General features: G+C 39.8%; 3 protein-coding genes across 9 annotated transcripts; 2 read left to right on the top strand and 1 right to left on the bottom strand.

Moving 5' to 3' along the window:
- Window positions 1-298: 298 nt before the first annotated feature.
- Window positions 299-34,979, bottom strand: LOC115625064 (unconventional myosin-XVIIIa). 7 transcript variants are annotated; one of them, XM_030519940.1, is made up of 18 exons: window positions 34,361-34,979; window positions 34,036-34,302; window positions 32,832-33,650; window positions 32,626-32,769; window positions 26,363-26,752; window positions 26,105-26,291; window positions 25,298-25,464; window positions 24,325-25,235; window positions 22,163-22,772; window positions 21,909-22,100; window positions 8,881-9,015; window positions 8,586-8,813; window positions 3,645-4,010; window positions 3,303-3,581; window positions 1,750-2,708; window positions 1,294-1,677; window positions 1,056-1,229; window positions 299-623 (listed from the first exon to the last, which is right to left on the bottom strand). In XM_030519940.1, exons 1-18 carry the CDS (start codon window positions 34,493-34,495, stop codon window positions 608-610), a joined length of 6,363 nt encoding a protein of 2,120 aa, XP_030375800.1. In that variant the 5' UTR covers window positions 34,496-34,979; the 3' UTR covers window positions 299-607. The 7 variants fall into 7 exon arrangements, with proteins under 7 accessions (XP_030375800.1, XP_030375799.1, XP_030375801.1 ...); XM_030519939.1 differs by having other exon boundaries at window positions 299-603; window positions 34,361-34,978; XM_030519941.1 differs by lacking the exons at window positions 32,626-32,769; window positions 32,832-33,650; window positions 34,036-34,302; window positions 34,361-34,979 and adding an exon at window positions 29,594-30,657 and having other exon boundaries at window positions 299-603.
- Window positions 18,569-21,668, top strand: LOC115625068 (lipase member H). The gene is made up of 3 exons (XM_030519951.1): window positions 18,569-18,766; window positions 19,008-19,251; window positions 20,497-21,668. The coding sequence occupies exons 1-3, from the start codon at window positions 18,712-18,714 to the stop codon at window positions 21,371-21,373; spliced, it is 1,176 nt and encodes a 391-aa protein (XP_030375811.1). The 5' UTR covers window positions 18,569-18,711; the 3' UTR covers window positions 21,374-21,668.
- Window positions 34,980-35,827: 848 nt separating the features above from the next.
- On the top strand, window positions 35,828-41,043 carry LOC115625048 (RAC serine/threonine-protein kinase). Its single transcript, XM_030519900.1, has 7 exons — window positions 35,828-36,267; window positions 37,937-38,586; window positions 39,230-39,427; window positions 39,497-39,886; window positions 40,181-40,414; window positions 40,484-40,630; window positions 40,696-41,043. Exons 2-7 carry the CDS (start codon window positions 38,071-38,073, stop codon window positions 40,750-40,752), a joined length of 1,542 nt encoding a protein of 513 aa, XP_030375760.1. The 5' UTR covers window positions 35,828-36,267; window positions 37,937-38,070; the 3' UTR covers window positions 40,753-41,043.
- Window positions 41,044-60,948: the final 19,905 nt, after the last annotated feature.

Genomic DNA, 60,948 nt, shown 5'->3' with positions numbered 1-60,948 from the left:
TGTTTCATATGATATTGTTGCACACTTCTCGAATGAGTTTCAAATGCGTCTAATTCATTTAATAAATGTTGGCTATATAGGATAAGTAGCATTTTGCCAGATAGTTAAAGGACAATTTCTTGTGTATATAGTATTCGTAAAATATTCATCGTCTGTGTCACAGAAATTAAATTATCTACGTTCTCATCTTTTTCTCGTTTTTAAACAATTTGCCAATTAAGTATAAGTTGTGTTATAAGACATCCTATAGAAGATGTTTTTATAATAATAGGTATATATGTATATATATATATATATATTAATATGTATATTTAGTTTATTATAGTTATATCTTGCTAGTTTGATAATAAATAGTTAAACATATTCAACTAAAAACTAGTAAAAAGCTAATAAATAATTGAAAAAAATACAATCTTCAGCTGCCGCGTTCATGTGCGCCCCCATCATCATCCTACGATCCTACTAGTTAATCAATAGAATCAGGCGCCTTCACCATTCTGCAAACTTTTCGCTGATGCTGTGCCCGATTTTGGGTCCGGTATGGCTTTGGCCGCCACTGCCAGCTTGTGTATATGTGGTGACGATGGCGACGTAACTGTTATTCTGTTTATAATAAGAAGAAGCTATGGTGTACACGCACACACACACACAGAGAGAGAGAGAGACTCGATGGGAGGAGCGGGCAACGGAAAGCGGGTGGACATATGCATAAACATATTTACAAGCATTTTGGTATGTGTTTATGAGTAAAGTTATGTATCATTATGCGGATATGCGGATGGGGTGGTGGATGTACGGTTAGGGAGGGCAGTGGTTTTGATTTAATTTGATTTTTGTTGATGTCGTCGGTGGGGTTGGTGGTTGCGGGTTAGGGGTTTGGGGTACAGTTTTGGATGTGGGTTGCATGTATGAAGTAAGGTATGTAAATTAGAAAAGCCGGCAAATGGCAAACAGAGCTTATAAGCTAGCTATCTACAATTTGTGGTGCTTAATGTTTGTGCTGCTTGTTAAAGTTGACTTCATTACTAGCTTCTTTTTCTTGCTTTAGGACATACCTAGGACTGTTGTCATCTTTTTCACAGACCAAGGTGCGGGTGGTGCTGATCAGGCTCTCATTGCCACCCACACCACCACCGTTAAACGAGTGCTGTGAGTTACGTTTCACCTGAATGGGGCGCAGACGTTCCTCCAAATCGGCTATGGAGCCTACGGAACTGAGGCTGTCATCGCTGTTGATCGACAATGCCAATAGATCAGTAACTTTCTCAGAATTAGTACAGTTCCAATACGTACCTCTCGCTCAGTTCCTCTTCCCCATCCTCCTCCATAGCCTGCTGCAAATCGGCTATGCGCTGTAGGGCCAGACGCAAATCGTTTTTAAGCGCAGTACCCTCCGACTCCAGCTGCTCAATTTTCTTTTCCAAGTCCTTGCGCTTGATTAGGGACTCCTGTTCACGGGTCTTACTCTCATGATACTCCTCACGCATTTCCCGCAAGTTCTTCTGTGATTTCTTGAGAACATCTTGTGCTTGCATTTCCCGCATCTTCGACTGGCTCATTTCGTTTTGTAACTTCTCCAGAGCTTCTTTGTGACGATTGACTTGCACCTCGAGACGTGCCCGCGTAGCCTGCTCCAGTTCAAGCCGGGACTCGAGCTCCTTAGTTCGCAATTCCAAGCTATTAGGTTGTTATATACGGAAAAAAATAAGTTAAACGGGATTGCAAAAATCAAGCTATATATATGTATACCGTTTCGACATCATGGCCATGGATGGATCACCCATGCTTTCCACATTGTCCAGCCTGTGCTGCAGCTCGGCCACCTGCTCTTTAAGATTATTACGCTCTGCTTCTATTTCGGTCAGTTTAAATTCATATTCCGACACATTTATTTGTTCGGTATTTAGTTGCTTAACTGTTGCGCTATATTTCTTCATCAGCTCTCCCAGTTCTTCCTCGTTCTCCTCGATTTGGGCTTGCAACTCGGCACGATCGCGTTGCGCCGCATTCGCGCGTTCCTCAGCATCGTTACGAGCACGATGAGATTCGTCAAACATGGCCTGCACTTCCGCCAGTTCGGCCTCGGCTGTTTGGCGAGCCTTCAATTGCAGTTGACGTGCCGATTCGGCATCTTCGAGCTGATTGCGCAACTGACGTATTAGCGTCTTGCCGGGCGTATCGGCCTTCAAACGTTGCAGCTGCGTCTGCGCATCTTTTAGCAATGCCTTGTATTTGCGCAAGTCACGCCGCAGCTTCTGATTCAGCGCCTCCTCGGCATCACGCTCTACACGATCACGATCCTCCATGGAAGATAGACGACGCTCCAGCTCATGTTTTTCTCGGAGCAGCATGGTGCGCTCTTCATGTTCACGCTCGCGTTCCTCTTCGAGTGCTCTTATCTTCTTGTAGCTATTGCCGCGAACCTCTTCCAGCTCTTCATCGCGTTGTTGGGACTCACGACGCGCCTCCTTTCGCATGGTTTCAAGGGTCATTTCCAGGCGCAGCTTGGCCTGCTCTAGGAGCATTATTTGCCCAGAGAGTCCATCGAGTTCCTCATCTTGTTCCTTAACGCGTCGCTCGGCTTCGTTTTTGGAGCGACGCAGCTGAGCGAATTCCTCTTCAGTGCCACCGCCAAAAGTCATTTCCTCAAGTTCTCGTTGCAGCGAGGCTAATTTTTCCTCCTTCAAATCGAGGTCCAAGCGAGTATCCTGCAAATTGAAAAGTCTCGTTTGTTAGAAAATATTTCCCTATGCACGTGTTGCTCCCAACATAACAAATAACATTGCTTCAACACCATACGACACGTATGCCTTTTAAAACACCTATTTACATATAATTTTAGCAATGGTACGTAATTATATAACAAAAGTAAAATATATTATCTTATTTATAGGCAACTTTTCGTACATTTAAAGAAGTTTTGTCTTAAAATTAACTGTAGATACTCGTACTGCCGTATGTCTAACACAACGAATGTGAACAAGAAAATGAAACGAAGAACGATAATGAATAGAAGCCATGTAACAAAGTGTAAAAAGAAATGCAGCACAATGAAGATACGAAATAAGTACGAGTAGATAAAAAGAAACCCCGAAAATACATTGAACCTTTCGTATGCGGGCAGTGTGTGGGAAAGAAACGGGCTGCATCTTCTCCGAGGGCAGGTAAATAGACGCAAAGTCGTAAATGCACAAGAGAGCGGGCCAGCAAACGAGTTTCTAGAGAAACCCGAGCGCTGAGCTCTGGCTGCTTAGATAAGGTACTCGTACTTGTTGCTATATTTGTTTGTACGCTTAACTTACTGCCAATGATTGTTCAAGCGTGAACTTCTCTGCCTGCAGTACGTCCTTCTCGCGGCCGTAGCGCTCTTTAGCCTGTCGCTCCTGTCGGGCCGCATCCTGCAGGGACTGGCACTCGACATCGAATTTGCGTTGCTTCTTCTCGAGCAAATTATTGCGAGCGTTTTGTTCTTCCAACAGCATACGCAAATCATTCATTTCATTCGTCATCTTCTGAGCCTTGCGTTTCCATTGCCCAACTATTTGACGCTGTTCCTCCACTTCCTCGTAGGCATCAGCCAGCTGCGATATTGGTGAATAATTGTGATGGGTTTAATATTTAAATATTTATTAGTAAGAACGTACCTTCTTCTCTAACTGTTTCTTGAGACCGATCAACTGTTCCAGATCGTGTTCGTGTTGAGTTTGCAGGCGACGTTTGGTGAATTCTAATTCTCTGGCCACACGTTCATATTTCAATTTATAGACTCCACCGCTGCCCTCCTCATTATCCGCATCCTCATCCTCAGATATGCCGGTTAAATCGGACTTAGCACAAATGAGCTCCATTTCCAACTTCTCGCTTGTTTCCTGCAGATTCTTTACCTTTGTCTGCTGCTCGTCCAGTTCCTTTTCGAGCTTTAAGCGCTCGGCTGATTCGGCTTCGAGGCGTTCGGTTGCAATATGCGCCGTGGACCGTTCCTCAGCTAAATCGACTGTTAGCTCTGACAACTGCAAATACATATGTTTTTAAGATTATTCGGGCAGTTATAGATTTCATTTGTGCCGGTTCAACAGACATTGTTTATGAAATTTGCACCAATTTCTTTTCTATTTTATTTATTGCCACATTAATATAAACAAATATTTCGATACAGAATCCAAAAATGTTTACACACAGTACGTGCTTGTGTGTCTGAAATTCAGCTTATTAGATATGCAACATATATATCTTTATATATGTATATATATATATGCATATGCACATGTACGAGTAAAATATTCCATTTAATAATTCAAATTGAATTTATATTATTGCCAAAATAAACTAACTACTACTCGTACGTATAACGAAATAAATTCAACTTGGATAATAGTTTTTATCTTTTTTGCATCGTATAAACTAATCGAAAATAAAAATTATGGTTTTGGAGTGCCCCGATTCTGGGGTAAACGAAAGAATTGGAATTTGCCGAGTGATTCACACGCAGTAAGAGGCTAAAAATAAAAAACTTCTATACTTAAACGTTTTATTTGAGGCTGTTGGTCGATGTTGTCGCTGTCAAGGTCGACATTATGGATTTTAGGAATTTAGGCCGGCGGCATCGACCATATGTTTGTCTTATAAATGCATATACAGGTGACATAAATCGTGCGAGACATGGAAAGCGAAAACTCATATTGGTACAACCTATTACGAGCCCAAGGCTAGCCCTACCTCATCTAGTTCATTGTCATCTTCATGTATAGTACGATCATCATCATCGTCATTATCGGCTGTTGTGGCATTTGAGAATTCACGGGCCAGTGAATTTGAGCGCGAGGTCGACATGCGTGGCAGTTGCTTGGACAATTGAAACGCCTTGGTCAGAATGTTCTGGGTGGATCGGGATCGACCCACGGAACCACAGCGTTCCATGCTAGCGCGTTGACGTTGTCGCTCAATCAAAGAGATCGTATCATAATCATCGTAAAGCGAATTGGTGGGCGTAGTGCGTCCGCTATCCAAGCCACTACTATTCTTTTGCCGGGATCTTCTGCCCATGGCCTTCCATTCCTCTTGCACATGATCCGTGCGATTGAGGAAGTTCTGAATCTTTTCACTTAAATGGGCCGACGCGGTGCGTGGATCCTCAAAGGAGGGCGATGCACGCAGACTCTGATGCACAGGCTGCTTTTTGCAGCCGAGCACAAACGACAGATTGGCGTCGAATACCACGGGAGAGCTTTCTAGATTACGCATTTCATAGGCGTCTGTTGAATTGCCAGGCGCATAGCTTTGCGGGAAGACGCGACGAGGTGGGGTTTGCAGGCGTGAAAAACGCGATGATGCAGACGTAACTGACGACAGTGTGGAACAACGCGAAGAAACCGAATAGGCAGGACTAGGCGATCGTGTTGTCATGCGCAACCGTTCCGTATTATTTGTATCTGCATTGGGAAGCAAAGGCAGTTTCAGCGAGATCTCATAGGAGCTTTCGGGATCTCCAATTGTGGGAGAACTATTACCATTGCAAGTCGCGGAAGAGGAGCGTGTGTTGTTCAAAGTGCTGGTAAGGCGTTTAGAAGTATTCAATGTGTAACCATTACTCAACACTGGACTCTGTTCCCGTTGTTTGGGCAGTAAACGTAACTGCTTTCGCGCCTGACTTGTGGGTGGTTTGGGAGGCTTTTGGGTTTCGGTGAACGAACTGGCATTGCTGCGCAGTGAATTGAGGGAGGAGCCGCTGCCGCTGCCACTGCTGTTGGTTGTGTTGTAGTTCTTGCCACCACTACCGCCACCACTGAGTGGTAGTCTGGTGCGTGTGCCGTTCATTGTTGCTAAAACGCGTGCTACAAACTCTGCATCCTGATCTGCACTTTTCATTTGGCCATCAGGTTTTTCGACGGTTTCAACTGCAATATCAGCAGGGCTTGCATTAGCGGGTGGAGCTAAAGGGGCCATTATGGGGTTAGAAATGCAAAGCGGGTTAGATGAGCGTGAGTCTGGGATTTGGTCGTGTGCAAAGTTTTTTGTGTTCAGCCAATTCAATCGTATTCTAAAAATTTTGTTCTTTCGTTTATCGAATTTTTCGTTTTGTATTTCGTAATATAAATGAGCACTGATGCCGGGGATTATATGCTGTCAAAAACCTGAAACCGCTGTTGCAATTTTAAATTTATCACAAGCAGCATTCGCCTTTCAAATGCTATTTATGCTTAACATGCGCGCATCAAATGGCCAAACGTCGTCTAAAGATATATTTTAGTTGATTTTTCTTGTGTTCGGCACAACTCTTTTGGCCAGATTTCAATAGAATTTTACGCGTCTCGGTCAAAATATCACGCGGTCGACCGTTCGGCTGCACAGCGCCAGCCTCAAGCGCTCGCGGCGATTGCTCGACAACTGAACCAAGAATCCAAATCATCGCCAGTGGCATATGGCAGCGGCCCACTTGTGCGTGGCCGGGCGCTGAGAAAAGCTCGTTTATTTTCCCTCGCTGCCACTAAGTTTTAAAGCACTTTGCGTTCATGGGAGAGAGCCAAAATGCTTCAAAGCACATGCCAATAGTAGCATAACATACACATATCACTTTATTCCCATACGATCAATGTTACTATTCTAAACAGCTAACGACCTATAGACCCAAATAGAAGACAGCATACGAGTGTGCAACAGACAGAACTCAACTGCCGGAACATACCATCAATATAGTCCTCAAGTCTTCATGATCATTGATATCATTCAGAAGAGTCTCCATTATTGCGTGTGTTCAATGGACGCACGCACTGCATGTACTATTTTTAATTTACAACAAAAGCCACAGATTTCGCAGTGCTCTGAGTATATAGTAGGTATATCTGCATGTACATAAGTCATTTACCCAGTGTCCGTTCCGTTTCATCTTAGCATTTCGCCTGCGTGCATACATACATATGTACATACTTATACACATATTTATTTTATGGAGCACAATAGAGCAATATTATGTGCACGTAACACATTCTGAAATACGAGTACATATATGCATATGTTAGCGGTTCGCTTGATAAATAGGCGCGCGTTGTCATTTTGGAAATCAAGTGATAATATTTCGCCATCCTAGAACCATTTTAATTGAGCAATGTTTTTGGCTTTATACATGTTTTGGAAAAGTCTAATCGTTAAAAATATTGTCTGTTGCCAATCCAACATTAATCAGCTCTAAAATTTAGGAGAGTTCCTATTTGCTCTTGAATGGTTTGCGAATTCAATCCCAAAGTATTAGAAAATTACCAAACATAATAGTATCTCATTTTAAAAGAAATGGTACCCGAAGGCTTAGACTATAGACTCTTTATTCTCATGCTCTACGTATGCGGGAACTTAATGATTTAGTTTATAGAGGAGAGAGAGAGGAGGAACTCCTGTCATTTTCCAGACATTTGCATGCCATCAAACTGATCAAGTACAAGTATATATACTTTGTAGGTAAGGTACTCTGCTTCCTGGATGTTATAGAATTTATTCAAGAACTACATGCTATTTGGTACAATAATAAATATATAGTTCTACATACATATGTATGTCTATGTATGCATGTGTGTACAGAGTATGTTCTCATTATACACATAGATTCTTTCATCGAAAACAATAGGTTCTGGCTGAGCTTAGGCTAAGATTGCATTTCCGACTATAACTTCTATAAGGTAAAGCTTAATACATGGATAAATGCGTCTTTCAATAAAATGTGAATAAAACGAAATTAGAATAATGACGGAAGTAAATATCTAAATCTCTAGTGGTAGAGTGCCAAACTTCGGAAAACATGTTTATCAACTTTCGATTGACAGACTGACGAGCAGGCGGTTCTTACAAAATCTGAACAATTCCCTAATACGCTTCTACAGAATGACAGACAGAATAAGGCATGATAAGCCCCGCATTGAAAGAACATCAAAACATATAATCGCGAACATATTCGTAAATGGGGAGTATAACAACACATATAGAAATAGATCCGTCCATATGAACATCGAGAACTTTTGAACAAAAACAATAAGAAATACCAAACTTTGCATGTACTTACTTGTAGAATTGTCTCATCCATACTCAGACCTGTCTTATCACCAACCTAGCATAATCTTATGATTTGATGAGTTGTTATTGACAGAATCGAAGAAAAAATTACTATTTATGGGGTAATGCTGTTGTTTATTACTCTATAGTCTACAGTCTTAGTCAGCCTAAAAAGTTGTATTTGAAGGACTGAAACTTCTGTTATAAAAATTCTCTAGACATCTTATTCAGTTTTTTTTTTTTTGTCGTTATAGCTTACTGTACTTCTTGTACGTGCCTGTACTTATTTTTCACTATTGAATTTCGATACAGTATTCTGTAAGCATGAAAGATCGTGCAATCCAAAACTGGTAACATTATTGTCGATTTTCTAGCTCAGACAACAGCCTACTATCATTTAGAGTGTCTAGTGAGATGGTGCCCTGAAACTATTTGTAATTCACACCGCACAACTGTTGATTTAATTTGTTGCATCAAGATTTATATATGTAAACAAAATACAATGGTGTGGCAATACATAATTTGTTATTTTTGAATATTAGGCTTACCTTAGCTTCCAATTTTTGATTGTCTGCCTTCAGTTCACCGCGATCGCATTCGATTTTCTCCAGCTTGGCACGCAGCATGAGCAGCTCCTCGTTTGCCGTCTTTAGTTGCTCTTCGGTCCGATGGACGTTGAGGAGCGGAGTCACTCGGACCAACAAACGCCACCAAGGCCAATCACGTACCGCCAAAAATGCCTTCACATTGCGTTGAATGCAGCGTACCGCAAGTTCCTATTTAATTTGATCACATTTTTATTTTTAATTGACTGTATCGTTGGAGATCTGCATTCAAACTCACTTGTACGCGTCGCTGTGACATTTTTTTGCGTGCCAAATATCCACGACAGAAGGCCTGCAGCTGTATAATGCGATCGGATAATAAAACATCTCGTTTGGCCTCAAGCTCATTTAATACGCCCGAGCGGAAGAGAATCTGGAATTTGTAAAATATATATTCGTATTAAGGTAAGTCGTTCACTTACACACTTACTAACTGCAAAGATTTTCAAGATTGAAGTAATTGGCTTTTGGGAACTTAAATTCCAAATTCCCCAAAAAAAAAAGATACAATGTAGTGGCTAGGTTTATTTGTATACCCTGTACCCGAAGCATAAAAAGGGTACATTAGATTTGTCCAAGGTATGTAACAGGGAGAATTAAGCATCTCCGACCCCATAAATTATATGTATTCTCAACCAGCAGGACAATAGAAATAGATACAGCCATATCCAGATTACGGAAACTATTTAACGAAACATCGTATCTCCTAATATCCATAAGCCAAGCTTTGCTCTCGTAATTGCTATATAATTTTCTACTTTTGTTTCAAATTCCCAATCGGTTGATTCTAAGAAATATTAGCAAGCACAATTTGCAGAAACACCATGTAGCCCTTCTTGCTTTCGAAACTAGCTAAGGTGCATACTTTAAGAAACATTATCCATTACATTAGGTCTTTTGGTATACCCCAAATTCTTGTATTCCACACCATCAAGTGGGGTTGTTGGTTGCTTCAGGGGTGCCAGCTCCACTCAGACATACATTTATTTAATTAATAGATTAATGAAGTGCCCGTTAAATTAGCATGGTTACTTCATATTAGGATGCATTATGAATGGATGTCATAAATTTCGGTGACCCCATTCGGGGGCTGATAGGCGGCAGCGCTTTCTGAGTTATCGATCTAATACGAGAACACACTCAACACCTCGGTTCCAGAAAACTATAGGAACGGCAAACGAATGTATCTTGGCATAGGTGGGCATGTATGCGAGCAAAGACTAACGCTCCGTAGGTATGCACGGGAAAGGCAAATAGACGCTTTGGCCCGAGTATTTCTCAGGTGTGTCTCCCTGTCGCCAAGTTCGCGGCATTGTCGAGAGACAATTCCAAATTATTCATTCGCAACACGTACACAGAAATGAAAGTATCCAATTGTGAAATGGCGACGAGTTAACAACTGCCTCAAATGGCAATTATCTACGGACTGAGAAAAAACTGCATTTTTCGGTATCTACAAATATGTATTTCTATGAATGAGGGAAAATTGGGGAAAACTGTAAAAAGCGTGCGCCAAACCCAGTTGTTAAAATTGGAAATGGCAGGAGGAGGATAAATCAGGGTATACTTGTACAAACAGCAAAACAAAGCAAGCCAATTATTGTAAATGGTATATTTATTTATATGCATAAATTTATATTAGATAAATATTTGTTTAAGTTAATAAGTATAATTACAGAAGAAGGGGATTGTTACGATATTCTGATATTTGGAACGCCAACGCCCCTAAAATGGCCAAGCACCTGCAGCTCTATCTAAGAAAGCTGCATTGTTACCTCTTTCATATACGTGGGATAGATTTCTATCTGGGTCTGTATGCGACGCACGGGTTCCACCTCGGCGACCATCGTTGCTGTACAGGTGCTCAGTGCAGGGTGCTTTTTGTGGGTGGATATCTGCGCGGTAGCTGCTTCGGCCGCCTTTAACTCGAACTTTTGTAACAGCTCGGCTATTTTGGTGGACTTACAGCTTCTGCCTCCCGCCGTTGTGTTGCTAACATCATTTTCGCCATCTGATTCGCAATAGCTTCCACTATCTATGGAGGGATTGGCAGACATTACTGCATTTGATATATGACCCGAATCATCGGAGTCATCTTCCAGTTCTTGCAGAGCACATTTCTTGTGAATTGTGGCTGGCTGGGACTGCTGCTGTCGTTTTTGTTGCACAACCTTTACGAGCAGCTCGTAATGCTTATCGGAGGTCTCACCCAGTCTGGGCGGAATTATCCTGCAGGACTCTAATTGCAGCTGCTTCAGTTTTTCCTCATTGGCATAGTGCAGTTTTTGCAGCTGCTTCTTGCGAGCCAGACTGGAAGAGTACTCCTTATAGACGCGACTTTGTCGACCGCGCGGTGATTTCGTATTGAGGTTCTCGACTTTCCGTAAGATCTCATGACCCTTGGCCAAACATTTCACCAGCAAGTCCCCATTGTTGGGCTGCTTAGCGACGGAGGTCGTTCTCTTGGAACGCTTGGTTGGTCTTGTATTGGTCAATGTTCTCGAATCCAGTGTTGAGTTTGATCTTTTGGGCTCTATCAACGGTCTATCGCTGATTGTTTTGAAGCTCGCAGAGCTTAATGCCAGCATGCTCGAAGATCTCATGGGTTGATTGTTTGCTTTATCGGCCAGACAAAAACTCTCACTACGCTTACGTAAGCTCGAGTGCTTAGAAATGGGTATGCGACTACCACTTAGCTGACTCAGCTCGGACAATGAGTTATAGCGGCTGGACGATGATTTGTGCACCTGCAACAGGGAGGTGGCCAACTCAGGTGTCTGATAGATCTGACGGGTAATCGGACGCTGGTTAATGCTGAGCATGCTCTGCGATTTGGGCAACATTTGTGGTGTTGTCGGTGGGGTATCACAAAATGTTGCTGGCGGTGCTGGCAGCAACAGTTCCTCGGACGCCTCAGGTGCCTCGGGTGCCTCGTCTGCCCAAACTTGTTGTTGCTGAGCTGCGACGGCAACACTTTCGCTTTCTTCGCCAGTCGGATAGTCGTTTAGTATTTGATCGAAACTTTTCAGCACGGCTTTCAATTTGCTTTCATCGTGCGCCACTTTCTCAAGCTCGGCAAATATTTCATCCTCCAGCGATTGTTGGGCCAGACTCATGCTCAAGCTGTAAGGATTCTCGTCTTCATCGCTATCGGGATAGCAGGCCGAGTTTTGGGCACTAGTGGATGCCACTTTCTGCGTGTGACTCAGCGACTCAGTCACGGCCTTGGACGTATACTTGCCATTGATCGACTCGCTGTCGACCATGCTGAGCGCATTGAGGGAGCGTGCATGTTTGCTGCCCTTGTAATAGAGTCTGCTCGTCAGCCTAGGCGTTAGGTTATCCTCAATTTTGTGACGTATGTGCGAGAAGAACTTCCTGCCAGCACCTACAGTGTGGACTGCACTGTTGTTGTTGTTGTTGTTGCTGCTGCTGCTGGGAGTTTTCGGATTGCCGGTTTGGCGGATCGCGTTCGCTCCGCGCGATTGCGATTGCGCTTGCGACTGCGCCAATTTCGACTTTACCGTGTGCTTGTACATGATGCAATTACGAAATTATGGAACGCTTTCGATTTTCTACAATTATGTGCGGCGAGTTTTTGCATTGAACTCGGCCGGCAGGCGTCAAAATGGTTGTTTGTGTTGTTGTTGTTGTTGTAGCTTTTGACCACCACCGAACCATCTACTTTCACGGCTTTTTAATAGCCTTCAATTGTAGTTGCTATTGCCGTTTCTGCTGTTGTTGTTGTTGTCGTTGTTGTGATTAATATTATTATTATCCATTTGGCATCGCGATTGCGCTCTTGTGTTTTCCCTTTGACGTCTGCGTTGCGACTGAATTTCATTTGTGGCGATGCGCACTGTGGCTAGACGCGACAAAAGCCAACCAACTACCAACTATCCAACCATCCAACAACCAGCGACCATCGACCAGCGACGACGAAGACAACGTGATCAACATCAACAACTACCTGCAGACTGCGCATTCGAAAGTGGCTTATCAACAAACAAACCAACAAACAAACCAACAAACAAGCACACGGAGTGGACAGTGGCAGTTGGTGCCTCTGTTGAAGCTTACCGTAATGGGCGCGACTACGGCTTGCTGATGTGTGTGTGGAAGTGTGTATGCAACAAGTTGCAGCTGGATGGTCGCTTGCGCTTTCATTGTGTTCGATGCTAATTGTCAATACTAATGGCGCCGACTACAGATCAGCCTCTGTAAAAGGAATCAGCATGGTAAGCTCGTTTGTTACCCTCGAACGACCCCGGAGCACTTGGACTTCTGATAAAAACTTAGTCAACATTTTCAAATTAAAGCTTTCCCGCCGAATTTGTCTTCAGCACAATTTTCAAGATGCATTCGAGCTGATCTCGAAACCTTATGACTAACATAAGTGATGCTGAAAAGTGAATGTCTAAAAGCGTCAAAGCATTCAAAATAAGATTGTTCACATTTAAATAAATAATCTGCACAGCTGGCAATAATTCTCACTAATCATCAATGCCTGATTCACGCGTAAAAACATCACATCATAAAATTACTCAGTGAATATGGTGAATTTATTTGCAACAATTAATAATAATAATTGCAATAGAATTCTTCATATTTCATTTCTTTTCATAAAGGATTTTTGTTATTGTAAATGTAAATTATTTGTTAAATGTAAAAATAACATTGAATAAGCTATTAGATTAGATTAGATAAACATTAATTAATTAAGAATACGGTGAGTTGTTATTGTCAAAAAAGCAGTTGTATGTATTCGTATGTCAGCTTGTGCGGAACACACCAAAACCAGACCGAATTGTTCGTATTAAATGCTAATCGCATTCTTTGATTTGATTTGAAATTTTAATGGGTTCTCAATTCATTTAATTAATTAATTTAACCACGAATTATGGATGTTCAAAATCCTAGTCATCACGACCATTCTTAAATCGAGTACACCATTCTGGGACTACGCCACGAGATATACAATTATCACTAGAAGCTTGTTTCATGATTTAAAATGATTTGGAAAAAGTTTCACCAATTTTTTAATTATTGATCTTTTAAATTTCAGTGGGACAGTTGTTATGCATGTCGCAATGTTATAAGTAATCGGAATAGTGTCAAATATTTATTTATTTTTAAAATAACAAGGCTTTTTTAATGGCACACAATTAATGTTCAAAGACGGCGGGTATTTCAGTGAGATTATAAAAAAAAATTTAATTTGTTAAACAACTGTTAAACATTGACTGCACAACATAACTATTATTCAGGTATTTCATAAACATTAAATACCCAACCCACTCGTACTTCTCGATCTATTTTCATACAATTGGGATGGAGTTAGAGTAATTCTAAAAAAAATGTAATTTGTTGAACAACGTATTGACTGCACAACATAACTATTATTCAGGTATTTCATAAAAAAAAAACACGCAACCCAATAGGACCGATAAGAAATCACTTGAATTATTTTGCCACTCGTACTTCTCGATCTATTCTCACACAATTGGGATAGAGTTAGAGTACATATGTATTTGATTGAATCAAGAAAACATCTATCTATCGGGTATATGCGTTCGTTCAACACAGATTTTACTGCATTCATTTCGTCAATATTTATTGGTACGCTTTTTCTATCCAATTCAAAGCCAATTCCAAAACTACCTATTGTTATGTAACTTGAAAAACTAGCTTTGTATAAACTAATTACAGTTGGGAGAGTCTAGGAAGAGAGTAAATGGTGATATGAACTTAAAAACTAACGATTTAGAGCCATTATATTCACATTTCAGCGCCCCTATTGCACTTTTCTAAAGAAAGTAAGCGTTCAATTTCTCTAGCGCTCATTGGTATACGAATACATGGGTGTTTGTATGTACTTGTATGTATATGGGGCTCTATATAAAAGGGAGAAATGGCCAAGTGCACTGGTCAAATGGGCCTTTGTTTTTCAGCTCTTTTGTGGTCGACTGACTGCTTTACTGGCAAATGCAACGCTGCGTTGTCTGCGTATTTTTTGTTCGTTTGTTTGGATTTTAAAATTTTCAGCGGGTCGCTTGAAAACACAACATTATTTTTGGTGAAAGTTTACGCATTGCCGAGCCCATAACGACGGCCATCCGATTGGCCCGACTCGGCTTAGCTTAAGCATTTAAGCAGCAAACGCACAATCACACTCACACAACTCAGGTCTGTACATACATTTCGGGTGATGAGGCAGACACTGGCCAGTCCACAGATTATCAAACTCAAACGCCAAATCTCATGTGCAAGACTCCTTTGGGCGCAAAGTTCCAATATAACATGCACATAATAATCCCTGTCTTTATGCCAATTCAAATATCTGACGCTTTCGGTGGCATTTGACAGGCACACGCCCGATTTGTCAGTTCTACTATGAAGAAGTGACCGCATCACGCATCGTACGAGTACGGGTACGGGTAGTTGATGGTATTTTTTCCTTCTTATTTAATCTCTTTGTAGCGATTGCAATTCGCGTGCACTTGCAGTGAAAGTAAACTGAGTCTGTGGCATTTGCAACAAGAGGCTGGGCCCTGATAATTCTCATTACGGAATCAAGACCCACTCGTACACATACACTTGAAGAAGCAGCTGGAAATTCTATACCGTACGAGCAACAACAATGAGCTTCATGAACTTGACCATGAAAGTCAGCGTCATCGCTTGCGCTGTCAGCAGCAACAGAAGCAGCGGCAAAGGGCGCATCAGGCAAACAAAAAAGTGGACTTGCAACATATGACGTCAAAGTTAGTTTAATTCAATCTTCTTTCCTGAGTACAGAGAGCGGGCTGCCTAACTACCAGCTTGATGGTTAATTCGCAGTCGAAAGTTAACAGGAAATAAAACGAGAAAAATCGTAACTTTTGAATTGCCCGAAGCAATAATACCCTTCACCGATTTATTTTAGAGCTGGATTTGATCAACATAATAACATAACAGTAGTAATTAAAAACATACATGAAGTTATAAGTAGACTAAATCCAAAATGAGCAAAACAAAAATTAGTTCCAGAAATACCTGTTTTCTTTTCGCCGTTTAACGCAAAATATTTTATGTTTCTATTCATGAATAATCCCATTGAAATTAAGTTCAGTTTTTTTTGGATATGTGAGCTTAGACCACCAGAAAGTTGATATGATAAATCACCCTTTCATTAATTCAATTGATTGATTTAGATTCGAAAATTTATAATATTATTCATACATACATATAGTACATAGTTGGAATTGGTTTGCAACTCAATTTTTTTTAAAATCCTACCTTTATTCGCATCACCTGGAAAAGCTAACGAACTAACATTCCGAAAGGGTGTGTTCAAAAAGGGATATCCCATTCCCAAACGAACGGTTGCCTTAACTTGAATATCGCTACACCAATTAAATTGTTAATGTTCTTTTGTATTGCGATATAGGAGGAGCAATGCGATAAAAATCAGTAATTATAAGCTCATTAATTTCCCTAAATGCCGTGTATAATCTTCTCGTAAACAGCGAATGTTGTATGTATTGCCAATATTCATGAAAGAAACACAAAAACCCAAAAATAAAATTAAAAGTGAATTGCTTAACGTAGAAATGTTAAGGAACAAGTTGATTGTAAGACCGAATTAGCTTAGCAAACAATGACGATTTAATCAATGGAAGACGCGAAGACAAAGTGCCATTGACATACTGAGCTCAAACACTTAATAATGAACTCAAAATATGTGCTAAAAAGTGTTAAGTCCTGTCAATAAACTTTGTAATACGCAACTTGCATGTAGACACGTCCCGGTTTAACGATCATGAGTTATCCAAAATGAATACATTTGGAAAGCAAACAAATGGAAACAAGGGAATGTAGCAGTTGACTGCGAAATACTCTATAGGACTTGTTCCCAAAAAATATGTACGTACTTAAAAAAGAAAAATAATTGTTTGTGAAAATACTTATATTGTACTTTTATAATTATTCAAAGCTTTTTCAATATTTCAATATTTCAGAAAGTTTGGTGGTCATTGAACTCAACAGTTTACCTACATGAATTGTAATCACATCAAAGGGTTAATATTTAATATTTAATGTATTTTAATATATATTTTATATACGTTGTAGATTGTGGATATCTCAAGTGAACGAATCGAAAAAACGTTTGTTGCTGGAACAAACAATTGAGTGCCACCCTCAGTTTCGATAAACCACCAACGTTGCAGAATAGTCGCTTTAAAGTCGAACATGGCGATGCTTGATCGGCGCAGGCTATTACTGATAAATGGTAACATCATACTTGTAATACTCAAAAGGCAAAGGAACAATTTCTAACAGCGGCATTTAGTAGCTGAAAACAGGATACAAAACACAGTTGTCAGCTGTACCATATCCGCAGATATCCTGGTATTATAAGTATTATCTGTCTATGCTAAGCCCAAGTTATAATTAGGACAGCCCTCGTATAACCTCCCAAACAATTCTTGACACACCAATAAAAATTAACGACTTCAGGAATGGGCAGGGACTGATATGACAGTAAATGTAAAAAAGATAAAAGGTATTGTCGTTAAATTCACACTTTTATTCTTCGACACTTGCCCATGTGCTTGAAAGCAGAGACAAGTTTAAAGGTGGCATTAAATTGTTGCTGAACCCGAACCTAACGAGGTTTACAAAAACATTTGTGTGTCCATTCCGACAAAAGATGTGGGACTGCTTTTTAATGATGTTTGCAGTTGATCATTTCAGCGAAACGCAGACCTCATATCTCACCTAAGTTTACCTGCAGGTTGTATTATGAGGGTAGCAGGGAGAGATCAACGACATCACTATTTGTTGGCAGGCCTAATTAGTCTGATCTGAGCAGTTAACAAACAAATTGAGTTCAAATTGGACTATGTATGTATTGTGATGAAGAAAAGTTGTTATTTGGCAAACACCACTCACTTTATGAGCAACTACGATCTCCGATATATTCTTTCTGACCATTAAACTGACTGATAAAAAGAGTATGGAAGAGGGACGACCCAGTGATTGATTGGTTGGGCGCCACACTACTTCAAGTGGGCTATGACTTTTATTATGTAAGTCTCTCAGTCAATAGATGAAAATCATTCTACTTGTAAATGAAGTGGAAAATGCATTGGTAAATATTTGGTAAGCCAGTCGGCAGACAGCTTAGGAAATGCCGGCTATTATGCAAATGAACACGAAGAGAACAACTAAGTTGCCGATGCTGATCTACGCATAGGCTACCAGAATCCAATTTTGCAGGGCTTTGTGAAAAAGAAAGTTCTAAAGTATTAATACTTAATACTTAGCATAAGATAAAATGAGCATATTTTATGCAAATGACTTTCGCAAAGTAGCTGTGACGAAGTACTGCCCAGTCACTTTCTAGACGCTTTACAAAGATTGGGAATGATTTGTTTGTTTTTTGATAACAAATTACTTTGACACCCCCACCCACTCGTACGAGTATGTAGTATATAGTTTGTACATGGGTGATGGTGATGGTGATGGCTACAATTGGCGTACTGTTAATTGATTTTGAGAGTCAGCCAATTTTGTTTTGTATGCATTGTAACAACAATTGTTGTAAATTGCTGCTGTGATGCGCTTTAGCGGCTTCAATCGCATTGTTTTTGTTGTCGTTGTCATTGTCGTTGTTGCAGTGGCAACTCAACAAGTTTGTCATATTAATGGCAGCCGGCAATCGGCGCCCTTGTCAGCGAACAAACCAACGAGCCAGCCAGTTAGCCATCTAGCCGCACAACTGATGAGCGGAGCGTTCTCAATCCGGCCGGTCAGCTTTGTGGACTTGGGCTTACAGCAACGATGGCCGGCCTGTCGCACGGCCTGACAGTGAAATTCTGTATTTAACCAAGCCTGCTTTTAGAACTTGGCAATACTTCGACACAAAGCTTGTAACGGTGCGGACCTCTGCGAGTCGCTCAGAAATTATTGTTATACATTTAGTGAGCGCGGGTTCGTGTTGAATTTTTTAGTGCCTTTTAATTGACGCATTGTCACGAATTGTCATCGGCATTGGTCTTGATCTTGGCCATAATACGTGTGAAACATGCAAGTGGGGTTTGGCGCTACATTGATCCTGATAACACAGTGCTTAAGTGGATGTTAGTACCAGTGATTCAGTCGTATTTCTTAATTACTCTTCAGTTAATTGCTGTGGCGAGTGCTTCCAATGCAATTTGCGAACTCCTTTCATTTCGTGGACGACCTAATCTTTAAGAAAACACAACAAAAACTTGTTTCGAATTAAAATCTGCTCTGATACGAAAAGTGCAAATCGTAATAAAATATATACTGTGCACATACTACATATTGTTTAACTTATCACATACTTTATTATTTCAGTTGTCAGTGGCCGTATGTTCGCCTACGAGCGCGGCAAATGTGAAAATTCCATCTTCAACGCTCTGCAGGATATGTTTAAAATGGAGCTACGTGCAATAATCAATCCACGTTTTCGTTACTCCAATACTAAGCTATTAGGATACGATCTATATACACCACTAAATCCGTACAAACGTCAGGTCCTGCGCCCAGGCGACGTTGCCTCACTCCAAAAATCATACTTTAATCCGAAGTGGCCTGTCAGGTAATAATAATACACATTACCTAAAGCTTTCTTTTAATGGCTGTTAAACTTATACGAGTAGTCAGAGGAGGAACATTTTTTTTAGCTTAATATTCACAGTGAATTAAATTTTATAAGTTAATTAAAGATACTTAAATCAAAGTGAGATTTTGACTTAAAGTTCACAAATCTGGCATGAAACATATTATGTAGAATTATTTTTCCATTACCCGAAAAGTACTAAGAAGTTTAATAGGTTTATTAGTATTATTATTATTTATTCGATGGTGCATACTAAAGCTATATAATTTAGGAAAGAGCCGAATTCCGAAAAGGTTTACTAAAATTTGTAGCCTATATATTTTTAATATCTGTTACTCTTATACGAGTACTCAGAGAAGTAACAATTTTTCTTGGAGCTAAATATTCACAGTTAATTAAATTTTATAAGTTAATTAAAGATACTTAAATCAAAGTGAGATTTTGACTTAAAGTTGACAAATCTGGCATGAAACATATTATGTAGAATTATTTTTCCATTAACCGGAAACTGCTAAGAAGTTTAATAGGTTTATTAGTATTATTATTATTATTTATTCGATGGTGCATATTAAAGCTATACAATTTAGGAAAGAGCGGATTCCGAAAAGGTTTACTAAAATTTGTAGCCTATATACTTTTAATATCTGTTAAACTTATACGAGTACTCAGAGAAGTAAAAATTTTTCTTGGAGCTAAATATTCACAGTTAATTAAATTTTATAAGTTAATTAAAGATTTATAAATCAAAGTGAGATTTTGACAAATCTGACTTGAAATATATTATGTAGAATTTTTTTCCATTAACCGGAAACTACTAAGAAGTATTATTATTATTTATTCGATGGTGCATATTAAAGCTTTACAATTTAGGAAAGAGCGGATTGCCTAAATTTTGTAACCTATCATCAATCGTAGCAATGGTTTGTTCGGTGGCAGTGACCCTGAGAAAAAAGTTAGGCAGACAGTGCAGGAATTCGGTATGATTTTTGAAAAAAGCATCTTGCCCGATATTTTAAACCACAGGGAACATTTTTTATTTACGGCGAATATTTGTATTTTTAGCTTTAAAGATTGAAAGCGAATATATATACATGTGATGTCCAAAACTATCACCCATTTCGACTTAAAAAACGAATCGGTCCAAAAAGTCCATTAATAAATATTTTCCAATATGAGTTGAGAGACAAGCGTTAATTTGTAATGTTGTGTTCTTTTTGGCGGCAGATTTTCCATTCACGGCTGGACAGGTAAAAGCACCCACTGTTCTAATGCAGCCATCAAGGATGCATATCTATCCCGAGGTAACTACAACGTTATAGTCGTGGACTGGAGTATATACTCCTTGGACATAAGTTATTCGCGTCTGTCGAAACAGCTCTCGGCCATAGCGGCCGCTTTAGTCAAATTTGTGCGTTTCTTGCATCAGACAACAGGCGCGCCATATGAGCAGATGTATCTGGTGGGACACAGCGCTGGCAGTCACATATCGGGATTGGCCGGCAAGCTGCTGAAGCCCCAGCGTTTTGGGGCCATATTTGCCCTGGATCCCGCCGGCCTAAGTCAACTGAATTTGGGACCCAGGGACCGTCTCGCACCAGATGATGCCATCTACGTGGAGTCCATACACTCGGACATCACGCTGCTAGGCAACCCGAGCGTCGAACTCAGTCAGGCCAGCTTCTTCGCCAATTGGGGTCAGGGTCAACCGCAATGTCCAAACGCAACGGCTGCTGAATTTGACTTCGCGTGCGATCATTTTGCGGCCTTGTATTACTTCGCCCAGTCGATTCGAGACCCAAAGATGTTTGGTGCACTGGGTTGCGATTCGCAGCAGAGCATAACGACGGCGAGCTGTGGTTGCAGACAAGACAACAGCAAAGACAGCAGCGACAAAAAAACGTGCACAGCGGACGGGTTCATGGGCGGTGAGCCAGCTGTGCCCAAGTCGGGCATATATTACTTCAGCACCAAGCGACAACCGCCATATGGGCACGGGGATGGGCTGGTGCATATGCGAACACCCATAGAGTCGACTATTTTGGAGAGTAGTGTGTTGCCGCGAGGACTCTTTCGGCGAAGTATGAGGCCCACTACAGTTTGATTTGTCGCTTTAAGCTTAAACTAAGGTTTATTTGTTGGTATATATTATACTGCACATTAGTGATTACTGCAGAAATCTTTGCAGCTATTTATCAAATTAACCAAGATCTTTAGCAAATGTCTATTAAGAACCGGCATACGAAGCGAATATTTACACAAGTATAGCCTGACATATGGGGCGTGCTAATTCTCTTCAATCATTAACTGTTTTATTTTAATTTGCATAAGTTTTTTAAACACTGTGTTAGCTAATATTTGGTAAATTAAATATGTTATTTATAACACCATTAGAGAAATACTAGGTATTTGTTTACTTTCTGGATTTTCAAAGAGTATACATAAATGGGAATGTCGATTCCAAAGAGTGTTTCGCTTATGTAGATGTGTCATAAATCGATTAAAGATGAATTGGAAAAAAATGACCTGAATATATATAAAAGGGCTTCTTATATTATGAGCAACAAATATTCCACTTTGCTGCCACATACTAATTAAATGTTGTATTATTACAATCAGTGAATATTAAAGTTACTCACCTGACTAGGTCCGATTCGATAGCTGGCAACGTCAATCTCGTTGACTGCCAATATTTGTTCCACAGTGACATCTTTGTTGGCCAGCTCACCAACCAGCAGACCAAAACGACGCACAAACTCCACCAATGGCACGGATTCGGGGAAACCCAAGCGATGCAGGCGGGCCGCCTCCAAAACTTGTGAGCCACGTAGCTACATATAGAAAATCCTAGTTAAAAACAGAAGCAAGTGTAGAGGCGGAGGTTTTATTTCACCTGACTCCTTAACAGTGGCACATTAATCATCTCCTCTTCGGACGCCTCGCTTGCCGCTGGGACTGATGTGTTGGGCGAGGTGTTCGCGCCATATTTTTTGTGCTTTCCCGCATTATGTTGCAGCAGATAGCAGTGAACAAAGTGGGTTCCTGTTCGTCGCAGTGTGTCAATAATGCCATCTACTGTGAACTTCACCTGCAGCATGATGGAGTTGCGTTTCACACCTGCCGTAGTGAAGGAGCGTCTGATGCTGGATACCCTTCTTAATGATTGTGTGCCCTCTAGGCCGGCAAAGGATCCACAGAAGACCATGGCGCCAGAGCCTCTGGTCAACGAACCAATATATAAGCGATTGATCTCATCACGACTGCTATCTTGTAGCAAGGACACAGCATTGCGTATTCCCGGATGCTCACGACTGTGCCGCACCCAACCGTCGACGGCATACAACACCGGATTGGTGCCCTGCAAATGATGAAGCACAAACTGTCGCCGCCCGGCACACTTGCCCAAAAGCAGGTGATGCTCGCGGTCGCCATAATGGGAGAACAGACGCTCAAGGAATGTGTCATCGTTGGAGTTCGGATATATGGCCTCCTCGTCGAGCAACCTAAACGAAGAACAGAAACAATTTGTAGTTTAAATGATGCCATGAGTGATCTTCTATAATTTGTATACCCTGTACCCGTAGCGTAAATAGGGTATATTAGGTTTGTGCAAAGTATGTAACAGGTAGAAGGACGCATCTCCGACCCCATAAAGTATATACATATATTCTGAATCAGCATGACGAGAGAAATCGATCTAGATATGTCCGTCCGTCCGTCCGTCATCCGGCCGTCTGTCTGGATGATCGCAAGGATCTCAGAAACTATAAAAGCTAGAATAACCAAAGCTGGTATCCAGATTCTCCTAAGTCCGAGAAAGGACGAGTTTATTTTATTTTTTGGAATTTCCCCCCTTCTCCCGCTACAGAATTTCGTCAATACTGTCCACATTTCAAAAGCTACATAAACCTATCCAATTGCACAAGCAATATATGTGCAGTTATCTACTTTAGTTTAAAATGTTATCCAATTAGGTCAGTTTTAAGAAAAGTTATTAGCGAAACAAATTCTCTCCAGTACAACGTGTATGCAGTAAAGAAATAAATCAAAGCAACAACAACAATAGCTGCCGGCAGAGCTTGGGGAGAGCTTCGGCAGAGATTATGTTTATATATAACTTTAACTTTCTCCGTAACTGACCTATCATGATAAAACTTTGCCTACAGACAGATAATCATTATATGGTTGTATTTGCCAAATCTGGGTAGAAAATTCGAAAAATTACGTGAGTTATGGCGAATACCAAAATACAAATTGCGGGGGAGTGGGGGGTGCATCGAAAAAAAAAACTCAAACTCGTACTTTCTCGGTCTTAGGAGAATCTAGATACCAAGTTTAGTTATTCTACCAATTATACTTTCTAGAATTTAGATACTTGCGTTCATACGGTCGGATAGACGGACGGACGGACAGACGGACATAGCTATATCGACTCGTCTTGTCATCCTGTTCAATAATATATATACTTTGTGGGGTCTGTCACGCCTCCTTCTGTGTGTTACATACATTCGCACAAAACTAATATAACCGTTTACCCTTTGGGTACAGGCTATAAAAACTAGCAATGTTAAAGGATAATCTTTTTAATAATAGGTATTTTATATTCCACCCAATAGCTCACAATCACCTATACACACACTGCTTACTGATGGTTAGAAATATATAGGTAATATAGGTAGTCTCTAAAAACGAATGAAGTATACGTTAAAATACGAAAAACAAGTTAGGCTGAGGCAAAACAAAAAATGCTTATACGAAATTTGTTTAAAGTTGATTGTTCACATTTTCTGTTGCTATCTGATTTGGACCCAATCAATGTTAGCAAAATAATTGTTAATATAAAGCTTTTGAAACCAGAACCAGATAGTTCCATTGGAAGTATGAAGTTTTTCCCCCAAATCGGTGGGTAATTCCAGTGACAGCTCTATAATAAGTCGGATGGACGTAGTTTTTGTTGTCCCTATTAACAAACAGCTTTATCGCTGTGTACCTACACCCCATGGTCAAAAATTGCGACAGAGAAGAAAAGTTATAAAAAGTAAGGAAAATGCATACCACAGCAAGCCCCGTCGATCATGATCCCGCAAGTCGCGTTGCGATGAGCGTACCACATGATTTTGTGGTGCTTTATCGATGAGAGATATTAATGGACCGGGATTGCACTCCGGTGCGTGCTCCATTTCAATCTCAACGAGCTCCTGCGCATAGCGATCTCGTGGCGCCACCAAGGTTGTGTGATGGAAGAGCATCTGCAGGCGCTCCTGCAGATAATTATGGCGTAGATCTGCTAAAGAAGCGCCCACCTGTTGACCACAGCTGGCTGGATTTTGAAAGCCAGGCGTATCGATAAGCAAAATTGAGGCAATTGTGTGCGCCGATGTGCATATTTGCCGATTGATGAGCGCCACCACTGCTGCTAAAGCCTCTGAGTAAAGGCCTATTACCAGTGCCTCTAAGCATTCCCAAGCCCATTCGTTTCCATCGGATGTGGGTGACTTCGAAGGACTCAAACTGGCGCCTCCATTGGCATTTGGCTGCGTCAGGCCAAAGGCCGCGGAGGACAAGTCCTCCAGATTGACGCCTAGTAGACCGGCTGCTTTGCGTGCAGCTGTCGGATTGGCGAATTGGGTGCGTGCCGATACGCCAGCCCCCACTTTGGTAATGCCTGCAATGCCGAGGTGGTAAATGGCAGCCAGAATGCTCCAAATACCACGCACAGCCTTTGCGTCAATGTTAAGTGTTTCGAAGGCCTCCACAGTTCGCATGAAATCGTTGGCAGAACGATGACGTTCCTCGAGTTTCTGTGACAACGAAATGAATGGATGATTGTCCTCGGACGAAATATTCTCCAAGTGCAGCTCTTTTTGCAAAAGTCCCGCGGCCCCGGCCAAAAGTCGTGTCATAATGTGAAAGCTGTGCTCATGGGCCAGTCGACGACCGGCACGTTGACGTTCCGGCAGCAGAACCTGCAGACAATTAAGAAATCAGTATCGTTGTGGCTGTTCTAGGTTATCTTCAATTGTATTACTTGCAACGAGGCCGACGCAATTTGTCCAGTCTGATCAAAGTCTAAGCTTAGCAACTGCGTCAGACGTGTAGCATTTGTGTTTAGGCATGTCCTTGTGTTACCAAAGGCCTCCAGAATCGTGCAGAGCGCATTGACTTTTTCCGCATTTAGAAAATTGTTATACGCCCCTGTGCAGAAAATTCAGCAAAAAAAAAAAAACAGTACAAGAAAGTGGGTTGAGCAGGTTGGCGTTTTAGCAAAAATGTATGCAAATAAGCAAAGCCACAAACTGGGCCAGCCTACAAAAGATAAATAACTGAAGAGGGGCGCGTGACAAATCATCGCTTCTGTGCTAACAAAAGGTTGTATTGTTACGATATCATTTTTACACACTTAAAGCATTGCATCAAATTTTGCAAGCATAAAATATTTTCGAAAATACTTAGAATTCAAACCTAAGTAGTAGGCATTTTAATTAGATGATTTTCTGTTTAATCCTTATTAGCAAAGCAAAACTTTTAAGGCTACAAGTTTTTTTTTGCCCAGTAGATTCGATTTGTTTAGAAGAGGTTTCATTGAACTAAATGAACAAAAGATCTTTTCAGTTTATAAATGAAAGAATGATTTAAAGAAATGTTTAAAGGAACGACAGTTCCCGAGTTTGAGAAAAATAATTCAATATTTGCTAGAAAGTTTGACTTCTATACAACTTTTTTGAAAGTTCTTTAAACACAGCTCCTTCCACAGTCAAGCTATTTGCTCACGTTTCATATCACGCACCCATCTCTAGGAATAACTACAAATCGACCATCGATAAAAGACACATACCAGCAACCAACGCCAAGTAGTTTAGCGCATGTTTAAAGCTTGTCGTTTTGCCAGAACCAGATCGCCCCATGAATATGAGGCTTTGGTCGCGTCGGGTTTCTAACATGCTCCGGTAGGCGGTTTGAGCAAGCGAATAGACGTGCGGCGGCATATCCTCAGTTTTGCAGCCGCGAAACATGGAGACAACCTACAAAAGATATGCCACAAACGTATGATCTCTAAAATAGTTGTACGCAATCATAACCAGTCGGGACTTACTTTTTCGGAGTAGAGCGATAGCGGCGCCATTGGATTGACCACCAGCAACGTGGGCCCCGCCTTTGTGTGGATAAGATTACTAGCATACCGTTGGCGCAGACAGTGCAGCACAGATGCCTCATTTAGATACTTCAACTCACAGATATCCTCGACCAGATCGAGATTCGGTGAATTCTGCTTTTCTATATCATCCTCGTCGACGGTCAACTCCTCGCCATTGTGAAGCAGTCGTATTGTCACCTTATGCTGCTGCTCCTCTGTCGATATCGCCGTGTTTTGCTGACGCAGTGCAGCAGTAAAGCCTCCTCGGTGCACTAACCAAACGCGTTCTGGCAGCGCATTGTCAACGTCATCCAACTTGAAATTAGTTGCGTCGCTCTCATGCCGACTCTGCAAGACATAAATATTAAAGAAGTTTGAAGGCGCGTTGCAACGTCAACTTTCAACAAGAAAGGGGAGCTAGAGTCGAGTGGGCCCGGCTCTTAAATGCCCTGTACCCCCCAATTTGAACAATAAGTCATAAACTTATGAAAAAACAAGAGAGAAAGCTACAGTCGAGCAAGCCCGACCCTGTACCCAGGTATGATTTTATAGTTTCTGAGATCCTTGCGTTCATCCAGACGGATGGACGGACGGACATGTCTAGATCGATTTCTCTCGTCATGCTGATTCAGAATATATATACTGCATATGTAACACATATGTACTTTGCACAAATCTAATATACCCTTTTTACCCTAAGGGTACAGGCTATAAAAAAGGGTTTGCGTATGGAATATATGTTCTAAGCAGTTACAGGTGACTAATTATGCACGGGTGGGGCTATTTCGTTATTATGGACTCCTTAGTACACGGTTCGGTGAAAAATCGACAATCGAACACTTGCAGTCTCTCAGCAGAGCCCACATAGCCCGTTAGTCGACGCAGCCTTTTAAACATTTAATAACCAGAGGGCTTACACACATGGACGGTTCGATTGTTTTTCTATGCGGCCTGTTACACCTTTTTTTAGGTGTCACGTGTTTGGGAATTTTATGACAATACCCTCATACCGATCGCACATAGGGTATAATAACATCTATTTTTGTCGACTACATTTTACACGCATTTATTCCATTTATTACTTCAGCAGTTCACGCTGCGGTATATTTATTTTGGTTCCTTTTCTAGATTTGATGATGTTTCTAAATCTTAATTGGTTGCCTATTCGCTTGCTTGGTGGGTCGGTCGGTCGGTCGTTCGGTCGGTGGTTCGGTCGGGCGAGACGCCCGAAACCAGACGACGCGTTATGCAACTCTCAACGTCGCCGACTACGCGCTGCCAACACGTTCAGCTCACATTTAGAGCTATAAATGGCATTTAGCTGCAGTTGCTGTAGTTTACATTTTGTATCTTTATACAGAATTTTATGCGCAGAGGCGTTAGTCTAGCAGCTTTTTGTTTTCTTTGTAGCCGAATGGACTAGTTACACATTAGAGTAAATATGAATACATATTGTGCAAGGTTCAATAGCCCTTAATAAGGGCCTTCAAGAGGTGCGTGAGCATTGAAGTGTCCCAAGACTAAAAAGTAGGATTGAGGACAGATCTCTAATTAATTTATGATTTAAATAAAACAATGAGCCAAACCCCCTTTTGGAAGAAGTTGGAAATATGTAGAAGGCAATCCAGAACTAGTAAATCCCTTTAACATATACATATATATCAAATAGCTATAAGAAGCTTATAGGTGTGGAGTTTCGAAAGGCTGAAGTCGTTGCATAAGAAATAAACATTGAGGCTCTTCACACTGAAACCATCAATTTAGCAAGACTTTATTTATAAACAAACTTGCTGAAAAGGCTTTCGATGGATTTCGGATCATTTCCATGTTCATCATTGATTGTTTACAATACATTAATATAAACGATACTGTCGATAATAAGTCGATGATAAAAGAACTGTAAAAGCCGAAAACGTTTTCAGGCACAAAAAAAAAAAAAACAAAGAAGAAAATTCATTCACAAAAACGACCGGAACTTCTCTATAAGATAAACGCACACACACAGTGTTATTTGAAACTATTTTCATAACGCAGACATTCAGTTCAATGAACCTCACAATCTAAGTAAATGAAGCGCACAAAATTTTTGATAATGAACTGCAGAAAGTTACGCTAATTTGCATGGCTATACAAAGAGGAAGAGAGAGAGAGGGCTGTTTAGCACTCATTAACTGGCGGAAAGATCTGTTAAGCAGTTAAGATTCCATACATACAAACAAACATATATCATGTGGATCGAACCTAAGTATTTCTTATACACTTCACACAAAACAATGAAGCAACGCAACTAAATGAGTGTTTCCGTTTGCAGTCGTCTTTGTCGTTGCAGCGTAGGGGGCTCATAAAACCACAAATGGAGCGACAAAACGACTGTATAGTTAAATGACAGACATTGGCCCAACGCTCAATGAACGGCCATTGGAGTTTGATGCCCCAACGCCAACGCTAAAATGACGACCATAATGAAGAAGCATGAAAAGTAAATAAAGTATAAAGTATGGCATGTCCCAAAGGCTATTCGGAGGTAAGGGGACAAACTACCAATGCACATTGGGCTAACAATATCAAAAAATTCTTATTTGTAAAAATAAAAATTTGTTTGTTTACATAACAAATTTCTTTTTCTCTGAAATCGCTTTTTTCCAATTAATTTCTTTTCAAATCAGATTCTGCGTTCGAATTAGCTTCTGATTAAGATAATTTAATAATTGTCCAACTCAGGGCAGTTTTTTTAATGAAGATTAGTACCGAAGTAAATTGTTTGCGCTAACTTTTCTTAGAACTAACCGATTTAGATGAAATTTTAAACAAAAGTAGATAATTATATAGAAATTATGTGTGCAAAGTTTGGTTAGGGTCGCTTTTGAAATGTGTACGGTATTGTCGAAATTCTGTTGCAGGGAAAGGGGGGGAAAATTCGAAAAAATAAAAGTTCTGCATGTTACATACTTTGCACAAGCCTAATATACCCTTTTTACCCTACGGGTACAGGGTATAACAACTAAATATTTACCAAACGTTATTAACATAATTTTCTAAAATGTGCTTCAAAGACATTAAAAACCTGTATTCGGAAATCTATGCTTTAGTGAAAATTCATATTTTCTAATAGAAGATGGATCTTTCAAAAATATATTGGCCCAGTGTGCAACGGTCTAACTATGCCTAGAAAGTTTTTGTAATGCGCACCTTTTGCTTTACGCTTGCATCATAATTTTTATGGTTGCACGCCAACGCATTGGCCCAAATGTTTGACCACTGTAGACTGGCATCGCGACGTCGTCGATAAGAACTGCGTATGTTGTTTGAAAATGCAGTTCCGGACCCTGCGGTCTTGGATGGCGTGGCTGCTGCAGCGCTGTTCCAAGGTGGGCGTATGATTGGGGACGGAGAAGTTGTTGTAGTTGATCCCTTTTGTTTAGTTTGCGGGGCCAGACGAAGGCTGCGAGACTTAATTGTATTCCTTTGTAGGGGGCTAGAGATTTGCTTCGGTACCTCCCTGGGGTCGTTGGAATTACTGGCTATCAAGGGCAAACATGCAGTAACTTCGTTTGCTTGTTTGGAGGGCCAGGAACTTGAGTTCTCCGAGCCACTCTCACTTATGGTCTCTGAACTGATGCTGTTCTTGCGCTGCTTCGTCATCTTTGGGGGCGTAGCTTTGCCCTGTGCTGGCTTCGGGGGGAGTTTCTGGGATTTGCTGGTTCCACATGCATGTGCCTTGCCCGTGCATCCCTTGTGAAAGGACGGATTAAGACCAGCGCCTGGCTGGGCGGGTATGGCGGGCACAATGCCACCGCGCAAAGTCTGCTCAAAGGTCTTGGGCTTCAAAAACATGGCGATTTCGAACTGTTTGTCATGTGATAGGCGTTTCTCACTGCACTGCTCGTGTATTGTTTGTCATGGCTTAAACAACTGTTAGCCTCTGAAGCATAACAACAACAATGCCTTCAAGCGAGCGGGAAGTCAAGTTGTCGGCGCGTGCGTAAGTACAGAAAAAATTAGAACGCGCTCAAAACCTTGGACTGGAGCAGCAATACTACGAAAACAACGTTGAGCACTTAGGGTTGTGTGGGGCTGCTTTGTCAACATTTACAACTGTTGTTGGGCTGCTCAAAACGGCCAATCAAAGATGACGACGTAGTCTAGCGATTTAGTCTTTTTTTTTAATGCCGGGAGCGGTGCGGCGAGTCTCACAAAAATTGATTGAAATGCAAGACTTAAGTCACGAACACGTTCAAGTTATAAATAATAATAAAGCAAACTTCGCGTATCTCTTGAATGACAAGATACATTTTGTATATTGTCGTCGTCGGTGTTGTTGTTGCTGTATGCCTTTGAGGCAGACGGCGGGCAGCAGCTTTAAAATCTCTCGGTAAACTTTGTTCACTGTGGGTGAGCGCGCCGCGTCGACAATTTCCGTACCGAACTTGGGTAAAGTTTTCAACGTACTAACAGCAGCGCTCCAACGAAATCGACGTCGAGGCAGGCAACAACAACAAAAAAAGTCAAATATAAAAGCAGCAGACGCACACACATTCGTAACAACAACAACCTCAGTATTAACAGCAACTACAGCAGCGGCCGCAAAGCTCTGGTAAGTACAAACATTCGTTGCAGTGCCGCCGACGACGACGCCAACGACGAGGCGACGTCGCTGCTGTCTTCGCTATTTGTGTGTAGGCAAAAGGCAAGGCGCAGCGGCAGCAGCAGCGACAAAACAGAGATAGCAGCCACCTAGCGTCTGCAGTCAGCAGTGGGCGTAAAAATGCGCAAAGACTGCACTGGCAGCGGTATCGGCAGCGATGTCGACGTCGACGTAAGCTGCGATACCAATGTTGACGCCTTCTCTGCGATCTTGCACTACTGTCAGTCGTGCTACACACACAAACACATACGTACACACACGAACTAACACACACGCGGCTAATGCTGAAACTCTGTCTGCGGCCCTAATAGCGACGGCATATCTAACAGCATTTAGGCGAAACAATTTCAAAGGCTGGCTGGCTGGCTGGCTGTTGACTGCAGCAGCGCAATTTTGTGCCGATATTTGTGTTCTTGCAACTGAAATTCATATGCAACTTTTGTAAACAAAAGCAATGTTTATACATTTATGTTAGTGTGTATGTATGTATTTCAAACAGGTTTTCTGTTTAATGCGAAATTGAGTTATGTCAAGCGGCGTGTTTATAAAAACAGACATATTACGTACTATATAGTATACCTAATACCCAAAAGCGAACTGAACTCTGTTATCGTGGACAGCGTTTATTGGATTCATTAGGTTTAATCTTAACAAATTCCCACTGTTCGTGGTAATTACGAGCGGACAAAATATATGATCCCAATCCCTAAAGTTTATTGGTATCTACATATCTTAGCGACAGGTCAAAAGCGCCTATAGTCCAAAAAGAAAATTCTTATAAAATAATTTAAACTGTATTTATGCTATTTTACCATCGACGTTTTACTCGCCTTTTTGAGTGCGATTATACAATCCAAAGATAGTTAGTTCGATTTTAAAGTACCAAAAAATGATATTTATTTTTAATTAGCACAAAGGGACAAGTGGATCTATAATATATGAGCCCGTCTATCTGTGTGAATAGAAATACTCGTTGGGCTCTTCTTTATAATAGTACATATTTGGTAATGGTAATGTTGGTATATTTTAATAAAGATGTCATTACTTTGAGAAATTACTAATTTTCCAAACTGAACAATAGTGCTTTTCTAAAAGTTGATTGGACTTCTAAGAGGTATTGTTTATTAACTAATAAACAACTAGTTACCCAACTAAAATTCTTTTTTGGAACTATCGCTGATGATGATATGATTGAAAATGACATTGGCCTGCGCATGGATCAAAGATGTTAGTCTGCATGCCAAATTTCCTTTTTCTAGTAGATATGGTTCGAAAGATTTGGAATTGGTGCGACTTCACTCCTGTCAAATTATTTGAATATTGCCAAGTTCTCTAACGAAGCTATAAGTATGTATTGCAGATTGCATTAATATAATCAAAATTATAGTCTATGTGTTATTTCAAAATGCATAACAAATAAGAATTTGTACCAACAGTTCCAAAGCTGCACCCTCATGTCGGGTGTTATTCAATTTTGCTGGGCCTACACGATTTTGACAATGTTTCTAAAGTTTCTCATTTCCTCTTTCATTAAATGAGGCCCACACATATTAAGAGTGCAATAAAATGTACCCACCTGTCGTTTGAAGCGTTTGCTAGCGCTGCGTCTTAGTGTATTGCAGTTTCCATTTGTAATGGAATGATCGATTTCCTCAACAGTTGCCGAACTTGGTGCCATGCAACGCTTGCTCAGTTCCACCAGCTCGGCAACAGGCTGCACCTATTGAGAGAGAACCAAAGTAATTAGAATTTCTTAAAACATGATAGGTGTTTGCTACCAACCTCCACAGTGACGAAGTCGCCGCTGTTGCGTATCATCTCAATGATGATCTCACGTGAGAGCTCAACCACAGGCGTGCCATTGACCTTGATCAATCGGTCGCCAGGCAATAGACCCGTAGCACCGCCCCCCGCACCAGGCTCAGCAAAAATAACGGGCCGGAATGTGGGTGCAGTCAGTGACTCGGTGCGATCCAAGCAGATGGCTTTGCGCAAACTGAAACCAAAATCCTGCCTTGGCGATTTTTGACGGTGTATGACCAGCTCCCTAGGCGGGGGCAGTTGCACCAACTTGACCGGCGGCAGGGGCAAGTCGACATCCTCGAAGGCGTGTACTCGGGCCCAGCGATCAATGCCCTGCGATTCGCCCACAGGACTCAGCGAGAAGGGCGGCGTGGCAAACGAGGAGTTTGTGGTATCTGTGAGACTGTCCGCGCTCGGTGACGGTGATGTCAAGACGTGCAGATGTAAAGTCCCACCAGCTTGTCTGCCATCCGCTGTCTGCAAAGCACCGTATCGTGCATTGGCCGGCAATGTCATTGCGCGCTGTTGAGGCGGATGCTCGCCATCACTTCTCAAGCTCTCAACGGAAGTAAACGAGGTGCCATGATGGCTGGAATTTGAGCCAATGGAGCCGGCCGCACCCCGTGAGCCGCTGCTCTCGTACAAAAGCTCATTTTGCATGGTGTTGCGTATGAGCAACTCTGGTGTGCCACCTACAGGAAACGCAATCTCCTCGTGCACATTACTCATGTTGCTACGGGACCCTTTCAAGATGCCGCGCTTGGGCGGCTTTGGTGGCACCGGCGGCATAAAGCGATTCTGCGTGCGAGAAAGGAAATAAATGTCTTAGTAAGAAATTGAAGAATTTATATATAGAGTGGGTCCTTGCATAAATTAAGGAGATAGCAGGAAGCCCACAATGTAAATGTGTTCCTGATTAGGCAATCGATTCAAATCATGCCGCAACCATCATGAAAAAATTTAATAATTTCCCAACCTAGGACAGATCTAAAATAGAGGTAAAGATTTTATAAAATATTCCTGCTAGCTCGTTTAGGTATGCCAGGCCCCATTTAATTAATGGTGTCAATAATTATGAATCCACTAATTGTGTACAAATTTCATTTTGAAACAAATGGTTCAAAATAATTGATTTTTGAATATATGGTTTTTATGAATATGTATCTTTGTATCAGCGACATACCTTAAGTCCTGCGGCCAAAGTGGAATGTGTTATTTCGCTGTAGTTGACACCACCCCCACCTCCGTTCATGGCACGACTCTCAATGTGTGTCATCACAGATGCTACAATTTCCTCATTGCCACGATCCTGCTCGGGCCCAGTTCCATTTCCGCTGCTGGCATCAGCATTGAGGGCAGCAAAGAAATCGGCACTATAGTCGGCAGTTATGCCACTGGGAAGTTTCTCCTTCTCTTTGCGGCGACCGCGTATCTTAAGGGAACGACGCACCTGCAAGATAAACCGATAATGAATTCAATTGTAATTCTATTACATTCCATTTACGAACCTCATCCAGGCGCAGCAACTCATCGGTGCTCATGCTCCCCGTGACGCTCCCTTTAGCCTCTTTGCGCAATTTCTTTTCGCGCTTGCGACGTTCCTTCTCCTCATCGCCAGCGTTTTTCTTCATAAAGTTGAACATCGTGCTTTTTGTGAGTGTGTGTGTCGTCGTCTATGTCGGCGTCTTTATTGTGGTACATATGTACGTGCATATGTGTTTGAAAATTTGGAAGGGATGCTCATCGGGTGTAAGAAAAAACGCTTGAAAGATCAAGGGCGTGTCATTTTGCACTGTTTTAGTTCAATTGATTGTTGTATATATGTACACGGTTTAACCCTTCTGCTGGTCGGGCCGCCTTAATTTGATTTACATTTCTTGTTGTCTGCTCTGCTCTGCTCTGCACTTTGGCCACTGCAACTGCCACTTGGCCTTATGTAAATATGTACAATTGTGGTCGTGGTTGTGTTTATGGGTGGGAGATTGGACTTGTCTTACAATTTTTGTTAGCTTTGCGTTTTTTGTGTGCTCGCACGCTCACTGAGCGTCTAGTTATGCACTCTCTCTCTACGAAATAAACCCTAGCGAATGCAATTTCGCCAACTACACATACATACACACACAAGCACATACACATGCATTTCTATATTGGAACACCCGCATGGAAGACATACACGTACATACATATGTAAATATGTATATAAACAATTTCGCTGGTCTTTCTTTAGCCGACTGCTTTTCTCACTGAATACAATTCGTACACACATACAATTATACACACATACCTACATACGTATGTAGGTGATGATTTCTTTTTGTTATTTTTTTTTTTGCCGTTTTGTTTTGTTTTTAGCACATAAACACTGACACTGTCTTTGGCATTGCAAGCCGATTTAGCATTGAATTTTTGTGTCGACCGTCAATGCGTACTTTAAGAATTTAGCAAACAATAGACAATCACCACCAACGGCCAATACAAGGCAAAAAAGAAAGTTGGCTGCCCCACACGCCACAAAAACACAACAACAACACCAACAATAACTCCAGCACCCCAACCATTGTTTTTGCAGTTTTTTTCTTGATAAGAAACGCACACCCAAACAAGTGAATTTGCCAATGTTTTCACCAGAAGAAAAGGCCGATATAGCTTTGTCCGTATTATTATCAGGGCAGCATACCGTTTCTGCTGCTTACCTGTCAACAATTCAAACGACTTAATTAAAAAATATACGCGTTTTGCATTAAACAATTGGTGGAACTTCTGTGCAGTAAGACCGCACTTTGAAAGCGAGAAAATACGTAATACTAGTTTGAGATAACAAGGTGGTTACTCCGACCGATCAGTGTGTACACGCCTGAAAATTAGAAAATATATATTTTGGTATTTTCCGCTCGCGGCATTTTGTTGTTCCTAAAGTCTGGTCAGTATTAGCCTGAATCGCCATTACTATTTTTTTTTCACAAAAATTTGTGGAAATTTCGAATTTAGAAGAATTGTACTAAAATAATAGGTCGCCGGTGAGAGCTGGTGCGTAAAACGTTTGAGAATGTTAAACGCGCTATTTACAAGCGAGTGTTATGTGAATAGTTAAAGTCCTGCCACCGAGACGGTGACCAAGTTTCACTTCCATAGAAAAAAAGTGAAGCGTAAAAGAGCCAAACTGTATAAAAAGTGCTTAATTATTGTGCAGTGCATTGAAAATTGTGTACAATTATACTAGCGTTCACGCGTGGACATTAATCGGACATCCATTTGCATACTGTTGTTGCCTTTTTCACAGCAGGAGCTACAACAACAATTGAGACGACTACAGCAACAGCAGCAACAACAACACATAAGCACTAAGGCCGTGACGTTTCGTTGCTGTCACCAGTTTAGAGCGCCAGCTTTTTACATTAAAAACAACAGAAGTCTGGTTTGTACTTTGGCGAAATACATTAAAATCAGTGTGTTATTTGCAATCAGTTTTCGCGGAATTAACAACTGTTTTAGCGCCCATAATTCAATGGAATTCAAACATATGTCTATACATACATACATATCCATGCATATGTACATAAGTAAATGCATACATACATACGTATGTATAAACAAAAATACATATAAGAGTATGTACAAACATATGTATGTATGCATGAATGTTGATGCGAAAGGCATTTGCCACAGACAGCCGTGGCCTTTGTGTCATGTACATATGTATGTATGCACGAGTATGTCATTAAGTATGTATGTATGTATGTACATACATATTATGTTTGCATTTTGTGTAGCTACAATTATTTTGTTTTGGTCGCTCGTATTGGTGTTCCATATCTTTATCTTTCTATCACTTGTTGAAATGTGTTTCCCCCAAAATAACAGACAAATGCATAAGTCATACATTCGTGGGATATATGTATGTACATATGTATGTATGTATTGTGTCAATTTCATTTTATGTACATTTGTTTACGGTTTTAGATAGCGAAATTTGTACAGCCGGCAGACAGGCGGCAACGGCAACAATAGCAACAACAACAAAAAACGACCGCAACAGCAATAGCACGTCTTTGACATTTTCGCAAATCGCAAATGAATATGTTTTTGCGATCATTGCCGCACACCCATACATATACATGCACACGCATATATGTACGTACATACATACATATATACGTAGACAGTCGCCCCTTGCTGCTCATCACACCTTTATCAGAGACACTCTCTGTCTGTTTGTAAATCGCAACTAGCTCGAACCGTATAGGCTAGGTATGTATGTACATATGTATGTATGCATGTGTGTATTTATGTTTGTTTGTGTTGAATGCACATACATGTATACAAACATATGTATAAGTTCATGAACGCGGGTTGTACCACAGACTTGTTCTGATTTCGCGGTAAACCCAATCGCGAAAAATTTAAACATATGTAGTAAGTACGTGCATATGTGTGTTTGTGGGTGTGTGTATACAATCTTAACACATAGAAGAACATTGTGTGGGGAATTTCTTTGAAGCTATAGGGAATAACAAGTGCGGCGCCACAACGACCTACAACAAATATGTGGGCTCTTAGTCATGAGCGCCCATTCAGCAGACCGACAGCCCTATTGCGATTACAGTGGTGTTTCAATACAACAAACTATTTATAACCATTCATGCGGTGGATATAATTAGCTACCCATATCGTTACGGAGTCCCTGAGATATATGAAAAATATCTTTATTGGCGCTTTAATCAGAGCAACATATTCATGATGATCCTCAAAGATCTTAGCCTTAACCATCCATTAAAACCATAAGGTATCTTTGTAGTATATCTTAAAAATTTTGTATGTATATCTTTAGAAATTTATCATGTGCTTAATTTTATGTAAACGTCTGCAAAAAATTTAGTCAAGTGCGTTAATATTACGTTAATGGTGGGATTTTCTGTATGTGACGCAAATGCAGTTGTAACAACAAATGCTTTTGTAATTTATCATAGCAATGCTAAAAAAGTTGTACTCATACATCTTATAAATAAATATAAATGTACATGTATATGAATATCGCCATAATAAACAGTTTAATTAGCTAACGGATTTTTTACCTTCAATTGCAGTATCAGCCACAGATTTCGAACAATCGGAGGGAATCAACTTTATAAGGATCTACTTCCCATACATCGCCGCCAACGCCGGCAGCGATATCAGATTACTACACGCCCGAAATTTTTCCCAAAATAAAGCGGCGATCATGTCATTATTGGCAACCTCGCCATCACGAATTGATCCATTCACAGTGCGACCACAAATCGTCAAGGAGGGTTGGCTACAGAAACGTGGCGAGCACATAAAGACCTGGCGCCCACGTTACTTTATCCTACGCCATGATGGAACGCTTATGGGCTACCGCAGCAGACCATCAGATACTACGCAATCGGATCAGTTGCTAAACAATTTTACTGTTCGCGGATGTCAGATTATGACGGTGGATCGTCCCAAACCATTTACATTTATCATACGTGGCCTGCAATGGACGACTGTGATAGAGCGCACATTCGCCGTGGAGACCGAAGCGGAGCGCCAACAGTGGACCGAGGCCATCCGAAATGTAGCAAGTCGTTTGAGTGAAATGGGCGAGACGGCCATGTCCCCATCAGAGGAAACAGATGCGGCCGATGTGGATATGGCGGCCATAGCCGAGGTCGAGCTGTCGGATAAGTTCTTAGTGCAGGGCACAACGCGCACCGGAAGTGGTGTTAAAAAAGTCGTAAGTATCAAAGTTCCAAACATTTTATAATATATAAAACAGTAGAGAGCCCAAGGAGGTAGTTTAAAGTAACTAGTTTGGCCCAAATTAAAACATGGCTGGGTATGCTATTTGGATCCATTGTGTGGATTTAAAAATGAAACACTCGGGCAACATTCTAATAGCCAATCCATATTGGAGGAAATTGTAAGAGATTTTCATCCTGAATATCAGAAATGTTTTTAATTGCGTTTTTGCACCTAATATCTAAAATTATAGCTTTAAACAAATTAAAACTAAACAGTTTTTGTTCTTTACTTTATACATAATTAACAAGTGGAAAAAAAAAGTCGAGTGCCCCGACTTTGAAATACTTTGTACATATGTGTAGAATAATTATAGATTTTTAAAAATTTAAGCAGGTGTATATATATATATATATATATATATATATATATATATATATATATATATATATGTAATATATACATTGTGGGGTCTGCCACGCCTCCTTCTGTGTGTTACATTTTTCACCTCCCGCAAACATATCTTATACATTTCATGTACAGAGTATACAAATTAATGTGTTTATGTCACAAGGGTACAACCATATTCAATATTCGGAACACATGTAATTCATATTTATGAGCTTTTTTATTCACAGACATTGGAGAACTTTGAGTTCTTGAAGGTGCTCGGCAAAGGCACATTCGGCAAAGTCATTCTGTGTCGCGAAAAAGCCACAGCCAAGTTGTATGCAATTAAAATTCTCAAAAAGGAAGTTATAATTCAAAAGGACGAGGTAGCACACACACTTACTGAAAGTCGTGTACTCAAGTCTACAAACCATCCCTTTCTTATTGTAAGTACATGCACGTATATGACACTGATTGTATATTCGGCCGATCTAACGCTATCCTTTCCTTTTCAGTCCCTTAAATATTCATTTCAAACCAATGATCGCCTGTGTTTTGTCATGCAATACGTGAATGGAGGTGAACTCTTCTGGCATTTAAGTCATGAACGCTTCTTTACTGAGGATCGTACACGATTTTATGGGGCCGAGATCATATCCGCATTGGGTTATTTGCACTCCCAGGGCATCATATATCGTGACTTAAAGCTCGAAAATCTTTTGCTGGACAAAGATGGACACATAAAGGTCGCCGATTTTGGACTGTGTAAAGAGAATATTACCGATGGGCGTACAACGAAAACATTTTGCGGCACACCGGAATATTTAGCGCCGGAAGTATTAGATGATAACGATTACGGGCAGGCGGTGGATTGGTGGGGCACTGGTGTAGTTCTATACGAGATGGTAAGTGTCATTCTTACTTTTACAGCCGGTACCCAAAGGGTAAAAGGGAAGGGTATGGTATTTTAGTGCGAATGTATGCAACTCACAAAAGTAGTCGTGACAGACTGTTATATACCTTTATTTTATTAATTTCATTTAATTAATTTAATTTTTTGTTAAATATTTTATCTATGTATTTTTTTTTTTTTTTTTTTTTTTTTTTTTGTGAACTGGGTATGTTAGACTCTTACCATTCCTTGTGTTAAAATTTAAATATGCTTCAAATTCAATGCAAATTATTTGTCCATTTTATAGATATGCGGTCGTCTTCCTTTTTACAATCGTGACCATGATGTGCTCTTCATGCTTATTCTCTCCGAGGCTGTTAAATTTCCACGTAACATAAGTGAGGAAGCCAAAAGTCTCTTGTCTGGTTTATTAGCAAAGGATCCGAAAAAACGTTTAGGTGGTGGTCCAGATGATGTTAAAGAAATACAAGCGCATCCCTTTTTCGCGAGTATTAACTGGACAGATTTAGTCCAAAAGAAGGTAATTCTAAAGTGAATAGGGTGGAATACATAATTACAAATCCTGTTGTCCAATTCTATTGTCTTCTAGATAACACCGCCTTTCAAGCCGTCAGTGGAATCAGATACAGATACACGCTATTTTGACAAGGAGTTTACGGGTGAGAGTGTCGAACTAACGCCACCCGATTCAACCGGTCCATTAGGTTCAATAGCGGAAGAACCACTTTTTCCGCAGGTAAGCTGAGTTTATACCTTCCGCTACTTCGGCACTCATTGTAATCCCAATTCTTACCCATGCAGTTCAGTTATCAAGGAGACATGGCCTCAACATTTACAAGTCTTCCATCGATGCAATAGAACAAGCTGCAACCTACAAAAAACTATATATATTCTGCTTCAACTGCTCCATAGAAATGGTAATTACCTACCACACACTCTACCAATAAGCCCAAAAAACGATAGTAACTTATTTTTAATAAAGGAAAAAAGAAAGAATATAAATCTGAACTAAACTGCGCATACTTGAGGGCGATATAAAAATAGTTTACTACGTACGATACATATATACTTATATATACATTTAAATATACAATTTTAAGGATATCATTTAAAGTGAATAATTAATTATTAAACAAAAAAGTAAGCAAATGAGTACACCCCATAGCATAAATCCAACATGAAAAAAAACAATTCGAAATATTTATAACCCAAAGAAGCAAAAAAAGAAAAAGAAAGAAAGAGCGATCAGTTCTGAGTTACAATGAGTATATACTGTTACAGTTGCCTCTATTGTGCTGTGCTTTATGCAAAGCCACATAAAAATCAATTTTGTATTTGCATAAAGGTATAACCTTTAAAAGCTAATCGAAAAGTTTATCATTTCAGTTTGCAAAGTTCATACGAACAGAAAATATGAAAAACGTTTATAAAATGGATTATTTCAAGTAATATACCACTTGCTAAACAAAAACAATTAAATTAAATTAAAAAAATTTTGATATTTTTATATATGCAATAAAAAATAAACGACAAATTATTGAATATTTCGTGACGAAAGGTACTGTAAATAATTAAAACAAAAAAATACAAATCACCCAAAAATCATGTTCTGGCATTTCGACTAAACACATAAATAAAAGAATAATCTTTCTTCTATATACAAGACAAAATCTTATCAATGGAAACCTACATACCTACATACTTACATACATACATACGAGCATAATAAAAGCACACAAAGTTTTCTTGAATAAAGTTCTATTGACCATTGCTTGATATCATTGTAAACGACAGAAAATCAATGAATAAATTGCGCTTACAGAAAAGGAATTCAAAGGTAGGTTGGCCATTATAATGAATTAATTAATGAATTATTAAAATGGGGAAATGGTACTCCTTGGTAGTGGTAAGCTTATGATCATTAATGATTATCTTCTTTGGAGCAAATAATTCATACCGATGCTTTAGATCTAAATATTTTAAGATCGCTTATTTAATGACTACGTTTACAAGTAAATAACATTCTAAATGCCAATTATTTCAGATAATTCTGGATGGCTGAAGACATTATATATTTGGTCTTTATTCACATATAACATTTTTGTTTGTTTGTGGAGTAAAGAAATATCTAAAGAAATGTGGGCTCAGTGTAACTAATAACTTCTTTTCATATTTCATTATTATGGCTTTATACATTTGATCTTGTTTGTTCCCAAGACTTAAAACCTTTACTAGCTAAGTCGGAAAGTAAGTAACTCTTACAAGGCGCTAGATTTATTTTATGATCATTCTAACGGTTGGTTCGAAATTTTGAAGAACTAAGTGGTGGCATTATTTCTGCAAATACAACATTCGGAATTTTACTTGATGGTTCTACAATTCAGTACATTAGAAACAATTCCATACTTATAATAATATATGTATGAAAAACAAAAGTAGACCAATGGAACTTGAGAGTTATGCCTTTATCAGGTCGCTATAAATTTTGATCATAAGAAATGTGCAAAAGCTAGAACCAAGCTTTAACAGCAGCCCGGGGAGGGCCTGGAAAATAATAACCAGGGAAACATATGGATCGCATGGCGTTGTCGCAAACAATGCGTTTTGTTTTGGTGATTAATTGCAACGCAATCTTCGAGGCCGAGGCTGCAGCTGTTTTCAGACGACAGAGACGCTTTCCCCAAGCAAGTAAACAGAAAATGTGTGAAGGCACACAAGCACAGACACATGGAGTATAGTACATATATTTAAAGAGCAACACACAATAGCTCAAGCACACACCCACAACTATCAATATGGAGAGGTACAGTGAAACCTCGTGAGCTTGACTGGACATATCCAAAAACTGAAAACCTACTGAGGTCAATCTTGTTAAGGTTTTACCTTCTTTAAAGCACATACTATACAAGATATTGATTATTTGGGAATCAACTGGCTACAGAGATGAAACAGTTTCGGTTTTCTGTCGCTTAAGTTACTTCAATTGTGGCTATTTTACTTTCAAATTGCATCCATTTTTGTATTTTATGGAACTGTTATTTTTTTTTAATTTCCTTTTAGAAATAAACGGAGAACATCCAATATGATAGAAGCTTGAAGTATACCCGAGTTTTAAATCTACTGCAATTAAAATGTGTCTTTGATATTTGAATGGTATTCTCTGTATAGATTATAAAAGAATATATATAAATCGGTCAAAACTTTTGTGTTAATTGATGTTCCTGAATTGAAAATGATTAAGTTATGCGAGTTTCATACACCATCTTTATTATTTATGCATATTCCCTCAACATCGATTAAAGTAATAATTTACTTGGTTTAATTTGAAAAAATGAGGCACACGTTTTAGCGAGTCGCTTAGTTATGCGGGCGTACGTGTAAAAAAAAAGTAGGCCGCCCACGCACCTTTGACAGGCACATATCTGTGGGACATAAAGCTATTAATTTTTCAGCAAGTCGAACTCGACCTCGCACACAATAAATGAATGAAATGAATGGATCCTCGGGTGAAGTGAATCGAAAACGAAAGTGAAATGTGGAAAAGTGAAGATGTGGGCATACAACCTGGGTTGGGCCTGCTCTTAAGGACGCACAAGTAAGCGAATGAGGGCCTATTAAGAGAATGGCAATGCATTTGCACTTTCCCTTTTAGGGCCGCAGTCTGGCCATAAAAACAAATCGCAAGCGAACGCAACTTATGACGGATGACAACAAATGAAATGTGCATGTGGAAATCAAACATAAGAAGCGAGAAGCGAGAAAAAATGCGGAGCTCTTTCACACGTCGAATGCTATATACTCTACATAGTATCAATATATCAACATATATTAAATACACGGTGCAGAACTTGCTGAAGTTATATGTAAAATCGATTTCGTAACATATGAACACCTCAAAATTGATCAAAGCATATCAAGTCGTGAAATGAATATATACAAATTAAGAAACATTAAATATATTTGTTTAAGAAATCTGAAATGTGCGCGTAATTATTGTTTCGAAAAATTCCTCTGCAATTCGAAAAAATAAGTATTACATTCTTTTAATTGCATTCTATTACGAATGGTAGTTCTAATTTATATTTGCGGGGAATAAGATTTATTAGATGTCTAAGGTATGACACCGTCAGTAAATATGGTATATAAATAAATGCATGAGACAATATAAACATTGCCCGAGTAACAGTGATCTTTAAATAATGTATTTCTTTCCAGTACTGTCGGAAATAAATTGGTGTGGAGTTAAACAAATCGCTCTTACCTACTGAATTCGTCTCAAACATTGTGTAGAAGCTAATTCAGCCCTATTTGTAACATTTTTCCAAGGGTATGATGAAAAACTAACGCCAACGTTGGCTCGATTACTTTGTTTGCCGCGCGTTTTTCACGTTGTTTTCACAGTTTCATTTGCGAAACGATTTTTCTATTTTCTCCTCTTGTAAATGCGGCGGCATATGTTTTTTCTTCTCCTTCAACTGCGTTGCTTTATAGTAATGTGAAAATTTCGAAAACTAGAAAATAGCCTATAAAAAGCAACAACAACAAAAGCAAACAGAGGCTGCTCGCTTACTTGGGAACACTCGCCGGTGTGAGTTGGCACTTAACAACTTCTTGGCCAGACGCAACAGACCACAGATTTCGGAGTGCAGTCTGCAGGCCTAAACTTGAATTGGCCATGTCTAAAAAGTGAAATACATCAAAGCATGTCACATCCATCAGTCGTTATGAGCAGCACGCCCCAATGCAGCGCCAGAGCCGCAGCAGAGCAACATCAGCACAACAGCAGCGTGGCAGCGCGGCAGCGCAGCAGCAGAGCCGCAAGTGTTTGACAACGTCTTAAATGTCTTCAAAGCGTCGCTAATGAATTGCTTTAAGATCGTCTTTGCCATCAAGACATCTTGCTTCTCTCCTCGATTGCAATAAAATTAATGAAAACTTTCGTTTATTTAATTGCACGTGCGGGACAAAAAGACAGTGTGTGCGTGTGTGTGTGCGAGAGAGAGAGAGAGAGAGAGAGAGGGCGGGGGGCGAGAGAGTGCAACTTTATGGGATATGCCCAAAATGAAATCCATAGGGCAAACCCGTTGGTGATGTTTCGGTGAAAATGATTGATTGACAATGCTGTTGCATTCAATGTTTGTTGTATGAGCTCTAGCGGAGATACTTATAGTCCCCCTTTCGTGTACCTGCCTTGACCGACTTTAATAGACACAAATGATTTATATAAAATTCGGCAGACTTCACAGCGAAGTTATTGAAGCAATCAAAAAGTCTTTCTGTTTATTACTTTATTGGAGTTATTAAGCAATCCCGCAAATATTTTCGTTTCTTTACGAATGCCAAAGAAAGGCGAACAAAAAATTGCACATTGATTCTACGATATTAGTTCTCGGAAATAAATGTAAATCATTACAATCCCGGATAATTGTGGATGTAAAATATATGACTAGATAATAGGTAAAAAGGCACTGAGTCATAAAAAGGCGAATCCTTTACCGCTCAAAAATTAACATTTTATTTAGGACATAGCTAACAAATACTATGTATTATTTGTATGTCATGTACCCGTAGGGTAAAAAGGGTATTTAAGGTTTGTGCCAAGTATTTAACAGGCAGAAGACATGGTAAGGGGTTGTGAATTATAAACCTATATATACTTACTATAAGTATATATAATCCGTACTGTGTCCTTACTTTTGCAACCCAAGAGTGGTAGCTTAGGTATAACAACAACATTATCTATCTCCAAGACCGTCGGAGAAGTGGTGATTAAAACAGACAAATAGAAGTTATCGTGATTTGGATTCGTCGGGTTTTGCTGGTCATATATCCACAACTACCTTCTTTCTATTGGATGGTTCGAATCTAGACCCAAAACTATACTATTCACCCGTACACCTTTTATTACAATGTTATTGAACAATAATTTTCAGGTTAATTAGGTAGTGCTTTGTTGCTTTTTATCAATTTTGACTTTTGTTGGTTTTCCGAGAAACTGGGTAAGGCTTCGGTTGCCGGCTGTGCTGATGGGATTTTCAAACATCTATACAGAAATAATTAAATTATGAGGTCAACTAAATCTACTCCTTGGCCAGTTTCTGCCACAATGGACTGTTAAATACCAAATACAGCAGGCTTACAAGTTTGTCCGTTAGTGTATGATGAAAACAAAAAAAGAAGCCAAGTGACCCGAAAAGTAAGTTACACACGAGTGTACATATTTGTCTAGCGTCGGAACATGCATCATGTGTATTCTGGAACTGTGAAGCACACCTCAAAGATTGTGGACAAGTAAGCAGAAACATATTGTTGTATGGAGTCTCCTCTTCTCCAAAGGAGCGGCCGTGGAAAACTGGTCATTTCTGCCAAGCCCGGACTTGTTTGGCACGTAGCCATGAGGTTGGTTGGCTTAAATAGAACACTTGGCCACCATATGAGTCAAACACAAAGTGAGTCAAGTGATTCTTCTGAAAGAGAAATAAGGAAAATAAATACAAAATAAAAACCGACATTAAGTGGCCGTTTGTCACCAGGCAGAAGAATCAATTTCTGGTTTGGTAAGCGGTATGTGTGGCAGCCCATTATGCAATGTCACGACTTTGTGAGAGTGCATTATATAGTAAAAACCTGAAAATCTGTATGCAGTTATGGTTATGCTGGTTGCATATGATTTCAGAGAGACTCGTAAATCTATTTAAATTACACCAACATTTGATGTCATGTTGACTTCCAGCACAACATAAACGAACTTATATTTAACGTAGGATGTGGAACACCACAATACTGGTAGTGTCAAAAAAGTCAATATGTAAAGAACTCTAGAGCGTAATATGAATTACATTTTAAGGGATCTGAGAAAACTGGAAAATTAGGTCGTTCTAAAAGGCAGCTCGACAATAAACTCAATTCTGTAGTTTATAAAAGACAATATAAATAATACAATTCGTGTGAAAGTCTATAAATAAACTTTAAAATAAAACAAGAAAGGAATGGTAAAGTCGAGCGAGCTCAACTCTTAAATACCCTGTACCTACCACCAAAAAGGAAAAACGAAAAAATAAATTAATTTTAAAATTATATTAATTAAATTGAATTAAATTATATTGTAATAAAATTGGCTATAACTTTCTTCAGAATTGACCTATCATGATGAAACTTGGCTTATGAATACAAAACCAATCAAACTGGATGTGATTACCAAATTTGAATTCGAAGAATTACAGGAGTTATGGGTAAAACACGAATTGCGGGGGAGTGGGGGGTGAATGAGAATAAAAAACAAACTTGACCTGCCTAGGGCTCAGGGGCACCTGGATACCAAGTTTGGTCATTCTAGCTCTTGTATCCTTGCACACATACAGACGGACGGACGGACGGACAGACGGGCATGGCTATATCGACTCCGCTTGTCACCCTGATCAAGAATATATATATGTACTTTGTGGGGTCTGCCATGCCTCCTTTTGTCTGTTACATACATTCGCACAAAATTAGTATAGCCTTTTACCCTTTTGGTACAGGCTATGATACAGACGAATTGATAACCTCCTCCTTTTTTGAAGTCGGTTAAAAATTCTGTTCATTTATTCGTATAAATAAAAAACTTTCTACTTCCTTTAAATTCTGTAAAATGTTTATTTTTGAATGAAGGTTAATATTTTATATCGCCAAATTTTATTATAATGATTATTTCATTGAGCATTTTATCTCTCAGAGTAGTAATACATTTTTAGTGAAATTATTACACTGTATTTTCAAACACTTTTTTGCGTCTTTGGAAGTGATTTATGAAATTAATACACGTAACACGGTAGCCAATTATTAATGAACTCTTTCAAAGTGGGGACATTTATCAGGTATCCTAATATCACAAATATCCTGTAGAAAGTCTGCTTCTTCTATTCCGTGCCCGTAACTAACTAACTAAGCACTAGTTTGTGGATCTAATCTGTTTTAACACATATTTTCGTGTTGGTGAAATGATTGACAGCTTAAAGTTATTTTGTTAATATGAGTTGATGTTTTTGACCTTATTCTCAACCCTGTGTATTATTGTAGATATCCTTTTTTTGCAGTGCATAGCTGTTAATATGGAGTCCGGCATGGAGGCTGGAGCTTGACCATAATCACAATCATCAGAGATATTTAAGGGTCTTGGTCTTGGCAGTGCGTTCTTTTGTTTCTGCCTTTCACATATTTCTCCGTTCTTTCTTTCTTTCGTTTTCTTTTTTTGAATTGCGTGGAAACCGCTGATTAAGCCCAACACTGTGGCATTCGAAAACGTGCCACATTTGGCGAGTCTTGCGTCTTGTCCCTTGATTGGCGTTTGCTGATTTCGTTTTTACTGACAACATAATATTAAAGCCAATTAAGGCTAAATTTATGCGTACAGCATTTGGTGCTGTGCATTTTTTGGTGCAATTATTTGTGGCAATGGTACCTGCAGACCCTGACTGGCCAGTTGGCCGGCATGTTAACTCGAAAAGTAAACATTTCCTTGTTCTCAACGTATTTGGCGCACTTTTTTAAGTATAGGGGAGCAGTCACTTGTTAAATATGTATAAGTACTTACCTACCCATGCTGCCTTTTAATTTCTCTATTTGGTGCAACCTTTTCTAGATATCACTAATCTAGCATTTAAATTGATTTAAATATGCAAGTTCTATAATAATAAACAAAAAAAATAATAATAATAACAAGTAGAGAAGCTAAAGTCGGGTATCCCGACTACATGAAATGTACAAGAGTATATTAGGTTTGCGGGAGCTGAAAATGTAACAGGCAGAAGGAGGCGTGGCAGACCCCACAAAGTATATGTCTTGATCAGTATGACAAGACGAGTCGATCTATGTCTCTCTGTCCGTCCGTCCGTTCGTATGAGGACTATAAGAGATAGAAAGATACCTTGTGTGCACGCTATACGAGTTTCTTTTATTTTTTTGATTTTCCAATAATTTTCCAACGAATACGATCCCCATAAGTTTAATTGTAACTTTAAGTAACATTTAAACTTATAGTACATAAATAGAAACTATGATTCCCATATTGTTATTATACTTGTATGATGCTTGCTTTTATTAAGTTTTTCCGAGTGACTTATAGCCTTTGCATATTCGTGAAGAAAACAATTTGAGACATATTGGAAAACGATTGCATAATTAAATAGTGTGTTGAGCTCCAAAATTGCATTACGAAATACTGGCTCTAGGCTTAAACTCAATTTGCAGATAACTTATTATGCATCGTATATGCAACATTGCTTAGCATTTCGGAGTATAGAGTCCACGAAGAGGCCGCTGTCTGGGACTGCTTGTATCGGCGCATCTTTTGGTTAAACGACGGCAACAACCACAGCGCCTGTACTCACTCATGCAATATTGCAATTAATTAAATTTTATTTTCTTATAAACATTTTTAATTAAATGCAAATAGCAAATGCATGCATCAAGCAATCAAACAAAAAAGCATCAGCAGATAGGTGTGAGGAATATGAATATGCACTCAAGCACTCATTGAAGCATTCAATTGTTCGAGCATTGAAATGTGCATTTTGGAGCTAATTTCAGTATTTATTTTATTTATTTAATTGTTGTTGTTGTTGTTGGTGTTGTTGTGTTGCAGTTGTTTCAGACAGGGGCCATTGAAATTCGCCAACTCTCGACATGCGCGCAGTGCATTCAACCTGCTCGAGTGATAAATGTGCGAGTCTGCAATGACAACGAGTCCAAAAACTGGGATTAATTGGATTAATTGGAGCATGGACTGGCAGAGCCAGCTCTGGTCATGATTAGTGCGCCGTATAGTGCATCTTTTTGGAGTTGGGGGAAACTGCAGCCTAACTGTTCTTTTTGTGTTTTGCCAAAAAAAAAAAAAAAACAAAAACAAATAATGTGTGGCTCGATTCATGGCTCGTAACAAGAGCTTCGGATCGTCGGAACACCTTTCTGGCTGAATTTTATTTTGATTTTTGCTCTTGTTGGTGTTGCCTCTTTTGCTTGGCTGGGCTCTGCTCGGCGCGGCGCGGCGCGGCTCGCCGACATTGCGTGCAAAGTGCGATGATCTTGCGGTGAAATTTTGTGCTCAAGCGGTTAAATTGGTCAGTGAGCAAAACAGCACAAATGCCAACAGCAAGCGCATAAAAAATTAAAGCAAAAATCCAAATCCAAATGAAATGAAATAAAATCGCTGCTCGAAAACGTACTCGATTAAAAGTTAGTGGATTGTTTTATACGAGTGTGCACACATTTCACATAAACTTTGTTAAACGGTCGAGTTCGGGCCAATTTCGTTCGCTGGGGAGAAAGGTATACTCGCACTATAAATGAAATATCACTTCGATATGCTTGTACTCGTACTTGTTGTGTACCCTTACAACCGACTTTCTTTCTCGTTTGGCCAAAACTTTTCCCCAGTCTCAAGTGGCATCAATTGTTGCGAACCCATCAATTAACAGCTCAGTTATCCCTCATCTCGAGATCGCTTATCGCCCAACGACATACGCAGCCCATAAAATATGCTCGGGCTCCCCTTAAGCTGGCCCTGCACATAAAATTGGGTCACGCATGCAAGCGTGGAAAGCGTCATAACGTTTTGAAGAGCGTCCAAGAACGGTCGAAGCAAGCTGGAATATGGGACAGACCTGTTCGTCGCTCAGAGGCTCAATTAGAAGCTGGATGTTCACTTAATCATATACGACCTCAGATATGTTGCTTTGATAAGGGGATCAGGGATAATGGGTGTGAATTTTGTTAATGATTATGATATTTCATCGTTATGGGGTATTTTATTTTTATGATTTCTGTGCGAACATTCCTCATGTGCCTCTCCAGCGGCACCGGTTGCCTCCTCTCGGTATACGAGTAAGAAGTGTTTATTCGATTGTACTGTGGCTCCAGCCATGCACATAATGAGAAGCAGCAAAACAGGCTGGCAATTCAACAAATAATTAGAAATGTGAACATTTCTTCCAAGCTAGGGGGAATGGCGAAGCACCTGTAATGCTATGATTTCAGCTATAAATAAATTCCAAGCTAAGAGTAGAATGGAATCTAGTTGTTATTTTAATAAAACAATCGCTTTTGGCCAAGCTACTATTGAAGTAACAGCTTTTAGGAATACTTTTAAAATTTCATTGGGAAAATGTGGTAGGTCATAAATTTAGTTTACTAACTTTTTCAATTTAAAGGAAATATCGGATGTAGCTTATATTATAAAACTTGAATACTGAAATACTATAGATCCATCGAACTCAAACTGATTTTGAAAGGAAAAATCGGGTGTTCTTGTAGTAATGACTAACAGCGAAAGCCGTCGCATCTGGCCAACCACCAGATCGACTGACAACTACATGAGTTTATTGAAACTAAGAGACGACAAATGAATCCAAACGGCTCCACTTCGATGTAAGGAAGGCGCTAGCCTGGAGGAACCTGCAAGGAAGCAGACGGGTCGGCAGACCTAAGAGACAACCTGGCGGCGGACCACCCTTCAGGAATTATCCCAGAACAACAACACATGAGACACAACTGGACAGGCGGCTAGAAATAGAGAGTTATATGGAAAAATGTCTGGTAGGAGCGCTAAGCTCCCAAGCGGAGTAGAAAGAAATAAAAAAATAAAAATAACAAAAAAAAAACCAAAGATTTTTCGCTGCGCCTGAGAAGTTTAATATTTAAAATGACAGCATTACTGCAAAGTAGCAGGGTATCTGGCATTGCTGTGAATGCCGAAGAAATTTTAATTTGCCGGCGGTAACATAATTCTTGCGATTGCGAGCTAATTACTGGCGCGTTTAACAAAAATATGCTGCAAATCGATGTGTTGGGATTCAGTTGAAATGCCTCCGATTGCTCTGGCTTGGTTCAGTATTGTTATAAACTCGTCGGTGAAAAGTGCAAAAAGTTGGACAACGTCTGGCTAGGCAGGACCCTGACTTGGTGAGCCAACAGGATCGATATGAGGTGCAAGTGCTAATGTGATTGTGAAGTTGTTAAATGAAAAGAAGAGACTCAAAAAAAAAAAGAGCTCATGCATGTTATGAATTTAAATTCGAAATGCTTGTACGTATGTATGTATGCTGGCTTTGGACTTTATTTTTTATATACTTTTTTATAATGCGTCATTAAATAAAATGCGCTTGTTTGGTGGTGACTATCGCTTTAGTCTTTCGCTCTCTCCCTCTCCCGAGGCGGTAGAACGCTGGCCAGTTGGCACATTTAGAGGCATGTGTATAGATGTATGTAAGTATATAAATGTGTGTGTGCGTGTGTGTGTGTGTGTGTGCTTTTTGATTTCAATCTTTCGCAGGAATGAGCAATGACACTTAATGGCATTTTGGTGCTCATGCACCGCAGCCTCAGTTTATGGCCCCCCCCCCCCCCCCCCACGATGTCGTCTTCGTCTTCCTCCATATAGTCTTCAGCGTCTCCATCGCGGCTGTTGGTGTAGCCGCCTGTTTAAGTGTAAACGTTAAGTGCCTTGTTACTTAATTCTTAGCTTTTATCTGTTCGTACATTTTCCCGCTCTAATTCGACTTGCTTTATAAAAAATGCTTTTACTTCGTTGGCGTCGTCTTCGCTATGGCCAGCAAGTTGGCCAACTTGGCTAGCGGCAATCTTGCAGTGGTTGTCGCTTTGCAGCTTGTCAGCGTCTGCTTACCTCGTCGTACGCGAACGCCGAACGCTGAACGCTGAGACTGCGACTCAGGTTGGGCTGAGGTTGAGTCTGAGTCTCAGACTGAGACTGAGACTGGGGCTGGGGCTGAGACTGAGGCTGGCGCTCTCGCCAGTCATTATCACACGCAACATAAAGTGCAGCCATAATGTAAGCGAGCATTTTCTTTAATTTACAGTTAATTGAGTCTTATGGGGTAGCCATGGAGCAGTTTGAGGCACAGACTCATCCACAACCACATCCACATCCAGAGTCGTATCCAAAGTTTCAGTCGCAGTTGCTGTAAACGTCACTGTTGTCTGTTGTCTGTCTGATGGGCAGGGGCCCGACTTAATTGTATCACAGAGAACGGGCAGAGATCGTTTTATGCAGCATAAAACGGCAAGCATGCCGTGAACTAACTATCACCTCCTCGTCCTCCTCCTCCTCAGTCTTCTGGTGGCATGTGTGTAAATCAATCAAAGTGCTTTGGTTTTAATTAAGCTCAGGTTACCTTTTGGCTTGCCAGCAGCTTAGCTTGTCATTAAGCCGCAGGTTTTAGTGGTTGTCTGTGAAACTTGAAATCGATGGTCTTCCGTGCACTTTACAGCTTTGCAATTCAGTTACACCAAGACCCGTACCCGTACCCGTACGCGTACGCGTACACACTTACCATTTATTCACAAAACCTATTGCTCTGTTGCCCCTGTGGTTGGGTTCTTGCGTTTCTTGGCGCATCGCAAGCGAAAACAGCAATCTGCTGCAAATAATCCATCAGGAAGCGTTGAGGGAAACCACTAACCATTACATACTTAGTTCAATCAATCCAATGATATGCCAGCAAGCCTACGAGGGCAGTATGACAAGAAACCCATGCTCAGTACGATCTGAACCTCCAAAGTATAATTTTATTTGTGGAACTAACTTAGCAAGAGTTAGTTGCAACTTTTTAAATTCCTCAGTGTAAAATGACTAATAAAACTGAACACATTGATTTTTAGAGCATCCAATATTGGTTTTAATTTCTGGGCATTAAGTTTTCGAAGCTCTTTAAGTGGACCATTCACAACACAAGTAGTAAAGCATACAAATATGAGGCTAGTCTAAGGTTATATACATACTCTGTTTTTGTCACTTTTCTACGATCATTGCTATCTCCCGACCGTACTCGGGATACTTACAAGTACTATATATGCGAAAAAATTTAAGAAAAATGTAAAATATATATTTGGTATGATAGTCTGCAAATAGGACTATTTTAACTCAATAAAATAAATGAAATAATTATAGATAAACATATTAATTTGAAAATTACTTAAATACAAGCCGGAATTTGACATTGAAATATATTTAAAGGTGTTAAAAAATAATTTACTTAAATTATGTGTATAAGAAGCCCAGAGGAATGTTGCAATATTAGCAGAATTTTGAGATATTTCATAGTTCTCCAAGTACAAGTATTTCTTTGATCCCCATAAATAAATTTTTTTTTTTTTTGAATAATGTATATAGATATGTGTTAATTTCTTCCTTCGTATGATTCCAACTTCACCTATCTATGTATGTAGATGCTATTATGTCTGTGTTGCAAACAATTTTACAAACTAAGTGCACAGCAATGATTTGAAAATAGTTTGTCTTTTGATGCTTCTCCGATCAGAGCTATCGACAGATTACCCTCAAAATAGACGAGCGTGTCACAAGAAGCAGCACATTTCTGCACCAACTAAGCAGGAAAGAAAAAATATAATTTTCCAGCTGCCAGAACAAAATGACCGAAAGGAAATTGCGTGCAATAAAAGATGGATATGTTGGCTATCAAGCTGGTATCATTAGAAAAATATTCGACAGCGGGCAGCGGTGTACGTGCCGCAGAGTTGGACGAGCACACAAAACTATTGGCATACGTTTGCTTATCTTGGCCAATTTATTGCCACTTTTCCTAAATGACTCAATAGCAATAAAGCAGGCAATGTGTGTACCGTGGAGCTAGTTCTTTAGCACGCACGCACACTGTTGGGGACGCACACGCACGCACGTACACGCACGAACATGCACGCACACGTAGAGTTGTCTTGAAATTAATGTAATTCTCTATTATGAAACAAGTTATGTCACAAATTAAAGTTACGCAAGAACGGGATGGCGATACGAGTATGTGAGAAGTTAACTGCAAATCCAAATGACAAGAATGCAGATGCAGCCGCCGAACTAATGAAGCTGAAAATCGGCATCAGTATCTCGGTAACTAAGATGAAATGCATCGCAGACAATCTGAGAAGGGCGTCAACTATGGGCGCTACCCAAATTAGACTCACCTACCATTTTCTGCCTCTGTCTCTGTATCTGCCTCTGCCTCTGCCTCCGCCTCGGGACTGATGCGCGACAAAGGTGTTTCTCTGTTATTAATTAACAATGTTTCGATTTGTGGCTACACTTTTTCCCGAACTAGTACAGCTATTGACCGCTGTTCTGGTCGATATGTGAGTGAGTGTGTGGATGTGTGAGTATGTGTAATCTCTTAATCGCAATCGTTGAGACTGGAGCTGCGTCTCTTGGTCTCTTGGAGTGTTCGTGTGCTGGTGTGTTGGTCGCCAAAGTCGTAAGTGGTAACCAGTCATGGTAAAAATAGTTGTTAGTTTTTTCAGAGGCAGAGGCAAACACGTTTCGCGGAACAAGTTCATGCGTTGGACTCTTGGCTCCCAGCTGACACATTTGGCCCAACTTCATTGCTTTTGCCTGCATGGAGTATGGAGTAACATTCTCAAGACCTGTTCCACCCTATTTTTTCTGTTATTTTTTGCCGGCGCTTTGGGCCATTTGCCAAACTAACTAGCCGTTTTGCATTGGGTCATTGTCATTCCCCAGTGGGTTGGCCCTAAAAACGTGAGACCTCCAACACGTACATATGGCATACGAGCATGAACATATCTCAGTTCATACGAAAAACAGACACTCAAGTTCCCTTCCTGGGATATAGGTAAATGTTACCTGATTGTCCCTGACTGTAAGCGAACGCATTTCTTTTTATAAATACAAGTATGTGTGAACATACTGCCTCTGTCTATACTATGTATGTATATACAAATAAAAATTGATATGTTTGATTACCGCTCTGTCTGTGTGCCATTAACAGACTCCTAAATCGCTGATTTTATTGGAATGCTAATAACTCAACCCGCAAATGGGGTAAAAACACACTCATATCTCATAACTGGCAAAGTAATTGCCTGAGTAATGTGATTGCATAACACTATCCACCTCAAATGTTTTCACTACAAAGTTGAAGTGAAAGCTGGGATGCGGCAGACACCTAGTGGAAATTATAGAAATGCATTTATGGCTGGAAAGGCTGCGTACAGTCACGGATGTATAAATATCTACTTTGATTTCCAACAGTGCCTGACAATTTCGAAATCAGTTAAATGCCCAGATGCGGAGCAGGGAGCAACATGTGGCAATTGCAGTGGCAGTGGCAGTGACAGTGACTGCATATATTTGAGTGCCTTTGACCATAAATTCTGCAAATTCAAACGGCGCGGCGATGGAATGTCACTTGCCAATTATTAGAGAATGTTAACTTGTCGCTGATATCTTTGCCATGTTTGTGCTGACGATCTTACCCGCAACGTTCCAGCGCTAGCGCTCCACTTATCGTTGCCTCATATCTAATATAGAGACAGACAAACAGGTTCGCTTGCTGCTCAATGGTAGCTCAAATCACAGATAGCCGGCCAGTCCGTCAGCCAGCCTCTAACTCCAACTCCAGCCTCCAGCCTCCAGCCTCCAGCCTCAACTCCAACTCCAACTACAACTCTAACTTTAAACTTCCATCCCAGCTCTAATGTGTCTAACCTATGCTACGCAATGGCTTTCTTCGGCTCTGCAATTCAGGACGAACCCAACGCGAATCGTTTGACAAATGAAATGCCAACAATTACATAGATACTACAAGTATATGTATGTGTGTCTACGCTGCATTGCGTATTTTTCTGAGTCTTCCAAATCACAGGCGGGACTGCAAAGCCAGCATTTTGCGTCATCACCAGTGGAAGGAGATCGTTGATCAGGAAATGCGCTCAGCGCTGCAGAAAGATTTAGGTCCGGTTCAGAGCACTGTAACCTTTTAACACAATATTTTAAGAAAGTAGCACCCATTAAACTATCAAAGTAGTCTTCTAAACTAATTGAATTGACCAGACAATTAGGGTTCCAATTCAAGTTTCCAAAAGCCATATTGGAGATGAGTCTTAAACAGTTTCATAAATATTACAAAAAGAAACGTTCACTTATGTGAGCAAAGCATATAAGCAATATTTTTCAAAATAAATGGTTTCTGCAGGTCTCTCTCTATTCGTTATATTTTCTTCACACGTTAAGACATCTATCCTGATTGAAGAACGTCTAAATTTGTAAGCTTATTTGTATAAACTGATTATCTGTGTAAAATACAGGAGCGTCCAATAAACTATCAAACTTGTCTTCTAAATTCTGTTAGTCAAGACAAATAGCGATCCAAGATATGTGGCCCTATTCAAGTTTCCAATAGCGAGCCATGTTGGAACGGAGGCTAAAACAGTTTCAAAAATATTCCGAAATCAAACGTTCACTTATGTGAGTAAAGCATATAGTATAAGTAATATTTTTCAAATGAATCGTTTCTACAGGTCTCTATGTTAATAAGCTTTGTATCTTCTTTACACGTCAATACATCTATTTGGTTTCAAGAACGTCTCAATTTGTAAGCTTATTTGTATAAACTGATTATCTGTGTAAAATATATCCAAAATGTTTGCATCGTAAATGAATATTTGATATTAGTTCGCAATTGCCATAAATTGTTGGTAATTATTCATTATAAAAAAGGAGTGTTTTATGCAGTCAACCTGTTTCTTTGCGTTGATAAATATCGGATGTCCCACATATGAAAAAAAAACTATTTAAACGGGTTAAGTTGTGAATTGCTCACGACCTGTGGCAGTGGCTGAGGCTGTGTCTCAACCTATATTCCTTGTCTAAAATCAGGTCTATGACACAACTGACCTTGTGCCACATGCTCGTGCACCTGACCAAGTAGACAAACAGACCGACAAGCAGATAGACCGACAGGCGGACAGGCAGACAGACAGACTGACGGAAGGTAACGTGCGCGGCAGTGAAAACAAAATCCCTATTTAAATTTTGTGCGGGAGCTGGTGCCTAGTTTAAGGCCGCGCCCTACTCTCGTGCCACAACCGCCAACATCGCGAACTGGAGAACCAGATGTACATAAACTTACATACACGTACATACACGTATATACACGTACATACACGTATGCACATGCATTAATGCATGTGTATGAAATGTGTATACATGTGTGTGATTTGATTGTACGTGGGGTAACGGTCCTGCGGGTGATGCTGTTGCAACTGCAACTGCAACTACGAGTGCGAGTGCGAGTGCCTTCTGAGATCTCAAACTGTAAAGTGTGGTCATGTATGTACAAACAAGACGAATGTTGCTGTTGTGTTTGTTGTTATTGGTGGTGTTGTTGTTGCTTAAACAGGTTGCAGTAGTCGTATACAATTTTAGTTTGTTTTGCTTCCTCTTTGGCACATCGTCTACTTGTGCCAATGTACGACACACACACACACACCAGCACACACACACATGCAAAAACATATACCCAGCGTGAACCCCAAATAGAGAAAAGTTGTAAGCTCCAAGGCAATTGCACAATTTGTAACAACTTTTGACGTTCCTGTGGTTTTCTGTTTACCATACCATGAGTAGATCTGGAATCCGACTGAGCCTGACTCTACTGCGCAATGCCGAAACAAATTAAAGGTGTTTGAATATTCGTACATATGTATATACTTGTACATATGTATGTAGTATATTATAATTGAAATACAAGTATATTTATTTGCAGCTTGTGAAGAATCGATCGACTTTATTATTTTATAGCATTTCATGTAAAAAATATCAAATAAGAGCGACTGTATGCTGAGTGTGTTCCTTTATTACTAGTTTTATATGTACAATGGATATTTGTACTTATTAGTTATTATTCGTGTGTATGAGTATAAGAGTTAGGTTTACAAAGTAGAACGTTTGAGATGAAACGATTAGTGCTTGTGTAGCTTGTTTTATGGTATTTTGTTAGTAAATTTTCACATTTCATTAGTTGGTGTCAGGTATGCTGTTGGGCGGTGTTTTTTTTTTCAGATTTAAACATATTAATTTTGAATAGTTCTCGACCTTCGTAAAATTTCGTAAAAAAGTGAATTACATAAAGCATATAGGAACTAGACAGACTCAGTATGGAAAACGTAAAAATTAGGAAGGGGCAGAACAGTTACAAAAAGCTCAAGTATTTAAAGTAATCGCATAGTTCGAATAAGAGTTCTATAAAGCAAAGGAACTTAACATTTTTCATAAATTAAGATTGATGTATGATTACGAAAGAAGCGCGATTCTTAGCCTGTTTGATAGTTTGCAGCAATGAAGATAAGAAGAGAGAAGAATTCTCTACATTGAACGAACTGTTAACTACAGGAAATACATATATGAAGAGATTATGCTAAATTTAAGACTCATCTCTCATTCACTATAATAGGGCCAGGGCACTAATTCTCAGCAAATAATAAAATAATTATTTACGTACATGCTTACTTAGGCCAATCTCTTCTTATTGACTTTTTTGAATTCAAATTTCATATCTATATTACTTAATATTCCGGTTCTTCTTCGAACTGAAAATGGTCCTTTAGAATTGGACGGCAGATTGTTGAATTGATTGATTTTATCGAACTTTGATCGGTAATGGAAAATGTTTGTTGGAAAAATATTGGTTTTCTAAAGACTTAAAATTAAGTTTCTACAAGAAAATTCTTCCACTTATATTTATACATTTATACAAAGATAAATATGTTGCCCAATGCCAAAATATGTGGCAATTTGAGGAAACCTCGACTTCTGAAACTTTAGTAGGAACATAAAGGCTTTTAGATTCATGAGTGGTTCTCTTGTCGGTTACATTTGTGTAAAGTACCCTCCAATTAAATGTATCACGCACAAGTACTTTAGCACAATGAAAAATAAAAAATATGAACTTATGGCTGGCCCAAGGCTTATGTAACTGATTGCAACTGATATAAGATGCAGCCTGTCATAATTTTGTAATTTCTCACTCTCCTAATTTCCAACAATTAATCTCAATTTTAGCTGTCGCCGTTGCCGTCGTCGTCGCGTGTCGTTGCTGATGTTGTTGCCCCGACTTCCTTTAATACAACTTACTATATGTACGAGTAGATGTGATGTATGTATATATACATACATATGTATGCGTGTGTGTGGGAATATTCACATAAATATTGCGGTTACAGTTAGGTATGAGTGTGTGTTTTATACTTGCGAACATAATTTGTCACTTGAAATTAATCTAAGAAATTGAAACGCATGCCAAACTTACGAGAATGTGCCTCGTGTGTAGATAAACCCCTCAGGTAGAAGCAGCCGGTTTTAGCTTTTAGCTCTTCTGCTCAAACATACATATAGTATGTCCATACCTACACACATATACATATTTTGTTCGTACATACTTATTAGTATTAAGTCTATATGTAAGAGTATGTATGTATGTGCTTTTATGTAATGTCAACTGTTAAGTGACTGTGACCGTTTAATGGCTAAGAGTGAGGCTAGAAGTCAATGTCACCGGCCTGTCAATTTGTTGCTGGCCGTCGCTTTATCTGTCAGGGATGCCAGGGAAATCTCTAGAGGTTTTCCCTTCATTAGATTTCATTTTCAGAGCAGGAATGAACATGCAAACCCCTTTTCTATTATCCAACAAATGTTTTCTGACTGTCTATAATCCCTTTTAATTGTCGTTTCGTTATTAATTAATGGAGTTTAATTAAGAAAACACAAGTGTATAATGGAAATTTGAAAAATATTTGTCAATACAGTTTCGAATCAATTTTCTAAGCACTCTAGCCACCCACAAGTGGATATCTCAAACACAGTGTGTTGCCCTTGGCTCTTGTTTTAGCCCGGAAGCATTTCGCGATTCGACTCCTGTTTTCCTACTTCCTAAATATATGCTTTCACTATCGCGAACAAAGTTAGTGTATTGCTGCACTATGCCTCCACTCGGAAAAATATATCGAACAATTTATTATTATCCCACTTTGTAATTTTTTTTACTGGGATTTTGGTAGTATGGTAGAGTTGTTCTGAACTATACGAATGCCCTCCTACAGTTTGTGGTCGTAGTACTGCCGTGAAATTGCTTCGGTAATAGCTTTCTTAGAATTAAACGAATTGTAGAAAATGTAAATATTGACGAAATTCTGTAGCGGTGGGAGGGGGAGGTCAGGAGAGTCTGCATATAAAGTTTAGCCAATATGGGCTCAGCA

Source organism: Scaptodrosophila lebanonensis, unplaced genomic scaffold, assembly GCF_003285725.1.
Source record: "Scaptodrosophila lebanonensis strain 11010-0011.00,11010-0021.00 unplaced genomic scaffold, SlebRS2 tig00000072-arrow-pilon, whole genome shotgun sequence".
In the NCBI taxonomy this organism is placed as follows: Eukaryota; Metazoa; Arthropoda; class Insecta; order Diptera; family Drosophilidae; genus Scaptodrosophila; species Scaptodrosophila lebanonensis.
This window is presented reverse-complemented; position numbering and strand designations above follow the sequence as displayed.

What these genes read in the sequence shown, in the direction of transcription:
- LOC115625064 (XM_030519939.1), bottom strand. Translation starts at nt 34,495, where the DNA reads ATGTTCAACTTTATGAAGAAAAACGCTGGCGATGAGGAGAAGGAACGT. An exon ending in CTACTTGGCGTTGGTTGCTG is followed by an intron (nt 25,465 to 26,104) that starts GTATGTGTCTTT and finishes TTTTCTGCACAG; the next exon opens with GGGCGTATAACAATTTTCTA. An exon ending in GAAGAGGAACTGAGCGAGAG is followed by an intron (nt 1,230 to 1,293) that starts GTACGTATTGGA and finishes GTCGATCAACAG; the next exon opens with CGATGACAGCCTCAGTTCCG.
- LOC115625048 (XM_030519900.1), top strand. Translation starts at nt 38,071, where the DNA reads ATGTCATTATTGGCAACCTCGCCATCACGAATTGATCCATTCACAGTG. An exon ending in GTGTAGTTCTATACGAGATG is followed by an intron (nt 39,887 to 40,180) that starts GTAAGTGTCATT and finishes TCCATTTTATAG; the next exon opens with ATATGCGGTCGTCTTCCTTT. An exon ending in CAGATTTAGTCCAAAAGAAG is followed by an intron (nt 40,415 to 40,483) that starts GTAATTCTAAAG and finishes ATTGTCTTCTAG; the next exon opens with ATAACACCGCCTTTCAAGCC.
- LOC115625068 (XM_030519951.1), top strand. Translation starts at nt 18,712, where the DNA reads ATGCAAGTGGGGTTTGGCGCTACATTGATCCTGATAACACAGTGCTTA. An exon ending in AACACAGTGCTTAAGTGGAT is followed by an intron (nt 18,767 to 19,007) that starts GTTAGTACCAGT and finishes TTATTATTTCAG; the next exon opens with TTGTCAGTGGCCGTATGTTC. An exon ending in AATCCGAAGTGGCCTGTCAG is followed by an intron (nt 19,252 to 20,496) that starts GTAATAATAATA and finishes TTTTGGCGGCAG; the next exon opens with ATTTTCCATTCACGGCTGGA.